The sequence below is a fragment of the Thermobia domestica genome, chromosome 7 (genome assembly GCF_964235325.1).
Source record: "Thermobia domestica chromosome 7, izTheDome1.hap1.1, whole genome shotgun sequence".
In the NCBI taxonomy this organism is placed as follows: Eukaryota; Metazoa; Arthropoda; class Insecta; order Zygentoma; family Lepismatidae; genus Thermobia; species Thermobia domestica.
Window position 1 is genome coordinate 283,009,760 of NC_137460.1, and position 72,089 is coordinate 283,081,848.

Consider the following 72,089-nt stretch of genomic DNA (forward strand, 5'->3'; position numbering starts at 1 on the left):
TTTAAATATGAATTCTACTGAAATGATTTCCAAAAGTAAAAATGGTTGCTAATGGAAGAATACCAAAAATATTAGCCCACTACCTCTTTTTGATATTGTGGCATTTCTTTATAAAAAGATCATCTGAGCCAAATTGACCCAGTTTTGGCATTCAAAGGTGTAATTCATTTTTAGTAAAAGGAGGATAAGCCGCTGACAGTATATGAGTTTAGTAAGTTTAGTAGCGAAGTATTAGCCGAGAAGGTGCTCAGACGGAGGAAGAAGTAATGGAAACTTTTTGAGTGAGTGTAATAGGCACATGTTAACTACCCAGAGGATCTAGAATGTAGATGAAAATACTGTGGGCGAGAGATCATGTGATCAGGAGTAGTGTTAGATCAGGAACGGATTGGTTTTGGAAATGGGTGAATGAAGCAGGTAGTGGAGGCAGGGATAAAATTGTTATAAGCTGTTTCTCTCGGTCTGAGCGGCTATGGATGTTAATATTGGAAGAGATCAGGTAATGATGGAAATTACTTGAAATATATTGGAATGGGAGGGGAATAGGACGACCTGGTCGAACATAGATGACTGTCATTGTGACACATAAAAATCTGTAATAAATAGTTATGATTAGATGTTCTGGAATATTAGATGGAGAGTCAATACTATACCATGTGTAAGGATAAAATACTATTGTCACGGCGCTGGTGGCGCGTCGAGCCGGAACCTTCTTATCGTGTCGAATGAGTTGATAGCCGGTAAATTTGCAATTAAATTTGGAAGTGAGGTGCGTTTTACTGATAAGCAATGTGTGAAATTGTTCCTCGTATAATAATTGTTCAAATATGAGTTTATGAAGTAAGTAGAAGAGAATGTTGAGAAATAGAAATAAAAGTCATAGTCAAATACCTAGGTATACATGATCACTATGAAGTTAAATATTTGTTTCGAGTGAAGATACATGAAATTGCACGTACGAACCATTGTAAGTGGCATGAAAATCGAAGTGAAGAATGTTGCGAGCTGCGAGCTGAACGTGTAATATTCATGGTTGTGCAAAAGATGAACATTTTGAAGAGTGTGGTTGCCAAATGCTAATAGTTTATGAATATAAAAAATTGATTAGTTTCTCGTGAAATTTCGCCTTTTCGGTATGGAACATAATGAGTCAACAGTGAACATAATGAGTTTCCTTATTTGTAATACACCCCTATTAAGAGAAATCCTTGTTTACTTATTTCTAGTTAATAAATATTTTATTTTGAGTGCTGGTATTTAAGCAATAAAATAGTCACATAGGTATCGAACTTAATTATAACAAGAAAGATATTGCTTGAATAAAGTGAATGTACAGTTTCGCTTAAATCGTATCCACTATCTGGTGTTTATATTTAATATTGTAAATATAATAGAAATTTAAATCCTAGTTCACATCTTATCAGGCAAAAATGGTCCTGGGTCCAGGAAGCACAGTGTACCATTCATGAAATTTTCTTTCACCTTACCACTGTAGGGTTAAGAACAATGAATGTCACGAGGGTAAAGTGTACTAACAAGGCGTAAACATTAGGGACAAGGGGTATGAAAAGTTAAAGTTCGTGCTCCTACTTCGGGAAAATATTTGTGCTATTTCTGTGTTTTTCATTTCCATTATGAACATACGCTCTAACCAGTAGTAAGGTTACGGCTAGAGTCTGCGTTTGACATTATCTCCAGCTGGAAATGCAGTGATATACCGTTTTCACTTATTGCTACAGAACACTCAATTGATATAATTTTCAATGTTCAACCCAGATGGCAAGAAAAGAGTGAGAGCGACTAGAACAACGTGATCCCACGCTAGAGAAGTGTGCCGTCAGGTGCTCTATATTCTGCGTTTAATGTGGTGATGTACAGAAGAATGCTGATCAAAAGTGCAGTGAACAAAACCACGTTTAAACTATACTATCTAAATGTACAATGCATTATAATCAATTTTACGGACTGCGGTATGAATATTAGTTAGTTGCTGGAATATTGATGTCTAGTGGTAATTGAAACGTGTCTGAAAGTATTGGTAAGGAACAGTGGAATGCCTTTTTTCAACCAATTCTCTACATAGATAAACGACCGCAAGACCACAGGGTCGGATTTTTTGTAGTATTAAAATAAATAGGGCAGCAGAACACAGAATGATCTCGTACGTGAGTGTGAAATTATTTTAGCCCAAGTAAGTCTATCCAAAACAAACTTCGTCCGGTGTTTCTGCTGACCATATACGAAAAGTCCTCAAGTTTAATTGAAACATGCCACGAATCATTTCCAAATGTTGTCACAAGGTGACAAAATTCTTCATTTTGGTGAATATATCTTGGGCTTACATATGGATCTACAGTAAACATGGGATAACATCACACAAATGACATTGCTTTGTCGAACATTCTACTCAAGCACTCGACTTCGGATTGTAGGATTTTCATAACGCACGTAAAAATAGCAGCTTAGATTATGTCATGTCTATTTTTCTGATATAATCCGTCATCTCATATAAAGAGTTCCTTCTCCCAGACCGCGAGTTGCCCGTTCCCTATCTTACTCCCAATCTCAGAAGCCAGCAAACCAACTCAAAAAGAAAGTTTGTACCTGACTGAAGGAAAGCCCCTTTGGGTGAAATTTGCAAAGTGCAACAGGTGATACAGTGGACACTTTTACTAAATTGAACTATAGACGAGGCACTGGATTCTTTCTCTCATGTTTTTAATGCAACAATAAATACTTTGTACTGTTCAAAAAAGTAAAATCAATGAAATTTCCAATGAGGCACGGCGAACAGAGTCGCTACACTTTACCAAATAAAAAAAAAAAAAATTGGGAATTATAGTGTGCATTTCCAAATGAATACATATCTTAAAATAATTTCTGATATACGACTTAATACAAAAAAGCTATTGAGATGCAGCAAACACCTAGATTATATCTAAAAAAAAAAAAAAAAAAAACAGCATCAACAACACTAAACAACTTTGGTATCTTATCAGATCTAGATCTAAAAGTTCTAGCATGTCTTTTAAAGTACAATGTTATATCAGGTGCACAAATTGAGGGAAGAACAGAAAATTTTAATGAATTCTTTTGTAATAAATTCTCAACTGAATAATCGACGTACCTCCCTGTTCAATCTGTTTACTCGTCCAATTTTTCTCATTTATCTATCACTCCCCCAGAGGATGACTTACTCTTATTCTCACTCCGGATTGAGAGCATCTGGCCAGGACAATATAAACTGGACCTTTCTGTGTTCGAAATCATATATTATTTATTTTCCACTTTCGCCCATTTTTAATAGATGTTTCAGGGAAACCTGTTTTCCCTGTTCTTGGAAAACAGCCCGATTCTCTTCCATTTGTAAATGTGGATTAGAAAGTAATGTGTCACGCAAAAGCAATATCTCGCTACTCTAAACATATCAACCCTCTGCGAGAAAATTATCAAATGCATTACTTCCCGTTCAGTACAATCCCAAAGTTGGTAGTGGAGGGTGGACGGCCAATCCGCCGTCAGAGGGAGCCAAAACGTGATTTTTTGTTTCGCATTTACATAAAATTGTAAATAAAAGTTTCATTATTTTTCATCCGCTGTTTCATTTTTTACTGCCCTAACATAAAAAATATTACAAACCCATATCTATACGGGTTAGCATTAGAATTAATAAACGAAAACCTGAAAGCTCATCGTAAAATATCAACTTTGCAAAAAAAAAAAAAAAAAAAAAAAAAAATGCTGGTGTGCTTGGCACAATACAGAAAACTAACTACCGATGATGAAGCAGTGTAACCAATCCGAAGAAATATTTCCTACATCTGCTGGTCAAGGGAAAGCAACAGAACTCGCCTTGAATGTAATGTTTGTGGAAAATACATGTTCAGATTGCAGTCAACAATTATCACTACTTGCAATACATGTAAGCAATCTCAGAAAGAGAGCATTGAAGTGGATGTTGATTAACTTTGAACCCGCCTTGAGTCTACATATTGTGGAAAAACATATGCAAAAAGCATTCAATCATTACTGCTCTCTGCAATAAATATCAGCATTAGCACAACAAGCTCAGTGACATGTATATTGGTTAGGTTCGAATCTGTTATTTTGTGTTTTGTACAGTGTTTTCACTCATATTTAACAGTATTATAGTTTAATTAAACTTATACGTTTGGTCAACAATGATTTGTCTTGATTTACTAAACCTAAATGCTCCAAAACATACTTTTTGCATCATCCACAATGCTGAAAAATGTGAATAATCAATCACGGCCGAATTACCGTCGTCGCGAGCGGAAACCTGAATTGGCAGTACGTGAGATTGATACGTAATATTGAACGAATTTTATCGCACTTTTGATAACTAAGATGTTTCGCATTTGTATATTTTATCACGTGTGTAAATTGAATATACTTTTTATGTACAATCATGATTTTTTAGTAATTTGTTTCACATATCTTACAATGTCTTTCCACTAACAAAATATGGACTTCATGTAAACGCTTTTCACAATTATGCACAGCCATCTTTTACCTGTATGAGATAGCATGTTTCCTCAAAATTGAACTTCGATTATACCGTTCTTCATAGTCTTGACTGAGCACTTACTCCCCATCTGTATTAATATATATGTTGGGAAACAGAAACTTTAACTAAGCCCTTTCTACACACGTAGAACGCTTTAGTTTTTTCCTTAGTATTTAATAATATGTTTTCTCCTGTGCATTGTAAAACGTGAGCTCCATATAAATCTTCTTTTCTCCTGTGTGTTGTCGTATGTGTGAGAGTTTCATCTGTGTATTAAAATATCCTTCCAAATTTGAGTATAGACCAAGTATTATTTCAAACTCTTCGTATATGTGAAGTTTTCCACTTGTGTATATTAAAATTTGTCTTGCCAAACTTGAACGCGAACTATATGAAGCACTCAAATCAGAAGTTGCTAACTCATTATTGCTTGATTTTACAGGATCACGCTTTAAATTTTATAGAAATGTGTTGAAATATCGATATATTAATACAATGGTGTAAAACTTTGTATGCTGGTTCGTTTTGACAGGTGTGATGTTGTCTTATAGTACCAGATTTTTATAAGGTAAACAGAACGTTTTTGAATAAAATTTAAAACCTGATTTAACAACTTTTCTTATAAAACGAGTGAAAAGTTGGTAAGTCAGTATACTCAAAAACTTCTAAGTATACAAGAGAATATGAAGGAATGCGAAACATAGCTTCAAACTTCATTTTTATCAACCCACATGCACATTTACCTTATATCATCATCCCGCGCTTGAGAAACGACTCTGGCCGAAAAAGAGTAGAAGATATTTGCGTCGAAATTTTGGTACAGACCCTCTTTTCGCACAAACACCACGAATTCCGGTTAAGTCATTAACACTTTGGATAAAAATGCTATTAATCCCGCTTTGAAATCAAAGACAACAACTGGAATGCAATCGTTTTCAATATTATTAGTCAGTCATTTTTTGACACATACAACCTTAATACGATTTTAACGTAATGTTTATCTGATCAGTTTAACCCATGTGGAAGGGACGAAGACTTGAGTTTATGATCACTTGTTATCTTCAAATTGCATAAAATTTTCTGTCAAAGAGCATGAAAGAATGTCGTAAAAACCGGAAATATAAATATATGCGGTGAAAATGGAACTGCGCAACCATGTATCGACAAGCAAGATGCAGCTAAAATGCAGATGGTCCAGAAAGTCTTAGTGTTGGAATTGACATGTTTTTCCGCTGGATCTACACTTGTAGCTGATGAGGAAGGTGCGCCCTCACTATGGATGTCGCTTAAACTTGTTGCCCTTAACTCCCTTATATACAAGAACTCTCATGGACTATATTTGGAATTTTTATCTCTAGATAAAAGTTCCTTTGCGAAATCGTCACTTGAATCTTCGTCGGCGTCAGCCAGCTTTACACTATGCGGCAATCGCTGTGGCGGCAAAGAGAAGAGGTATTCGTGGAGTAGATGCGGAACAAATTTTCTGTAACATGTGCCCCCAAAATACGGACTTAAAAATTTGTTCCTCACAACTTACATTCTATGCCAAAGAGCAGGTACATTTGAAGGGCTTAATGTGATCTGACTCCTTTGATATTTAATTCTGTTGTAGTTTTCTTTAGCACGGTTTTTTATCGTGTACATACTTTTTCTGCCGAAACTTAACTTGTGAGAGCGGCAAATTCTTTTATATATCCCATGTCCATTTACGTGTCTTGCCAAGGATGATTCTAAACTTAATCCTATTGAACTTCCTTCGCATATCTGTGGTTATTGAACTATGTGTTTTACCATGCGATTTGCCCAATGAGAACTGCCAGTAAATGTATTTCTACACTCCGCGCGTGCGAGACTCTTGTTTTGTGTGAATTAACATTTAACTTGCTTAATGTGAACCTTCAGTAAATAGCAGGCTACGTTCTATGCATCTCTTTGGTTTGTTAATTGTGTATTGAATTGTCTTGCAAGGAATGAGGGTAGACTAAATCATTTTCAACATTTACCATGTGTGGGATTCACGTCATATGTGGCTTAACACGTATGAACGTTGAATAAATTCCATTCCAGGGTTTTGGCACGTGAGATTTTGGATCGGTTGTGGATTGACATGTGTGTAGCCAACTCTGAATTTCATTTAAATACTTAACCTCACTTTGGCAAGTGTGAGCCTTATATCTTTTGTGAATTAACGTGTGTAACCAAAGTTGAACAATGTTTAAACCCCTTACCACACTTGGCGCGTATGATGCTTTACAGCTGTGTGGATTGGCATGTGCGAAGCCAAATATGAACGTCGCTTAAATGACTAACCACACTCGTTGCATGTGTAATGTTTTTCTCCTGTGTGTATTAACATGTGTGTAGCCAAATGTGAACGTACCCTAAATCCCTTACCACACTCTTGGCACGTTTGTGGTTTTTCTCCTGTGTGGATTAACAAGTGTGTAACCAAAGTTGAACGATTTTTAAAACCCTTACCACACTCTTGGCATGCGTGAAGCTTTACTCCTGTGTGGATTGACAAGTGTGATGCCAAACCTGAGCGTCGATTAAATGACTTACCACACTCTTGGCACGTATGCGGTTTTTCTCTTGTGTGGAGGGACAGGTGTGAAGACAAATTGGAACGTCGATTAAATGCCTTACCACACTTTTGGCACCTGTGAGGTTTTTCTGCTGTGTGGATTATCATGTGTGTAGCCAAATCAGAACGTCGTTTAAATCCCTTACCACAATCTTGGCACGTGTATTTTTTTTCTCCTGTGTGGATTAACATGTGTTTAACCAAAGATGAACGTACACTAAATCCCTTTCCACATTGTTCGCACGTGTGAGGTTTTTCTCCAGTGTGTATTAACATGTGTGTAGCGAAATGTGAACGTACCCTAAATCCCTTACCACACTCATGGCACCTGTGAGGTTTTTCTCCTGTGTGGATTAACATGTGTGAAGACAAAGTGGAACGTCGATTAAATGCCTTACCACACTCTTGACACGTGTGAGGTTTCTCTCCTGTGTGGATTGACAGGTGTGAAGACAAATGGGAACGTTGATTAAATCCCTTACCACACTCTTGGCACGTGTGAGGTCTTTCTGCTGTGTGGATTAACATGTGTGTAGCCAAATCAGAACGTCGTTTAAATCCCTTACCACACTCTTGGCACGTGTATTTTTTTTCTCCTGTGTGTATTAACATGTGTCTAGCCAAATATGAACGTTGGTTAAATACATTACCACAGTCTTGGCATGTGTGTAACCTTGCCAATGTTCGATTTAACATGTGCGTAGCCAAACATGAACATACACTAAATTCCATTCCACATACTCCGCACATGTGGGATTTTTGAGCACTGTGCACTAAGTTATTGCTTGACAAAGTTGAACTTTGACTAAAGTGTTTTTCACTCTTTTGGTAGGAATGACGCTCTTCACTCTCCTGAGCTAAAATATGCCCTGACAAAAGTGATGGATGAAACCCCTCTCCAAACTGCATCGAAGTATGAGATTCTTCATCGGAATGAGAAATGGTTTCCTTTAAAGTAATACACGTATCGTCTTCTCCGTGGAATGGTAATACGTTATCGCGCCTGTAACAAATTCAAAAAATAAGGAAATGTGAATGGAGATAATGATTAAGTAAGAACAAAAAAATTATCATTCTCTATATTTCATGATAAAATTACACTCAATTTTTTTTATTACATGAAATATTGTACAAATATGAAATGCTGTACCACTGAGTAGTTTCCATATCTTTCTATTCTCAAAATAAGAGGCTGTAGTTTGTTTCAATATATCAAATTGAGCCATCGTTTATACCGTGGCTGTCATACGTCTTTGACCGTGGCTGCTTTGAAAGAAATGCACAGTACGAGTATTAAATCTGTCTTATCTGTAGTTTCATGTGGAGAAAAAAAAACTTGCGTATCAAAGGTTTAATAACAACTGAATTTATTAAAATAAACTCTACCAAAGATCAATCACTTATATCATCATAAGAGGAATGCGAGAGGCATTTTGAAACGAAGAAAAAAATAATATACAACTTTCAAAGTGAGGCAGAGAAACTAAAATAACCAGACTAAAGACGAATCATTTACAGCGTAGTGATTGTAGTTCAGTGGCCTAGGCGATTGGTCAGTAATCTGGAACTTTTTCGATCGAATACACGTCGAGCATATTTTTTGTTTTACTTTAGGAATGTTGATGGTGGTTGACCAGCGATAACACACGCTTTAATACATTCAAATATTTGAATACTTCTTTAATAATAAATTTCTATGATAGACACGTCCCTGTAGTTAAGAAACGTGTTTCGCACCCCCATCACCATGCTAAACCGATGAATTACGTTCGTTAATGGTGCGGAGAGATAAAGCTTATAGTGCATACAGGAGACATGTTAAAAATTGTGATCCTTCCAGTGATAGCACAATAAATCCTAATACGAAATTCGAAAACAATAGGATGATAAGAAACCGTTGCACTCAAGAAGTAAGGAAGGCAAAACGGAGCTTTGCCTATTAAATACTTGAATTCCAAAATAACGGAGCAGTTCTTTGGAAGAGGCTAATGTATTAGGTGTTGGGAGAAACATAGCCAAGAACGCTGTTAACTATACGCCAGATGAATTGAACACTTTTTTCTGTCAAAGCTGGATGGTACCAGCCTCCATGAAACTGCAAACAATGAAGAATATTGTAGCAACGGAAATTAACTCTCTGTTCTCGCCTTCTCACGTACAGCCTGCACATGTATTAAAAGCGATCCAAAGAATTAAATCTAAAGCCACTGGTATAGATGATATTTCAATAACCATGATCAGGAAAATCCTACTGCATGTACTTAATCCTATCACTGACATTTTTAATTACTCTCTTGCCACAGGTACTTTTCCCACAGTATGCAAACTCGCTAAGGTCCCCCCACTTCCAAAAAAGAACAACGCTGATAATATTGCAGACTATCGTCCTATCAGTGTCCTTCCCGAGCTTTCAAATTTTTTGAATATATTGTAAATGATCAAATTCGGGAATACTTAACAACAAATAATTTATTGGATACATTTCAATCTGGTTTTCGAAGTAATCATAGCACATGGACTGCACTAGTAAACATAACGGAGGATATAAGATGGGCTATTTATAACGGAATACTGACGCTCCTTACTCTACTTGACTATAGTAAGGCATTTCAAACTATTCATTTTGACATATTACTTCAGAAATTATCATTATTGTTTAATTTTTCTGAATCAGTGGTTAAATGGTTTCATTCTTACCTTCACGAACGTAAACAAAGAGTAGTGATCAATCAGGATCACATATCGACATGGCATTGTATCAACAGTGGAGTGCCGCAGGGTAGCGTACTAGGTCTCCTTCTCTTTGCCCTTTACATTAATGATCTCCCTAAAATGCTCACCTATTGAAAAATACCATATTTACGCTGATGATTTTCAGTTATATGCTTCTTTTCCCCAACAAGATATTAATAATGCGATTGACAAAATAAATACTGAGTTAAACAAAATCAGCGACTGGTCTACGGCTCATGGGTTAAAATTAAATAAAAAAAAAAAAAAAAAAAAAAAAAAAAAAAAAAAAAAAAAACAGTGCTTCTTAATTGGCTCCTCAAGAATTCTTTCTTCTATTAATATCTATCAGCTCCCAAATATAATATTGTCCAATACTGTTACTCCATTCTCTAGAGCTGCCAAAAATTTCGGAGTCATAATAAATCAAAATCTCTCCTGGTTAGATCAAATAAATGGAGTTTGTAAGAGAGCATTTGGCGCCCTAAATACGTAAAATCGACTAAGAATTTTCTTACCAATATCTTTGAAGATCAAATTTGTCAAGGTACTGGTGTTCCCACATCTTGACTATTGCGACTCAGTCTATTCTGATCTAACAGAAAACCAATCAAAGCGCTTGCAAAGAGTGCAAAATGCCTGCAATAGATTTATTTTCAATATAACTTACAGGGAACATCTCACATCTTTTTATAAAAAACTGTCATGGCTGACGTTAGTCGGAAGAAGAAATTTACATAATCTTACCCTATTGTACAAAATACTTACTACGTCAGAACCATCGTATTTAGCCCATAGATTTTTATATTTATGAGATTTTCATACTAGAAGCACAAGATCACAAGATAATTTCTTCTCTCCATCCCCAGTCACAATTCTGATTCATACTCAAAATCCTTCACAGTAAGTACTACACGCCTCTGGAACAGTTTACCTCAATTAATACACAAGGTTTCCACAGTCGCCAAATTTTAAAAAAATCGGTATATTCCCTTCTCTTAAGTAAAGGTAAGGACACTGGTAGCACATGAGGCATCTTCGTTTTACCAGATTATTAATAACCCACATATGAACACACACAAAAAAAAAGGTAACCTATGTTAATTTGTACAGCTTATTCATACTTCTAGTACTGCTATATGCAATATGCAATTTTTTGTTTCTCCATGTTATTTTTGTCCCCCCTATTGAATATTAATTTTCAATTTGTTTTTTGAAGTGCTTAACCATTTTTTTAATTAACTAGTATATTGTTTTCTTATGTGGTTCAATACTTTTCTTTTGTAATTGTTAATATTTTCTATATATTGGTGTTTTTTTTTAAATATATATAATGTATGCAAGTGGTTAAGAGCTCGGAGAAGGCAGCAGAGCCTTAACTTCGCCACGTAAAAGAAGTCATAAATAAATAAATAAATAAATAAATACTAGTTTGTTTCAACACTTCAACTTTCAAATTTTCAGGAATAATACTAGTGATAATAAATATTATGCAGAAAAATATTTCAAAATTAAAAATTTATTATCGCTCAGGTCATACCATTACAAGCAGAAATAAAAAAAATTGGTTTTGTGTAACGTTGCCCATGAAAAGACGAATTTCTCATCTCGATTCTAAAACCAAACCAAACAAAATCGGGATGAGACTTAACTTTTAATTCCAGACGGGACAAGGCTAACTCACTCTATCGACATGCTTTGGAGATGAGAGTCGAGACGAGACGAAAAGTATCGTAAACATTTCTCGTCTTATCTCGATTCTAGAAATAGTATATGCCACTCTTCAAGCAACAATTGCTATGTAGACTGAATCTTATATATTATTTTGTTACTTTGTACTTCAGAGGTCACTGATTTATGGTCTGTATATATATTTTTGTAGCAAGGCTTTTATAATTACATCTGCAAACTCCACACGTTAGTTTATTACAAGCTTTAGTGTTCAATTATATTCAGGTCTTTCTATTACAGTTATTTTCCTGGAAACGTAAAGTAGAATATTTTCTACACGAAATATTAGCAGAAAGCTTTCGTTTAAATTAGAGTAGCTGTACCCCTTCCTCGAAACCCCTACGTTTAAGTAAGTTTTGCCGAATTTTAGTGCAACTATAAACTTTTAATAACATTATTATTATTATTATTATTATTATTATTATTATTATTGAAGTGTTGTAAATTTAATGGTACAACCTGTTCAACCTAACTCTCGCCTAGTATGCATTGTGCTGAACAAACAACGTGTGTATAATTTTCCTCCGTGTTCTGCTTCCTCGCACTTTCTTTATTTCAATATTTCTTTCATTCTCCTCATCGACGTGTTCTGTAGCTTAGCCGGCATAACCATCACTTAAAAACAAATTTTCTTACGGCTCTTGTGAGTTCAGTATCCATACTTTCTACACGAAATTTGCCTCGAAACTTTCCGTTATAACATTTAACTAGTACTAGGGAAACTTTCCGTTATAACATTTAGCTAGTTGTAGGGATGTTTGTGAGGATCCTGTTGATCCTGACACTACTCTCTAATCCCGACTATTTTGTAACTTCTGGCTAACGCTACGGGCGATTTTACAGATTTTAATACAATGTGTCCTCATACGGAAATTGTTACCTATATTATTATTATTATTATTATTATTATTATTATTATTATTATTATTATTGAATATTTGAGACCTCAATATTACGTCCTACAGCAATGTAAATAAACATACTGAAGTTACGGAGATGAAAATAAATTCTTTTAACTCTATATAAGGATGAATTGATTTATGAGATACTATGCAAAGAAAAGATAGGAAAAAGGTGTCAGCTAGTGGATAATGTGAAAATCGAACAGAACCTAAGTAGGATGTGTCTTTAACACAACACAAGCACAGATTGAGTAGGGTGAGATTCGGCAGGGTGCTTTGCGCATGGACTTTTACGACATTTAAAATCATAAAATACTTACATCTAACATAAAAATAAAAAAGAAGTATTTACAACAAATTATACATCCTGGGTTGATTTTAAGAATAAAAACTGGGTTAATGTATCTAATGCTATCGATAAACAAGATGTTGTAACATTAGAGCAGCTTGAAGAAGCAAACGAAGAGTATACACAAAAAGAAAATGTAGAATAACCATGTCGATTGGCAAAAGATGATGTTGAGAAACCAGTCATTTTTGTATATAATTTAGCTGCTGCCTACAAATTTCTTTATAGAAGTAGTTAATGCATACAGAATCAAGTTTCAATTCATAACTTAAAGACACACTTTTAAATGACATTCTAGTTGAAAGTTTTCCATTACACTTTAATATAAATGATCAGTTAACAATTAGACCATCCAAAAATTCTGATTTGAAACAAGGCAAATCATTAATGCTTATTATGTATGTAGAAAAAGAGGATGAAGATAAATACGAAAACGAATCAAGTGATAATGATAATGTTAGGAGGATAGTATTAGGTAATGATGAATTTTAAATTTCTATATAATAAACAGGATGTATTGTGTTAAGTGTAACAAATCAACAGATACGAAGAAAAACACTATTAGAATAGAAAAAAACAGAATGGATGATATAGCAAGAAAGGTATTAGTTCAGTATGTGGTGTTACTAAATCGTAATTCGTTAAAAAGAAAGATTGACTAGAACAGAGTAAAGGTATTAGAGAAGACATAGAAGAAATTCACAAATGTTCCGGAAAGAATTATCCTAGGTTTAATGTTATTGTTAAAGGTATAAATGATTTATGGCAAGCAGACCTTGTGGAAATGCATAGTGGCATGTTAAAAGGTATCTCTAAGTTAAACAAAGGCTATAAGTATTTGCTAACGATTATAGATGTGTTTTCGAAATATGCTTTTGCTGTTCCTGTTAAAGATAAAAGCGGTAAAAATGTTACAGAAGCATTTGAATCCATATTACGGACGAAAAAACCTAGTAACTTACAAACTGATCAAGGCAAAGAGTTTTACAATAAAGAATTTAAGAAGGTGATGGAGGAAAATAAGATTAATCATATAATACATCACACACAGACCAAAAAAGAAAAACATAAGAATTTATCAGATATATAAAAACTTGTTGAAGAAAATGTTAAAACATATTATTTTTGGATTAAAGACTTAAGTTAATTAGTTAGTACTCAAATAAGTAAATGGAGAGCTCGAAAATTTGTGTGATCGATGTTTGTTATACTTTTAATAACAAACTGCATTAGATAAACATGAGCAAGATTGTTCATCGAATAAAGCAGTAAAGATAATAATGCCTGAAGAAAACACATATTTTAAATTTAAGAATTATCAGTATAAAATGAGAATGGCCTTTGTAATCTATGCCGATTTTGAATGCTTATTGCATAAGGTTATGGGATGTGAAGAATGTTATCTAGAAAATAAACCATATGCAAAGAAATATCAACAACATAAACCTTCTGGAGTTTGTATTACATTGTAAAAAGCGATGGAACTAAAACCGAACCTATTTGTTTAGAGGTAAAAATGCAGATAAAAGGTACACCTTGTCTAAAAAAGGTTGAGCGCATTCTTTATTGGTGTTTTGAAGCAAAATTTTCCAAAGTCCAACTTCGGTTATCTTCGGGAAATAGTAAACCAGGTTCGAACCTCCAAGTCAGCCTTTGCAATCGGAAAAAGTTTGCAGATGTGTTTTTCTTCTTTTAAATATAATAAGACTTGTTATCAAGTGTTGAAAAAAAGCAACATTGATTGAAATACTTAATGACACAATATTTCGAAACTTTGTATTAATGTCAGCAAGTGCTTGTTTGTCATTTAGCTCTCCATACGTAATGGAACATTTAGATATGTAAACGAATCTTTCCATATGTAAAAGAATGCTCAAAGTTAAGACATAGAACATAATTATCGCCTGAGTACTAAAATAATAGTCAAAGTAGAACAAAAACAGCGTTTCTATAAGTGTCATAATTTTCTTGAGAACCGTTATGCATCGCTAAAAGTGCCTTAGCAGAAGTGCGTGAGTTAGCTCACTAGTAAGTTGTCGGACCTTAAATCATAAGGTTGTGAGTTCGAATCCCACCTGGGTCAATGCTCTTTTAAAAATTATATTTTCCGCAATGCATGAAAAATTATATAAAATAATGACATTAAATACATCAGTTGTATATATATATATATAACATATTCATTGCAGAATGTAGTAATTATTATGTTTAAAATATAACATCTGAAATAGGTAGTTGTTCACAGTAGGTCTGTATTATATATACAGTAGGTCTGTATTATAAATACAAGTTAAGAAACTCGTTCACAAGCAATAAATAAATCATGTAGTGTATTTATTTGCAGCTATTTGTCATATAGAGGGTAATTCTCAACATTCAAAATACAGCATGTCATTTATGTTCTTGAAAACTTATTCGATGCATAAGCCGAGGGTTTAAACAGAGAATCCAAAGTCGCAACGCTCGCAAGAAATTCATGAACCTCAAAGATCACGTGAGCAGACTGGAATTGTCCTTATGAAGCACGCCACAGCAGAAAGTCTTTACATAGATTTTCAATTCAATTCTTGATATATGCTTTTGCAATGTGGAAGTGGTGATGCCTTTAGTCTCGCTCTCTCGCTCGCTCGCTCGCCCACTCTCTGTTTATACAGAATATAAAAGTGGATGCATGTGTGTGTTTCAACATAATTCTGATATATCTAGCGCAATTATAACTATATTTCTTACAGTCTGGAAAAGAGTACTGTCGGGATACATATCAAAAATGCTAGAAACGGGTCGATATTAGTATCGAATCCGTAGCTTCGGGGTCGCTTAGGTGAATAGTTCTACTTTCAATTAAGTCCAATTAAGCTCCCATTAGCACCCAGGGTGGTTACGTAGCGACATAAAAATATCGAAATCAACCGATATTAGAATCGAATCGTAAGTTTTCAGCGCCGCTAACAGTGCCGCATTTCCCATTAGTCCACATTAGTCCACATTTCACATTAGTCCCATTGCCTAGAGGGCAACATATTTGCAAAGTTTAAAACTTGAATAATATTTTAACTTTTTCCGTATGAAAAAGTTAATAATCAAGAGCAAATATACTATTTCATGAACAATCCTCTTTTACTGTTCTAATATGTATAATAATAGCGTAAGAAATCTAAAAATAATTCAGAACACGTTTCACCTTTGTTATTTTTTGTTACGTAGTTATAGCTGTAGCATGTAGTGAGTGGTATTTAAATGTAATAAATTCACTAATTAAGCATATTCGAATTAAGTTTTATTTTTAAGTTAGGGATGAAGGGGCGGAGAAATATGTAGTTATTGGGGACGACGGGAGCAAAAGTGCGTAGGGGTGCCGAGCTATGAAATGCAACACTGGTCGCTAAATTAATTGGTAGAAATTTTAATGTCATTTAAGACCAAATTTAGTCCTAACGGTGGCAGTATCCGTTTGCTCTCCTAGGAGAAATGAAAGGGGCTGACATCAAAATTATATATATATATATATTTAAAGACCGACATTAGTGTCGAATCCATAATTTTCGAGGTGGATTAGATAAAGAGTGGCACTCCAGGTGCTTAATGATATAGAAAATTAGTTTTCCTTTGTTTTCTTTACGTTGGTCTACTTTTCCTTGATTTGAGACTTTCAAATTTCATCCTATTTTCTACTGAAGTGTGTCTGTAAGGCAACAAAGAAATAATTATATATGATAAATTTAAATTCATTTTAATTCGGAAGTTGAGAAACACTTTTCCATTATATATCGTAAAGGTCAGATCCACCAGTATTGTAACAGAGAGGTGCTTGAGCCATTGACGGTAGAAATTCAAACTCCGATAAGTGATAATTTCACAGTCTTGTTTTATTACAAGTGTAGCCTCTTTAGTCAACGGAGAAGAGGACGTGGATCATGGGTCAGAGTTGATGTCGATGGGTGTTGGTGGGTCGGAGTTGGTCGCAATGGTTCAGAGTGGTTCATAGTTGGTGGTGGGTCAAAGTGGATCACGATGGATGATGGGTCAGAGTGGGCCAATGGGTCATTTGGGTGGTGGGTGATAATGGATCATGGTGGGTCGTGGATCAAATTTTCATTGACCCACACCATCTCTGTTTAAAATTGTACTAAAGATAAAAGGCACCGAAGATGCATGTCGGCTATTATGCTAAAATTTTGCACATAGATAGTACCCTACCAGAAAGCAATAAATCTGAAACGGTTCACGGTATCACCTCCTAGAACTCGAGATGTAAGGGTTTGTCTGATTGGCTAAATTAAGACGTCAATGATTTATCCATCAACAAGCAAGCTTTTTATGATCGTTTCCGTGGGGAAATCAGAAGAACACGTGCCTAGTAATCGTAATATTGATAGTTCGCGTCCACCCCGGGGTATTTGTTTTGTGTTTTCTCGACTCACCTAAATATAAACAAATCACACATATAGGCATTTTAACATATTTTGGGAGAGTAATTTTGTGGTTCGTTGTCGTTTCATCGCGTCTCTGCCTCTGGTAGTAAAGTTTTCAAAATGGAACTGGGGCCACCGCGGATTGTCGCTGCGGGGCCACCAATTTTTGGCGAGAGGTCAGTAGTTGACCATCTGTACTCCACCGACGCTTACAGCTTAGGGTAATGAACGATGTCTTTGCCTTGTAGAAGTCATGACTACCGACCTCGGCAGTCAACTAGCGTTTAGTATTCCTTTACTAACCATCTATCGTTTATGTTTATACACGGTGTTGTAATACTACTACTACTACTACTACTACTACTACTACTACTACTAATATTAATAATAATAATAATAATAATAATAATTATTATTATTATTTGTAGTAATAGTAGTATAATTGATAATAGAATATTTATATTGGCTATGTATTGTCTAGGTAGGACTGCACACAGGATTTGGCTCGTTTTAGTTTGACTCGACTCTAATCCGAGTCGAGTTGGAGGATATTTTTCGCGCCGGGTCCTAGAGTAGACCTCAAAAATGTCTGTTTCGAGTCGAGTCGAATTTCAAAGAAAAGTCGCTCGTGCCCATCCCTACTAATGAGAGCTTAATCGGAGTTAAGCGAAATCGAAAGTCGCACTATTTATCTAAGCGACCCCGAAAACTATGAATTCGACATTAATACCGATCATTTTCTAGCAATTTTTATATGTATCCCCCTCCCATTCACCACAGGTAACCCGACAGCACTCTTTTTCAGACTATAAGAAATTTGGTTAAAATTACTCTAGGCCAGTGGTTCTCAATCTAATACCTATCACGATCCCCTTTTATCACATCCTCTTGCCAGCGACCCTTTTATAATTTGTGTTTTATAATAAGCTTGTGTGAGATTTTTTACATACCTATTTCTATAATAGTAGAATCCATTTCTTGTTTATAGTGAACAGTGACGTGGCATGGAAAATCAGCGCTCGGGGCGAGAGTATACGACGATGTCTCCGTACATATGAGTGAGGTCGACAGACTAGCTGCGAAGCGCCACCATGGTTGGCACTAAGCTTAATAAAATTTTCAAAATAAACCCTGCCTTTCCTTGATTTTGAGAACATTTTATTACGTTTTTCTTTCTATTTTATACATTTGGACATGCACTTTCCTATAGGGATGGACGCGAGAAGTCTCGTCTCGTCTCGCGTCTCGTCTCGTCTCGCATTTGCGATACGAGACACGAGACGAGAGTGAAAATTTTATGCGAGACAAGACTAAACCATGCGTGACGAGAAGTCTCGGTTAAGTCTCGCACGAGAAGTCTCGCGAGAATTCTCGCAGTCTCGCAACATTTATGAATTACATTTAATTGTATATTTAGTAATTTTACATTTATTGAGTTTTCTAAGTTGAGCGTTAATGCCTCCAGGAACAAAAAAGTGATTGGGGCAATAGACATTTTCTGAGACTTATTATTAATCAAGGTTAATTTTCAGAATTAAAGCCTTCTTTAGTTTCTAAACATCATTAAAAAAGAAAAGCTTTGTAAATTGGAAATTTATTATAGCATCGATTTAGGACTTTATTTTGCGACACAAACACATACACGCGGACGTGCACGAATACATGAACTTCTGTTTTTGGTCTGAAAAGCGAATAAGACTCCCTATTGCTGCGAAATGTGATATTTCTGTTGTTTCTGTCTTTTTCACATTACTACTGGCGATTAATGTTGGGGGATGGCGGGGAAATCCCCTCTCGTCAAAGTTTATCCCAGGCCCGGCCCGCAGAAATAACATGATATTTTTACATGAAATAAGTATTTTCTTTCTATATATTTATCAAAAAATCCCTCTCTAGTTCGGAAGTTTAATTCAAATACTGGTTTGGCAGGATGTCCCTATAGGTTTCGTGGGAGATGGTAGATGGGAGATGGGAGATGGCCCTATATCTGTCAGTAGTTTTATTTTCTAGATCTGGCAGTATAAATTGAAAGCGAAAGTTGATAAAATGCGATAATCCAACATTGCTACAAGCGCGAACGAACCAAAAGAATTGGGTCGTATTGTGTTGTGAGGAGTTCTTTTGTTGTGTACAAGCGCTTTTGGTGGTATAAAAACATCTTTATACTGGAAAATCACCCTTTAAGGAAACGACCAAAACGTGTAAATGTTGATAGTGGCGACGATATTTTCAGAAGAGCCAAATATTGCTGGACACCTCTAAGCTGGAAAACAATGTTGGATCCAGCAACAATTTATGCTGGTTTTGCTGTAAATTATGCAATTAATTTGACGAAAATTAATGGTCCAGCGATCAAATTCCAGCACAACTTTTCTTTTAATTTCGAGCGGAGGGGACACAAGTTCGGATACCATGTTGAACTCTAGGTTCCGTCTCCTTAGGATGTTATGAACATTCATCCCATGGAAAGCAATGGCAAACCGCCATTCATCTTGCCAAGGGACTTTTAGGTCAAATACCTGCCTTCGGACAGAATATCACATCATCATTCATTAACAGCCATAGAATAACACATTGCAAAATTTTGACCTAGAATATATGCGAGACCATGCGAGAAAGTCTCGCGCGAGACGAGACTCAAAATTTTATGCGAGACGCGAGACGAGACTTAACATTTGCGAGACGAGACCTTACGCGAGACGAGACCAACGTTTGATGTTGCGAGACGAGACGAGACTTTTGCATTTCTCGTCTCGTCTTGTCTTGCGTGCATCCCTACTTTCTTAACATGAGTAACACAGTTCCTCCGAAATTTGTACCCCCTTTTTTCGGCGCCCGGCATTGACAGTGGATACAGTAACTGTACTATCTATATTCCCAACGACGAAGGTGCTGGTTCAAGATGGATGTTAAACTCCTTCATTGAAGAGGTCATTAACGTATCTGATCTAAGCCTACAACTTCTTGACCAAATAATAGAATGATCATGCTACAAGTCTTTGCAACTGGTTTTCTGTAACGAAGACTTGGACAAGTTCTGCCTGATGAGGAGAGAAGAATATCCTGGTCTGATATCTGCTGCTTTAAAACTAATAATTTCATTTGCTACATCGTACTTGTGCGAAAGTTTTTTTTCATGGTAAACATTAAAACAAAGACAAGAAATCGCTTATCAGTTGAAAATGGCTTCATAATGTTCATCACGAAGATTGAACCGGGCATTGCAGCACTAGTGAAATTACACCATGCTTAAGTATCTCATTAGGTTTCAATTTTAATTGCATTTCAATGTGCAGGTTTTGTTCCATGTGTATTTTTCTAGTATTTCTATATACAGTTCTCATTAGTATCATATCATACGTCTTTCATTTAAATTCATTTTTAAACAACTCTGCACCCTTTGGCAATGTTCAGTAGACTTATTTTTTATTATTCTTTACAGTATGTATAAATAATAAAAGTATGCCTATCAGAACAAAATTCAAAATAATTTCCGGTATTAGATTCTAACTATATTTATCTCTTCCGCTTATCTTCGCGACCCCCTATGGGCCACGACTCCCAGGTTGAGAAACCCTGCTCTAGGCATACATGAGTTATGTTGGAACATACATACATACACTTTTATATATATAAATGCAGATAAGAGAGAGCTGAGAGAGAGCGATTAAGGTATTACCGCTCTCAATCTCTTCACTTTACTTTTGCGATTCGTAAATTTCTTACGTGACAGTTTGGGGCTAGCTAGTTTTTTGTCTTGAACCACGATCCGATTTTCGATATGCTCTACCTAAATGCTGTAATGCGAATATTGAGAAGTTACCTGCGTATGAAAATAGCTGCAAATAAATACATTACATAACTTATTTATTGCTATTACACGATTTTCTTAATTTGTATTTAATATTCACATATAACATACCGACGTTCTGTCAATACCTCAAATGTTATATTTTAAAGATAAGAATTGCTTATGTCGTGAAATAATATGAATATATATATTCAACTGATGAATTGTAATGTAACTATTTTACATAATTTTCATGCATTGAGGAAAGTAGAATATCATAAAAGAATCTCACCTGAACGGGTATCGAACTCACGAATTAAACGCTCGGGGGTGTACCACTGAGCTAACATGATCGCTTTTTGGAAGCTGCTTCTGAAATATAACTGAGCTCATACGTAAATTATTTTTTCCGTATGGAAATCACAATGACGAAACGAGAGTGTGAATATATCGTTTCGAAATATTGTATCATTAACTATTTTAATCAACTTTACTTTTTTTCTACACTTAATACCATTTCAACATGTCTTATTATATTTAACAGAAGGAAAACATATCTGTACATTTTTTCCCGATTGCAAAGGTTGGCTTGGAGGTTCGAACCAGCAACTTTAGTTTACTGTTTTCAGAAGATACCCGAAGTTGGACTTCGAAAGTGTTCGTCTCAATACAGCTATCATCATATCGTTCAATCTGTTTGGTATATGGTATATGTTTTTATACGTGTAAAATCAGTATAACAATTCATTCTTTAAACAGCTTTTCGTATGTATTAATACTCCTTTATAAAAACTGTTTTTAATATTAATTACGGCGCACCATTTTCAGATTTCTTTCGCGAGTCGTTGACCAAGTCGTTCCCCACAATAGGAGTGTCGTGCAGGTAACCAATCACACGTCAGGTTCTATCTTTTACCTATTTCTTCCTGCTCACAGCTCCGAACATTGGTAACTATGGATAGACGTACAGCAGTAATTACTTTATGGGAGTTGGAAGGCTATTCTGCAACTGCAGCTAGCAGGCGAGTAGGTGTCCCGGCCTCTACAGGAAAGCGATGGGTTTGGAAATATGGTCCTACACGTCAAACTGGTAATTTACGATCTTCTGGTTGTCCGTATGTGTCACCCGAAGCCGAAGATGCGAGATTAGTAAACGAAGCCCGGTTAGACCCACTAAGGACATCTAGACAGCTAAGGGAAGCTTCTTTATTTCCTGGTAGTAAGCATACAGCTCTGCGAATGCTTTGTCATACTGGGTTACGTGGCTGTGTTGCTGCCGTGAAGGAAAAACTCTCAGACGACCACAAAATTTACCGTCTCGCGTTTGCACAGGCGAATGTGGGTCGCAATTGGGAAAACGAAGTTTTCTCAGATGAATCCATATTCACAACATCAAATGAGGGACGCCGTTTTGTGTATCACCCGAGAGGCACCCGATATGACCCTGGATGTGTTACTGCTTGAAACCGAAGTGGCCATGTATATACTTAATGTTGGGGTTGCATTTTCAGGCGCGGAGCAGAACAGCTTCACAGAATTGAAGGACACCTGGACAGTGCTCAGTACTTAGATATTATGAGTAATATCATGGTGCCATCTGTACGAGTATTCCAGCCCGATGGAGTAATTCAGTTCCAGCAAGACCAGTCGCCAATACATACTTCCCGTGTGGTTCAGGAATGGTTCGCAGGTCAGCCTGAGATTGATTTAATTGACTGGCCGCCTCGTGGAGCAGACCTCAATCTCATGGAAAATATGTGGGCAGAAGTAAAGCGTACTCTAAGGGATAGTTGGCCTGAGGCAGATCCACCAAGAACCCAGGATGACCTGTCGCATCTTGTTTCCGAAGCATAGCTGGAGGTAGGGGAAGGAGATAAATTTGTCACCCATTTAATAGATTCCATGCCCAGAAGAATGGGGCGTGTAATAAATTCAGAAGGATATTGGACACAATATTAATGTCCCGCCTTAACTCCCGAAAACAGTCCTTTTCAGGGCTACCTAAACGCTTCTGAAAATATTTCTAGAAGTAAACCACTCCTTGAATACGATTTCTGTGCAATTCTACTAACAAAAAAAAAAGATAATTCTCTGCAGGCTTTGAACTCAAGACGACCTTAGTAACAAGCCCGTACTCTACCAGTGAGCTAACATGAACACGCAAATCCAACCTGAAGAAACACGACTTTCAATTTCCGGTATTCCATGACACTGATAGTCATATACTTTGCAAATGCTGTATTCAACTTGGGATATTCAGCAACACATAAACAAAGCGAAAGAGAGAGAGAGAGAGAGAGAGAGAGAGAGAGAGAGAGAAATGAATATACAAAAGCATATTCAACGTATTCGAATGAGACTCTAAGTAACGATATTCCGTTCTAAAGAGAATTTGTGTTTCTTCCCGTGACGTTAAGGGGATCGGGAAAAGTTATGTGTCTTGAAGCAGGATCCGACTTTGGATACTCTGTTTACACACTTTCTATATCCGTAGGAATATACTGTATTTCACGAATGTAAATGACATGCTGTATTGAGAATATTGAGAAGTTACATCTGTATGACAAATAGCTGCAAATAAATACATTACATAATTTATTTATTGCTATTAAATGATTTTCCTAACTTGCATTTAACATTCTCATATATAATATCGATCTACTGTGAAAATTATCTCAGATTTTATATTTTAAACATAATAATTACTATGTTCTGCAATGATTATGTTATATATATACAACTGATGTATTTTAATGTAATTATTTTATACAATTTTTCATGCATTGCGGAAAATATAATTTTTAAAAAAAGCATTGACCCACATGGGATTTGAACTCATAACCTTCTGATTTAAGGTCCGACAACTTACCAGTGAGCTACCACAAGGACTTCTGCAAAGATAGTTTTAGCGATGTATAAATTTTCTCAAGATAATTATGACATTCTTATCCACTACAAACGCTGCTTCTGTTCTACTTTGACTTTTATTTTAGTACTCAGGTGATAATGATATTCTATGTCTTAACTTTGAGCATTCTTTTACATATGGAAAGATTCGTTTACGTATGTAAATGTTCCATCACGTATGGAGAGCTAAATGACAAACAAACATGTGCTTACATTAATACAAAGTTTCGAAATATTGTATCATTAAATATTTCAATCAATGTTGCTTTTTTTCTACACTTGGTAACAAGTCTTATTATATTTAAAAGAAGAAAAACACATCTGCAAACTTTTTCCCGATTGCAAAGGCTGGCCTGGAGGTTCGAACCTGGTTTACTATTTCCCGAAGATACCCGAAGTTGGACTTTGAAAATTTTTGCCTCAAAACACCAATAAAGAATGCGCTCAACCTTTTTGAGACAAGGTGTACATAAATAAATTACAGAAAGAAGCTAAAATGATATCTAACATTTATAAGCAAAATAATAAATTACCTTTAACAAAGAAACAGAGAAGACAGTTTAATAGATCCGAATTTGGTTATTACTGTAAAGAAAAATACACTAAAAAGAATTGTAAAGTTAAACTTCATGATCATGTAACAGGAGAGTTTATAGCTCCTTTCTGTAATAATTGTAATTTAAAGTTATAATTCAAAAAGTTTGTACCAATCATTATACATAACAGGATACGACTCACATTTATTCATTAAAGAGCTTGGATGTAATAAAGAAACAATTGATTTATACCTAATAACAAGGAACGCTACATTTCATTCAGTAAAAAGGTTGGAACTATCAAATTCAAATTCATATATTCGTTTAGATTTATGGAGTGTTTAGACAAATTATCATCAAACCTAACAAGAGAACAAATGACTCACACACAACACTTCTACCCTAATGAAGAACAATTTAACCTGGAAAAGTTAAAAGTTAGTGACTGGAAAAAGTTTAGACAGAGACAATTAAGCCCAAAGGAAGCATTCTTAAACAAGCTTATCAACACATATATAAGTTATGAGAATTATACGCATGCGAAGAAAGTGTGGAAATCATTTAAAATTAATAATCTCGGACAGTACCATGACCTATATGGAAAACTGAAGTGTTGTTATTAGCAGATGTGTTTGAGAACTTTAGAGAAGCATGTCATAAACCTTATGGTCTTGATACAGCTTGGTATATGACAGCACCAGGTTTAGCTTGGGATGCAATGTTAAAGATGACAAAATATAGAATTAGAGTTATTAACAGAGAATGATATGGCGCTGATGATAGAGAAAGGTATAAGAGGAGGAATTTCACAATGTAGTAAAAGATATGTAAAAGCAAACAATAAGTATATGGAAGATTACGATGAGAATAAAAAAGATTTATACATAATGTGCTTGGATGGTAACAACTTGTATGGGTGGGCAATGAGCCAATACTTGCTATTTAAGGGATTATGATGGCTAAATGAAGACGAGATAAGAGAAACAGATTTCACAAATATACCGATGATTCTGATGCGTGTAACAAACTAAAAGTTGATCTTGAATATCCTAAAGAATTGCACTCAAGAAAACTGGCCTGTTATTAATGGTAGAACATTGAGGAGGAGGAGGAGGAAGACGAGAAGAAGGACGAGCATAATTATAGTACAAATAAAGCCGAAACAATGTTTATGCATACGAATTGACCAGCATTTTTTTTTTTTTTTTGGTGGCAGCTTTGTAAGGTTCTAGTTCTCTTAAACTGTTTGATTGTAAGATCAGGTCAAGCGTGTGCCATCTGTGAACCAATTTGAACGAAACTAAAACTGTTTAGCTAATCAAAGGGAGTATATAATAAGATAAATTTAATTATGAGTTATAGACGCAATACTGTACTAAATACTAAATACTGTACATTGCGTCTATAACTAACTAACTAACTCTATGGCCTATGGAACCCGGAGGTTCAATGCCGCGTTCACAAAAGCTCTCCACTGACTTCTATCCTTAGCCAGTTCGATCCAGTTTCAACTTTGCATTCTTATCTCTGCGAGATCCATCTTGATATTGTCCTCCCATCTGCGCCTAGGTCTTCGAATTGGTCGTTTTCCGATTGGTCTTCCAGTCGAGACTTTGAAAGCGTTTCTACTTTCTTCCATTCTAGTTACATGACCCGCCCACCTAAGCCTTCTAAACTTGACGACCCTAAAAATGTTGGGTAAACCATATAACTTATGTAGTTCCTCATTATGAAGTTTCCGCCATTCCCCATACCCGTTTCTCTTGGGTTCGAATATTCGTCTAAGGATCTTGTTCTCGAATACTTTCAGTCTATGTTCTTCCCTCAGAGTAAGTGACCATGTTTCGCAGCCATACAGAACCACAGGCATAATTATCGTTTTGTATATTTTAAGCTTCTGTCGAGGAATTTGAAGCATTATTGCTTTTTTATGCTAAAATTAAAAAGGGAGTGCGAAGATAAATGCTAGACTCTGAATACCGAAAAATTGAAGAAATATGTTATACATCACATTATAAAATACAGGGAGCTGAACTGTTTGAAATAAATATTTAATATGTTGAGCGTGTTCATTTAAGTGGCATTTTATTAAGTTACGTTCATTCAAATGGGTATCATATAGACGGGAACAGGATTAAAACTGTACGTCAAATATTATAATTTGAGTGGTTTCTCTTGTTAGACAAAGGACAGCTGGCACACTAGCTTTTTTACTTTTAAAAAAGTGTCACGTGCAGCAGTTTTCGGAAATAAATATTCAAGAGACAGAATACGAACAATCTGCATACTACACCTAAGTACAAAAAATTTGACATCAACCTAATCTGCTATTACCTACAGAAATAGCTGAACCGTTCGAAATTAAATTTTACATGTCTGCAGTTAGCCACACATGTAACTCATTTAGAAAACTTTTTTTATCTTTTCTTACGTTACTGTCACTAGAATGAAGATATTACGAGTAAAAGAACAGATTTATATTTTACGCTAAAAATGGTGAGCGGATTATGCTTGGGAGGTGTCTTTACGCTATACCAGTGAGCAAGTGATCTAAGACTTACAAGAAGAAAACGGGCAATTTCTGCAGGTTTCATAATACATAAATTTACCATATGATATAACATTAATATGCAATGTACAGAACTTCATCACACATTGGCTGATGCACTCAAGTGATCACAATTTTGCTAGCATAAAAAGAATTATAGAAGAACTACGTTTTCAAGAGGATATTGTGAAATTAAGCTGTAAACCTCAAATAAACTTATAGACTTCTTTAGATGTTTTAACAAGAGCAATGTCAAAAACACCAAAAAGGCTTGTAGTGTACGACTTAAAAATTGTTTACTAGGAAACAAAGTATTTTCGTCTTTTCTCTATCACACTACGCATTTATTTCTTCCGAATGTTCTTCTTCACTTATATGGAGCAATCTACTTATATGGGGAAGTATATCTACATACTTCTAGGGAAAAATATCGAACCTGGGACAATAACCATAAGCATATCCTGAACCAGGGACAATAAGCATAAGCTTGGTCCTGGTTGTATTTACTGTACTATGTGTGAAATTTAAAAGTTGAGATTAAGCATTGGTTTTCCGCACATTCTTTTGCACAGGTAACACCCTCGTGATCAGATGTTTGTTTCGCTGGTTACAAGAAAGTACAACGTACTCAGCATACGTTCGCGAAATTGTGAATGAAGGCCGAAATAGTCAATTGATTGCAACAAACGTGACCTTCATTTGAAGTTTTCATAGTAATTTTACCTGTGTAATTTTAGCAGCAAATATTAAAATCTTAAAAATAAAATATATATTTCACTTTAAAGTTTCGTATACATTCAAGAATATACGAATCTCATTCACTCAGTAATTAACCATAACCGAAGTCCCATATCTCATACATTTAACTTCTCAACTGGATATCATACTATACTAAACCATGCCAACTTTTATTATTATAGCCCATTCTTAGTTTATCGTATTGTATAATATTATCTTATCGTTTTTGATACACCAACATTTCACGAAAGTTTTACAGTTCACATGCATATTACTGACGCAAGCGACGTGACCTGCCTATAGTAGGCATCTCGGTTTCATTATTTATGTAAAAAATGTGATGTATTTCTACTGTAAGTGTTAACTATATATATATAACATGTAAACTTTCTTTCCTTCATATCACGCTAAGTAAGTTATTGAAGATGTAACGTCTTTTAGCTGATTGCTAATAACCATTTGTAACCCTTTCAGCCCTGACCTACACAATTGTGCAGGTAGATAGAATCAGCAATATATACAATACCAGCCGAACATGCATCATTGTGCAGGTTAATTTTTTCCGAAAGTTAATAGTTTAAAAAAAAATCATGTTTAGGAGGATTAGTAGATCAAACTAGATTATCGAAACCACTATTCTTTCTTTCTATTTTTTTGAGATAAAAGAAATGATCTTCCATTTCTCAATCTGGTCTTTCTGTAGAATTGTTCACAGTTCAGATGAAATTTTGTAAAGCCGGTCAACAGATATTTTCTCCTTCCTGATCGATTGCAAGTGAAACTGTAGCTGCGTGATACGTCTATTCTAACAGCTAAATTTATTGCATTGATTAGAGGACTCTGAGGAACTGACGTAGAAGCGTTTCACTTCAGATCACGTTATCGCTATCCGATGAGTGAATAATTAATTATTTTCTACAATCTAGGAAAGGATAAGAATTTCGTAGGTAAGAGCTATAAAAATATGCTAAATCGTTTTATTTGTAACGTTTTGAATTTGGATCTATTAATGGCGTGCGTTCAGCTTTTCACCATAGGAGTTATAATTTGAAATGACACCATTTAAAAGACAAGTGAAATGACTTAAAATTTTTGAGGATCTTACAGAACGAATGGGACTAGATATGAATCACAAACAATTTCTTAGCTTTTTATTTATTTGAGACGTATTTCCAAACTGTAGTGATTATTGATTCCATTTTCGGTTTCGAGTGGAATGGGACTAGATATGAATCACAAACAATTTCTTAGCATTTTATTTATTTCAGACGTAGTTTCAAACTGTAGTGATTATTGATTCCATTTTCGGTTTCGAGTGGTGAATCTTTCAAAGATTGTTATAAATATTTTTACACATCATTGGAATCATTATGTACTGTCCTCGATTACTCAACAGGTCATGATTATTAACATATATTTTTCTGTTATATTTTTGTATGCTATGTTAAACAAATGATACACAACACGAATTTTTTGCGCAGTATTAGGTAAAAATTCTTATTAGAATACTGTACAAACTTGTATTTTACCAGGTGCCAGGCGAAATAGCACTAGCTTCAGGAAAGAAACGCATATAGAAAGAATTTTGAAATAAGAAACTGATGAGAATAAATAAAAAGCACATTCTTGCGATTTCAATGTCCATTACCGGTACATTTGCAATTCCTTATCGTAATTATAATAATAACTATTATTATAAAAATTAAGCAAAATAAATACCAAGGAGCATCATTTACTGCGCCAGAAGACTATGGATTGGATACTGATAGCGGCCCTATTTGATCCATAATGTTAGTTATAAATGTAAATTAACTTGCTGTTATAAATTAGTATACGAATCGAGCTTTATATTCCTAACATGATGACAGAGAGAGAGAGAGAAAAAAAATAAATTTATAACATCATCATAGGAATTCCTTTTCCCCAGTTAAGCTAAACCAAATAATGATATATAACCTACTCTTTATTGAAAACTATGATGTCTTGCATAAAACTACTTTGAAGTACCATAAGACGGGGTTACTTGGCACATCGGGCGTTACTTTGCACAAAATTCGAAAAGAGTTACACAGTTTTCTATCGGGAAAACCATGAGCAGTAAACCGGAAGTTTCAACTTCCACCGTAAGATACAACATGTAACTGTATTCTGGCTGTAATGTTGGTGGTTAAATTCAGTTCTACTTACTGGGAAAGTTTATTTTTGTAGAGGTATTGAAAGCAGTCACTGTAAAGGCTGATAAAATTTGAAAGATATCATCTATAAGAATTTCCGTCAAGGTTAAATTAGTTTCGTAGACTACCATGTATAGTGGGACTTTGAGGCAGTAGTTGAAATTTAAATGTCTAACGTATTAGTCATAAAAAACGTAAAACTGGGAGAAAGGGTTTCAGCCTCTACTCGCGGTTATTTTGCACCGGTCCAAAATAACGCTTAGATAGGAACTTATTACCACTAGAGGCTCCTGTGTTTTAACGTTAGGTAAATTTCCTATTTAGGTAGATGCCGGAATGAATTTCTTGTTAGAAAAAAAATTATGAACAGCGGCGAATGCAGAAAAGTAGTTTGAAAGGACCTTCATTCAAAAATTCTTTTTTTTTTTAATTTTAGAAGTCACTAGATTTTTGTGAGTAGGTTTGTAGCTTATACATGTTGGAATCACTAACAATAGATTTTTCGGCAAATCTTTACTTTCGGTCAAACAGTGACTGAAAGCGATTCATCTGATCCGGTTACCAGAGCAGTTTAGGAATCATTCCTCAATTGCTCCCGGAACCGGATCAGATGAATCGGTTACAGTCACTTTCCGAGTCGAAGTAATATACAATGTAAAGAATGTTGCTATAAATACAAGGGCCAAAATGTTACTAAACACTATACCTAATCAATCCAGGTGAAGCGATGACTATCAATATTGATATCTAAATGGGGACTACCGCTCCCTCAACCCCCTACTCAAGTATCGTAAAAACATCCCAAAAAACAATATTCAAACCAGTACTATAAAGCTGACGTAAGAAGGAAAAATTTAGAAAAAAGAATCATCACTAATTATAAATTAGTGCAGCACGACGAGGAAAAATAAATAAATCTTACCAAGATAATGGAACCACCAGGAGCCAAACAAATACTTTGCTATAAACTCAAATGCAAAGCAAATCAAGAATAAAATTAATATGAATTAATAACGAAAGCACTCACCGTTTCCCCATACCAGAACACTCATGAATAATGAACTCACAAGTGATGATTCACGAAAAAATAAGATGGCAAGAACACATGCGCAATACTCAATTTCACATTACTGAAAAATGTTCCTTTCCGCACAGACGTCGATTTACAAAAGCGACGGACACTTGTTATTATTACAAACAAGACTAACCAATGAACGCCCACTTTTACCATACGTCGGAAATATCTTCAGCCTTCGACCACAACCATAATAGGATTTCTCTAACTCAATGAAACCACACAATCCTGCAAAGCGATGAGTTAATATCCGAATCTAATTCAAACTTATTTATAAACGACAAGTTCAAATTCTTTGTATAAAATTCATGCTACGGTTTCTCAATCGCACTTGCTAACTCGATTGTCACTATGATACGAAAATTATATTACCCGCTCACCGCATTCCACACATACAAACAGAAACATGTGACGTCACAGTAACAAACTACCATATGACTGTACAGAGACATATAGTGAGAAAAATAAGAACTACCACCAATCTTTCAAAAAGGACGTCACTCAAAAGTCACGAACACTTCCAGCAAGTGACTCACGCAGAAACTGTTCCGAGAAGTGATTGAAACAATAAGAACCGTCTAAAGTCACTGTTTGAGTATAATTATTTTCGCTTTTTTTTAAAAAAAAGAAGAAATCATGCAATTTTGGTTGGCCTTCAGCCTGAAAATTACAAACCCCATAAATCTTTCACTGATTACGGTTCGAATGATTCACACAACTGTAATACTATGTAACGGATTTTAAATTGAATTTAAGAATTCTGATATTAAAAAAACGACATAAGAATTTTTTTTGATTCGTTGAGGAATCTAGTGATGGGTAGGTCCCGTTGTTCATGGTATGTTGAGGGAGTAATGCATGACCCAACTAGGCACGTGAAAATTGATAACGTTCGTCAAGCGAACAAAATGATTGCATATAAAGTGTTTTAGAGCTGTGCACGTTTGAGTTCAACTAAATGGCAATTGAGCATTATAAATGATTTAGGGCTATTTTCAAGATGCCAAAAGGCTGATTGAGAGTGGCATCCTTACATGAATTTAGTTATAATGAATGCGTATTTTAACGTTATGGCAATGGCCATTAGAGGGGGGATCACTCCGTAGATAGTTACTCTTTCTTGCTTCCCGAATGCCTAGCTTGTGAATGATAGATAAATAGGAACCGTTTGTTGTGCATCTTTAATATTTTGGAGGTGGATAGAATATCCCTCTTGTGACGTTCGTTCGTGATCAATGCCCATAAATGTGCTAGTAGAGTTTTACTTTGCCGTAGCCGATAAGATGTTTGTTGAAAATAAGATTAAGTAATGATTCCATGAGATAAAAATCGCGGGCTCGCCAATGTTGTAAAGATCCGTGCATTAGTGTTGATGCCTATGTACCTGTTATAGCTGATGATTTGGTAAAAATATAAGTTTGTTTGCGAGTACTACTGATAATTAAAAAAAATGTAAGTTTTCATATATATGTGTTTAAATAACAGCAAGACAAGAGGGATTGTTTTGTGAGTTGGCCTATTATTTTAAATTTATTTGAAACATTTTAATGAGTCTTTCGTTTTGCCGTATGAGTAATATGATTATTGAAACTTGAGACTTTAAATGTTTTTGCATTCCTTTAGAATTTTTGTTATTTAGTAAGTTGTGATACAGTATTTTAAATAATCAATATACAAGTAATGTTATAACTATTTTGCGAAATGTTTGTTTTGAAAATTGTCTTGCTTTATTAATGTTTTTTTTTTTTTGTATGAATATATATATATATATCAATTTATATTATAACTTTAATGCTACATTATGTGTTTATATTTAGTAGTTGAATATTACAAAATATTTTTTAATAAAAAAGGAAAAAAAAGGTGCATATACACACATTACACTACACTAAATACACATATTAGGAATTTCGGCTTTAGCGTTTACACCGTTGTTAGGCAACACTTCCGAAATATAGACATTTTCTATTATGGTTTAGTAATTAAGTATTTTTGTGTTAATGTCTACCAGTCTATACATTTAGTTTCAGGTGTTTACTATGATTTCAAATATATGTTCGGTGAAAAAGATTGGTAAATCAATTGAAACATCCACTCATGGTGAGAAACCCACTGTTGAAAAATAAATAGATAAATTAATAAATAAGTGAATGAAAGAAAAGGACTTATAAACTGCAAATTTAAATGAATAATATGTACATTTTTATTAATGGTGGTATAATGATGGCTTAAATGAGGGATTATAAATATAATAGGTGGCTTATCGTCATATAGGTTGAATAACCTTATAGTTAACAAGTGAAAAATGATCCATTATGTACAGTGAGGTACCAATATACCGATTTCCATGGTGAACTTCCAGTGAATTGAACCTATATATAGGATGTTCCAGAATATAGTGGTTTCTTCAGTGATACTTAACAAAGACCATTAACCCTCTGGCGGCCACGGTTCTCTTCACAATTGAATCACTTACAGAATCATCTATTTTTGTCCTAGGCGTCCAATATTCAATTCCATTTTCAGAACAATGGTTTCTAATTGTTTTTATAATTCCCCTGTCAATATTGCTTGAAATTCTTCTAAAACACTAGCCTCCATATTGATATGAGTTAAAAGCAACTATTTCAAAGTACAAAAATATAAATGTCTGTTTGATACGAAAATAAGAAACATGCACTTAAAACATGAAACACTAAGAATTTTGATATCACGACCATTAACAACCAATCCTTGTTTTATTCACAGTTCAGATTACACTTTGCGAAGTGCTTCAATATAAAATAACCACAGATATAAACTAGTAGCATATAGAAAACATTCTCTGTTATTCATAAATGCATAATAAGGCGGAATTTACCCGTTTTCATCTCGTAAGTCATAGATCACTTGCTCACTGGTATAGCGTAAAGAAACCTCCTAAGCATAATCAACTCACCATTTTTAGCGTAAAATTTAAATCTGTTCTTTTACTCGTAGTGTCTTCATTCTAGTGAGAGTAACGTAAGAAAAAATAAAAAGTTTTCTAAATGAGTTACATGTCTGGCTAACTGCTGACACGTAAAATTTAATATCAATCGATTCAGCCATTTCTGGAGCTAACACCAGATTAGGTAGATGTCAAATTTTTTGTACTAAAGTATAGTATGCAGATTGTTCGTCTTCTCTCTCTTGAATGTTTATTTCCGAAAACACTGCTGCAGGCGACACTTTTTTAAAAGTAAAAAAGGCTAGTGTGCCAACTGTCCCTTCTCTAACAAGAGAGACCACTCACATTATAATATTTGACGTACAGTTTTAATCCTGTTCCCGTCTTTATGATACCCATTTGAATGAACGTAACGCAATAAAATGCCACTTAAATGAACACGCTCAACATATTAAATATTTATTTCAAACAGTTCAGCTCCCTGTATTTTATAATGTGATGTATAACATATTTCTTCAATTTTTCGATACTCAGATTGTAGTATTTATCTTCGCATGCCCTTTTTACTTTTAGCGTAAAAAACAATAATGAAGAGTGTTTCACGATGCTAATAACACACGAGAGGCATTGTTTGCAAAAATTCTGTAAAAGCAAAATTTCAATCCTAGTAGGCTATATATTTCGATTTTTGCGATTACCATTAGAGCAGGTTATGATAAGCTCTATGTTGAGAGCACAAACATAGGAGCACTAGCAATAATCAGAAAGTAACGAAGGTGCAAGTGGTTGACCATATTACCTTACCATATATTCTTATCCTTTAATAGATTGTAGAAAATAACTAATTATTTCACTCATCGAATAGCGATAACGTGATTTGAAGTTAAACACTTCCATGTCAGTTCCTCAGAGAGCGTAAATGAGAGGCCAAAATTTATAGTACGTAAAGAATAGAAGAAACGGATAATTTTAGTTTGTTATCTACGGACATAGTTTAATATTTTATATTGTATCACATAGTAACAAATGTGTTTCCCTCACTTATTACGGATAAGACAAATTCAAATTATATCCTTTGTGTTGAGAAGCGGAGAAACAGTTATTACCTACCACAAGTTTGATAATATTTCAACAATAAGGATTGGAAATATTTTCCTAACTTGTGTCGGATTTGTACCCTTTACTTGCAACTATTCTACAACAAACATTACGAAATAAATAACTTATTTCTTTTTCATTTTTAGTAGTTAAGTTTAACAAATAAGGACTTTGTGCTTTATAAAATTTAGAAATTTGTAAGAATATCCGTAGCTTGAAACTACAAAGAAAGTTTCAATTCGTTCTATTTCAAGCCCTTTCGAATTCGAATATTTGTTTACGCTGCTCTGAGCCTAACGTAGAAGTATGCATATTTGACATCTAGCTATTCCTAGTAGAAGAGGCAAGTAGATCGCGAGTTTTTTTTTTTTTTTTTTTTTTAATGAAGAAGGAAGTATTAATGTCCGTGCTGACAAACAATGAAAGAAACTTTGGTCGTGGTATTAAACTTGTTTCAAACTTCGTGATCAGAACGGCTCCTACTCTGCGGATGGTATAATTTGAGACCGTTTCATTTCTTTTAGGCAAGTGAAATGAACTGAGATCATATTTGAGAATATAAAAGAATGTAAGAATATATCGGGTACAAACCATGAAAATTTTCCCAACCATTCTATTTGAAACATGTTTGGAACTTTAGAGCTATTGCCAGTTACTTTGCTTCTACCTGGAGAGAATGTAATTTGAGATAACGTCTTTCTTATTAGTTGAGTGAAATAAATTTTGTTACTCTGCTTTTAGATTTTAGACATAAGTGAGAATGGCCATAGATACAACTCCCGCAGGATTTTGTTATTTTTAATTAAGAACAGCTTTAGGATAGAAGATTAAGAATAGATTTAACAATACAAAATAACTATGCAAAGTATCTTTTTTGACAAAATAGAATCTTAATATATTTAAAAAAAAATGTGCCCGACGGTTTCTTCCTTTTGGTTCCCTTTAAAGGGGGGTGGTTATTATGATTACAAATCGATTTCTAAGTAACGTTAGTTTATTTTTCTGTTATGGGGCAGTAGCATTTTAACAGATAATGTTCTCGTTGTACTTATAAAAAGGGTATTTTATAGGCGAATTTCGTTCTTCTATATAGAACTCCTGTAGATCATCATTATTAATTAAGTTCATTTCAGAGCGATGTTAAGTCAAATTTCTTTGTGGGTTACTGAGATGTACTCATAAAATGCCAGCCAAGTGTTATTTATTTATTTATAAATTAGCCCTGTAAAGTCAACATTAAGAATATTATCTTAAATACGAATTTATTAAGTACATCCCGATTTTCGAACATTTCTTAGTAGGATAGAAAACTGCACCGTCTAAGCTGCATTTCATTCTTGAATTTAGGTTTACATTAGTATAGCACGATGATGGCTGAATCCAAGTATTTATGAGACAAAGATTTAAACTGCTTTAAGAAAAATTATATTCCACTCCTATTATATTTCTTACACGGGGGAATATATTCTATGATCCGATCGAAAGTGCAGGAACGTGAGAGTACAACGAACCAAGACAGACGAAAAGGTTATGGAGCTAATGGTTTATAGTTTACTTGTGTATCAGTTTTCTGATATATTTTGTGTTTCCACGTATTTTTCCCTTTCTTTAGTTTGCACTTTTCTCAATTTTTAAGACTATTTTCATACTATTTTCGATTGAATTCCAACAAAATATGAGTTTTCTATCATTTTGTCAGTACTTGTGTGTGTTGATAGATTCTCCCATACTTCATACTGCCTTTTTGGACAGGTCCTTTTTTTTTTTTTTTTTTTTTTTTGCATTTGAAGCTGTAAACGCGGAGTTATTCCATACAAAATCAGGAATTTCACGAGTGAAGCATTAATAATTAAAGTTAGATTTTCATTTCAAGTGAAATTAACGTTTGTTCGAGTAGAACTGGCTGATGACTCAAAGCTCATAGAATACAGGCTTGGGTGTCGTTTCTAAGCTTATTAATTACCCTTCACAACAATTTCCATTATCAAACCTAGATTTTTTCAATTTGTACTATTGTTTTCTTTTAAGATTATAGCCTGCATTCTCCGTTTTTTGTAGACTACTTACAGTCTTATCTAGCACACTTGTCTCATGCTTTTTTCTTCCTTGTAATTGTCTATTTTCGTTGCCTCTCTTTTCTCGTTGGTTATAACTCAGTAGGTTACGATTATGCATTTTAAATATTGCATCGTCTTTGAAGTTTAAACTCAATCCCTTTCTCCTTCGTTTCGTTGTGTTTTTAAAAATATTTTCTGAATTTAAAAATTACTCTAATAGCATATACCTTACAAAAATGGAAATCCTAAAAGAGCAGGGAGTGAATCAAAAAGCTACTTTCTCTTCTTTGTATTTAGTTAAATATGATGTTACTATTTGTGTGAATCCTTCGCGATTAATTCTCATCAGTATTGTCATAAAATCGATAGGATAAAGCGCGAGTAAAATGGAATTGAAACAAGAAGAAACTGCTGGCAATCAACAGGGATATAATCTAAAAGTTTGTTCTTGGCTTTCTTTTCATTCTTCCGAATATCATTTTGTTATGGTTTGTTTCTCTTTTCTATTTGGTCTATTGCCAAACATTAATCTGGAATTACAAACATGTATTATAACGAACATTAACAAAACGGAAGTGATGATCGCCTGTTTCAGGTTATTTCGAGAGAAATTAATTTTGTTTATAACAAGTTTTCGGTTTCGTTTGTAAATATTTATAATTTGTGCTAAAGTAACGTATGATTTTTCTCTTGTTTTAGTTGTTCTTTCTTCTCGCGATATTCTTTACTATATATTGAGCTAAGTTCTCAAATTAATTTTCTATTTTACCACTTGATGTTATCCCATGCATCTGGATTAGTCTGGCCTCTGGATTTTTCTAATATCAATAGTGTTCTTATTTCTACCAGAGTCATAATGAGAACCTGTGAGGGGTGTAGACTTAAAATCATTAATAAGGCGCACTTAATGTAAAATACGGACGTTATAACATATGCGTATTTTTTATTTAACTTGCTGATAAACAGTTGTATGTGGAGTATTATTACAAACTATCCTCGCAGACCGTTTAAACGCTCAAAATTGTAAGTTTCAAAACCACATAATGTTATTCCGTTACACTCAATAATACATCTACATCCAACATAAGGTGAAGACCTTGGAGGGCAAGGGAAGTGACTTTTCAAGTAGATAAATTTATGTCTAGGAAATTGACTTTCCATAGTGAAATACAGATGGTGATCAGAAAAACGGAAACACCTGAACGAAGTTGCAACTTACCAGATTATTATTGTGTCGGGCCATCTTTCGCCTTCAGAACAGCCTTGATGCGACATGGGATGGAGGCATAGAGGTCGTGAATGGTAGCAAGTGGAATTTTACACCATTCCTCGTGCAGGGCATCGGCCAGTTCTGTGAGAGAGGATGGAGGTGGAAATCGTCGCCGGAGTCGTGTTTCCAAGACGGACCACAGATGTTCAATTATGTTGAGATCTGGTGATTGGGCGGGCCAGGGAAGGTGTTGAACGCCATCCCGATGTTCCTCAAACCACTCTGCAACAACTCCAGCTGTGTGAATGGGTGCATTATCATCCAGGAAGATGGCGTCATTGTCCGGGAACAACATCCGGACCAAAGGATGCAAGTGGTCTCCTAAAATTGCGACATAATCGTTGGCAGTGATTCGTCCGCTAAGTTTGACCATAGGCCCACAGCATCACCAAGCCGCCGAGATGTTGCACAGTTGGGCGGAGACACTGCAGATCATAAGCTTCTTTGGGTGTTCTCCACACATAAACACGGCCCGTGGTTGGGAATAGCGTGAAGGATGACTCATCCGACCATATCACACGTTTCCAGTTCTCAACGGTCCAAGCTGCATGGTCGCGGCGCCATTTGCGGCGTGTGAAAGCGTTATGGTCCCTGATGAGCGGTTTGGCACGTGCAACACGACGCCTTAAGTTCATGTCATCTATTTCGCGGCGGACTGTGATTGTCGAAACATGGTGGGGGGGGGTGCTGATTGAGTTCATCTGCCACTTGCTCCGCAGTGGCACGACGGTTCTGGGTGACAATGCGCTTTAATACCCGGCGTGACCTGTCAATCATGATTTTATTCTGCTTCCCCTATGTGGTTTTCCCGTGTGTTGTGTAGGCCGTCATCACCTGCGACACTGTCCCACGCGACACACCTAACATAGTGGCCACTGCCGTCACACTTACTCCAAATAACCGCGCACCAACAATTTGCCAACTTTGAAAATCTGATAGGTGTCCCATTTTACACTACCTCCGTCTGAGGCAGCCACTAGACACTGCTGTTCCACTGCGCCTGACGTAGTATGGAGACCGACCTAACACACCACCATCAGCGGTCCGGCGCTGCACGTGCCACAAAACTGCCAAACCCATACATCTGACGTGTTGCCAACAACAAGTGTTTTCATTTTTCTTATCATCATCTGTATATAAGCTGGGAGGATAACCACGACAGAATTCACTCATTGGTAGACCCTCGAGAGGAGTGCGACGAGGTTTCTGAAGTTTGCATATTGTGATCCGGAGAGTGGTTTTCCGATTATAAATACAAGTTATTGGAAACGTCATGTATAACTTGGATCCCTTTTATTATGGGGACCTCAATTGAGCTGTCTGAAACAATGAACAGAGTGAAAACAGTGAACTAAATGCATTTTCAAACTATTAGCAACCAGATTAAACTTTGTAGTTTTTCATAATTTCTGATAAATTATCACTTTTGGAAAGAGTGGTGGATAAACTCACATGAGAAAGAGATGTGAAAATGTGGCAATGTACAATTTTTGTGGTATTTGACATCCCGGGTTTCCAGTTTTATACATACTTGTTGACAGCTCGAAAATGGGGTTATGATAGTTCACTTTGGTTTCAGACAGCTTAATTACTATTGATGCACTGTCACTATATATATATGTAGTGGCAGTGCATCATATATATATATATATATATATATATATATATATATATATATAGCATTTAACTTTTATTACTTTGATCTGTTTACATGACAAGAAGAAAGGACATCCTTACCTTATATCAGATTTTTTTTCAATTATGCATTATTATGACAGAATTTATTATTTAAGACATCTTTATTCACTGTATTTAGTATATCCCTTTCATACTGCATTAACATAAACGATTGAAGGTTTTCTTTCCCGAGGTTCGCTCTCAATCCTTATTTTATAATATTGAGTTTCAAGAAAAGCATATTTACAACTTCCTTTCTACATGTGTAAGAGGGATAGAAGGAAAAACTTGTATATTTTAAAGAGGTATGTATAACATAAGGCATACATGTGATATTCATATGTAATATTAAACCCACACGTGAGGCAGGACTTGCAATTTCACTTTGATTTCCTACATCCCTGGTTCAATATCGCTTCACCATGCTTCCTCTTCATACCCACTACTTATATATTCAATATCATATTCACCCAACATCTCCTTGCGATGTCTTGAACTAAATATCTGCATAAAATTTTAGTTCTTCGATAGTTTTCCCTTCATCTATGCCACAGATTTTGTTCATTGCATTTGAGGGTAGTACGTCTTTTAAATCAGAAATCCGCCTTAGATCGAAACACACAAAGCCGTGGTAAAGGTTTTCGTGTTTCGAAATCCGGTTAGTCACAATTTGAATGATTTTGTTAAGGACATCACTGAAAACGCACGGTCTGAAACTTTTCTCTTCTGTATTCTTTGATTTCATGACATGCCAATTCAGATCATGCAACGATATTATATATTTGTGAATTACTTCCATTTTTCTTGTAGCTATCTTGGGGAAAGGTACTACTTAAAAGTGCACAATCTGTTGTTAAGAAGAAGAAGAAGAAACATATAGAATATATGTTGATTTTAGATAGATAATCTCTGTTTGTGGTTACAGTAATAAGATAGAATTTCTGTTTCGGTTTGCTATGGCAACTGGTGTTTGCTAATGGAGATTACATAACAAAAAGTAGTTGTGGTGAATGTGATGTGTCTAATTTGAAAGTTATGCAATCACTAGTTATTGCCAATATACGTATAAATTAAAGATGCCTGATAGTAGTGACTTATCTTAGTATTGGAACTGGGCTAATGTGACGAAAAATACGTTAAATTTAATTATAATGTTACAATCGAACGAATACATTCTATGGTTTATATTATTTGATCACAGAAAAACGCATGCCTCCTGCTGGTTTCTTCGGAACCTACCCCTCTCCAACTCCTTACTACCCGTACAAACTTTCGCTTACGCGACACCCAATCTGCTACGCTCCTTGTGGATTACAAGGACATTTTTTTTGTTAACCATAGTTACCTTATTGTCAACACTTGGTGTGAAATGCCACGTAAATTCCGCGTGGTCAACAACTCAGTTTCAGAACTAGAGCGCACTAACGGATGCAATATACATATTTTGAATTTTGTATCTAGGTACTATGAGAATCGTCAAAGTAATTTAAATGATATTTTTATTACTTGTTTATGGCAATGAAGAATTTGTTAAACCATTAATTTTTATTTTAACAGAGTGTGACGTGAAAAGTCACGAAATATCAAAACTGTATGCGAGGTGGCAATAATACCATCACATGCCAGCACATGATTCGGGTACTACTTTCCTAGTGTAATCATTAGCAAAACGAATTCACACCTGCGGGACTATTTCCAAACAAGCAAACGGAGTGAAATGAATAGTATATACCCAGTCATGAAAGTCCAGAGGATTAGTATAATGTATTCGCATTAATAGTAATTGTATTTAAGCGCAGAACTCAACGTTAACAAACTTAAAACCAGAAACGTAATGAAACGACATAATGATCTTACTTTTCTCCAGACACTATTATGTTTTCACCTTGAATTTACCATGAAACCGTTGCCTTCAGCAATCTTACAAACATACAAATGCATAGGTCTATATTTTGCAAATACATAAAATTTCATACAAACAAAATAGTATGTTTCAAGAGCTCAATAGCTTCTATTTCATGGTAAATAAAAGTACACCACAAAAAATTTTGAAAGCAAAACTCCCTTCAGGAAATGTGTGTCCAATAATCACGCAAAAATATAAACAATAATGGAAATGTGTGCCTCTTTCTAAAATCATCGATAAATGTTCACTCAGGCATGGACTACTGCGACACACATACAACTAAATAATTGGAAGGTACTGAGAGATCCGATACATTGAGTGAATCAGTGTTGCCAATGTAATACAAAGAAAAAACATAGGTATCTGACATACACATATTTCCTCTTAAGCGTTAAAAAGCAGAAGGAAACGAAGGAGAAAAAGATTGAGTTTAAAATTCAGGGACGACGCAAAATTTAAAATGCATTTTCGTAACCTACTGAGTTATAGCTAACCAGAAAAAAAAAAACAAAGGAAATAGACCCATACAAGGATGAAAAAGGCATTACGCGAGTGCCCGAGATAAAGATGTAAGTAGTGAACAAAAAACGGACAATGCAGGCTAAAATCTCAAATGAAAACAATAGTACATATTAAAGAAATCCAGGTTTGTTAATGGAAATTCTTGTAAATGGTGATGCACAAGCTTAGAAATGACACCCAAGCCTGTATCCTATGAGCTTTGAGCCATCAGCAAGTGCAAATCAAACCAACGTCAATTTCATTTGAAACATAAAATATAACTAATTTTTAAGGCTTCACTTGTGAACTTCCTGATTTTATATGGAATAGCTCAGCGTTTACAACTTTAAGAGCAAATATATAGACCTGTCCAAAAAGGCAGTATGAACTATGGGAAAAGCTATCAATACATTCTGAGAAAATGATAGAAACTGATATCTTGGTGGAATTTAGTCTAAAATGGTGTGAAAAAATCTTAAAAATTGAGAAAAGTGCAAATTAAAGAAAGGGAAAAATAAGTGGAAACACAAAATATATCAGAAAACTAATACACAAGTAAACTATAAACCATTAGCTCCATAACCTTTTCGTCTGTCTTGGTTCGTTTTACTCTCACGTTCCTGTACTTTCAAATGGATCATAGAATATATTCCCCCGTGTAAGATATATAATAAAAGTGGAAAATAATTTTTCTTAAAGCAGTTTAAATCTTTGTCTCATAAAAACTTGGACTCAACCATCATCGTGCTTTACTAATGTAAACCTACATTCAAGAATGAAATGCAGCTTATACGATGTAGTTTTCTAACATACTAAGAAATTTTGTTCGATAGGCGGGATGTACTTAATAATATCGTATTTATGATATTCTTAATCTGGACTCTAAAAAGGCTAATTTATAAATAAATAAATAACGCTTCGCTGGCATTTTATGAGTACATCTCATTAACCCACAATGAAATTTGATTTAACATCGTTCTGAAATGAATTTAAATAATAATGATGATCTATACAGAAGTTCTACATTTCTATGTAGAAGAACGAAAAGTCGTTTATAACATACCCTTTTCAACAGTAACAGGAGAACATTATCTGATAAAATGTTGCTGCTCCATAACAAAAATTGAAACTAACGTTACTTAGAAATCGATTTGTAGTCATAATGACCACCCCCCTTTAAAGGAAACCCAAAAAGAAGAAACCGACGCCGGGCACATTTTTAAAACATATTAAGATTCTCTATTGTCAAAAGAGATACTTTGCATAGTTATTTTGTATTGGTAAATCTATTCTTAATCTTCTATTCCAAAACTGTTCTTAAATAAAAAAAAAACAAAATCCTGCGGGACTTGTATCTATGGCCATTCTCACTCTATCTAAAATCTAAAAGCAGAATAACAAAATTTATTTAACTCACCTAATAAGAAAGACGTGATCTCAAATTACATTCACTGCAGTTAGAAGCGAAATAACTGGCAATAGCTGTTAAAGTTTGAAAGATGGTAAAAATAGAATGGTTGGGACATTTTTCATGGTTTGTACCTGAGATATTCTTACTTTCCTTTATATATTCAAATAAGATCTCAATTTATTTCACTCGGCTAAAAGAAATGAAACGTTCTCAAATTATACCATCCGCAGAGTAGGAGCTGTTCTGATCACGAAGTTTGAAACAACTTTAAAGCTACGATCAAAATCTCTTTTATTGTTTGTCAGTACAAACATTAATGCTACCTTCTTCATTAAAAAAAAAAACTCGCGAGCTACTTGCCTCTTCTACTAGGAATAGCTAGATGTCAAATACATACGATAGGCTCAGAGCCGGGCAAAAAAAAAAAAAAAAAGCATTGGAAGGCGCTTGAAATAGAACGAATTCAAACTTTCTTTGTAGTCTCCACCTACGGATGTTCTTATAAATTTCTAAATTGTAAAAAGCACAAATCCAAATTTGTTAAACTTAACTACTAAAAATTAAAAGAACTAAGTTATCTATTCAGTAAAGTTGGTTGTAGAATAGTTGCCACGATCGTCGCCATGAAACCAAAATTCAATTACCCGCTCACCGCATTCCACACATACAAGCAGACAGAATATGTGACACCACGGTAACATAGTACCATATGACTGTACAGACACACCCAGTGGGAAAAATATGAACTACCACCAATCTGTTTACAGTTCATATTTAAACAGATGACTGAATCTCTTTTCATATTTTGTGGGAAGTAATGCCCAATGTGCAAAGTAACCCCGTGTTACGGTAGCTAGTTACCACTGTAAGCGAAATGAAATATCAAAATTCAATGTGGCAAATCATGACACAAAACTAGAAAAACGTTTGGGGAGGAAGGAATTCATATGACTAAGGAATTACGTCCCTAATATATTGTGTTAATTTGGAACACAAATATACAAGCAAAGAAAGCCTTTCAGGATGTTACCAATAAAATACTTAGGAACGTACAAGAACACATTCAACACCTAAGACATGTAAGTTTATCCTAAATAAAGAATTTTGCGCTATCCTCGTTTACCAACATTCTGCGTAATGCCCTAATCTGCATAGCAATCTTATTTTTTACCGGCCATCTAGCACAGGCTGGTTAGCGTTGTTTGTACAATAATTTTCATATCATGTACGTTCACTAAGCCCTTAAAGTGAGTATATATTCAGAAATTTTGGTCCATACTCTAGAAATGATTCCTGGGAATGTAAAAAGTCGACTTCCTTGAAAGAAATGAGTGAAGCTATGAAATGGTTTGATGTGTGGACCTCTGCAATTAACAAACATCTTTTGATGGTTAAAATATTCTTTCCTAAAATGTCTTTCGAACACCTCCGAAAAAATGAGGCTACACACATTTGAGCTAAATTCTAAGTAAAAACAGAAACGTAAATAGTTCTTGCTCCAATATAATACATACCACGTTTAACTTTGCAAAATATTAGGATAAATACCATTCTCACGATTTCTTATTTTACATAAGTCTCTATATAAATAAAACAATATTGTCGAGCACCCATATTTTAAATATGTGCAACAATTAGTGATAAGTGTGTGATCAATAATAAAGAAATAATTAGTTTATCAAGATCTAAACTACATAAGATTTGTATGAGTCGTATCGATCTCATTTTTATTTTGTATACAGCTTGTCTATCTGTGCCTTGCAATTTCCTAATTGTAGGTTACTAACTTACGTTCGATATATCTCCCATACCTAAATATTTCTGGTGAAGTATTGCTTTTAACCAACAAACTATCCGAACGCATGTAACAGTATTATCAATCTGAGCCAATATGAAGAATTGAACATTACCTTTCTGGGCGAAGTGAATTTAAACTTTTTGTTGTTAATTGTTGGAAGTCATTAGAGTACGACGCGCAAGTCTCCTGAACCATTTCAAATTCAGGATCTTCTTCTACTGCTAATTCTGATTTCACCCTATCACCGTTTAGTTTCACATCCAAAGAACACATAGCTGTATCCTTGTCCATTGTTTCCTCTCTTTCCGTTGTGGATAATATTAACTCTTTCTTGTCAGTCATCAGTTCGTATGTCCACCCTTTCCCTTCGAGTGGATCTTCCTGAGGTAAGTCAAAAGCAATTTCTTCTTTGCACATCAATTCTAACTTAACAGACGCCTCACCAGCCATTGTGAATTGAAATATAATAAGAATATAACACTGTTTTTATACTTCCCTTATATTTTAAGTTGCCAGTCTTAATGAAATGACTTACAAGAACGTTCACAAAAGCAACTTTATATTTAAAATCATCTTCTTCTGCAGATCCTTATTTCCTTAGCCACGATCGCTCTCTAGGCAATTGTTTGTTTGTTTGTAGCAGCCGGAGGAAAGTGAAATGGAACCCGGATGCATATTTTTTTCACGCCCGAGAATCCACAACCGGAGAAATTTCGCAGTTCTGATTGGTTGAATTGTTCATACGTTATAATTCCATTCTGTGACAGAAACGGAGTAGTGACACAAATCGAATCGTTCACTTGGATTGGAAGTAACTAGTGGAGCTGTGGAGACGTCCGAGAAGTTGGCCCCCCCCATTGAAGCACTAATGATCTCTTCTAGTGCAATCGTTAGTGCTTCGTTAGTGCTTCTTAGAAAACCAACTCCCAACATTAGTGCTTCAATAGTTTGGACGCTAGAAGCAAAAAACTTTGGGGGGGGCCAACTTCACGTTAGCCCCCCCAGAAAGCACTAACGATTAAACCTAGTGGAATCGTTAGTGCATCGTTAGTGCTTCCAGAAAACACGAATAGTTTCGTTAGTGCTTCACAATTAGTGTGGCTATAGCCAGTTATATGTCACGAAATTCCCATAAGGAATACATGGGGAATTTTTAATTGGCTCAAATTCCCAACAAATTCAAAAGCGCTAATGACCTCTTCTAGTGCAATCGTTAGTGCTTCGTTAGTGCTTCTTAGAAAACCAACTCCCAACATTAGTGCTTCAATAGTTTGGACGCTAGAAGCAAAAAACTTTGGGGGGGGGGGCAACTTCACGTTAGCCCCCCCCAGAAAGCACTAACGATTAAACCTAGTGGAATGGTTAGTGCATCGTTAGTGCTTCCAGAAAACACGAATAGTTTCGTTAGTGCTTCACAATTAGTGTGGCTATAGCCAGTTATATGTCACGAAATTCCCATAAGGAATACATGGGGAATTTTTAATTGGCTCAAATTCCCAACAAATTCAAAAGCGCTAATGACCTCTTCTAGTGCAATCGTTAGTGCTTCGTTAGTGCTTCTTAGAAAACCAACTCCCAACATTAGTGCTTCAATAGTTTGGACGCTAGAAGCAAAAAACTTTGGGGGGGGCCAACTTCACGTTAGCCCCCCCCAGAAAGCACTAACGATTAAACCTAGTGGAATGGTTAGTGCATCGTTAGTGCTTCCAGAAAACACGAATAGTTTCGTTAGTGCTTCACAATTAGTGTGGCTATAGCCAGTTATATGTCACGAAATTCCCATAAGGAATACATGGGGAATTTTTAATTGGCTCAAATTCCCAACAAATTCAAAAGCGCTAATGACCTCTTCTAGTGCAATCGTTAGTGCTTCGTTAGTGCTTCTTAGAAAACCAACTCCCAACATTAGTGCTTCAATAGTTTGGACGCTAGAAGCAAAAAACTTTGGGGGGGGCCAACTTCACGTTAGCCCCCCCCAGAAAGCACTAACGATTAAACCTAGTGGAATCGTTAGTGCATCGTTAGTGCTTCCAGAAAACACGAATAGTTTCGTTAGTGCTTCACAATTAGTGTAGCTAAAGCCAGTTATATGTCACGAAATTCCCATAAGGAATACATGGGGAATTTTTAATTGGCTCAAATTCCCAACAAATTCAAAAGCGCTAATGACCTCTTCTAGTGCAATCGTTAGTATTCGTTAGTGCTTCTTAGAAAACCAACTCCCAACATTAGTGCTTCAATAGTTTGGACGCTAGAAGCAAAAAACTTTGGGGGGGGCCAACTTCACGTTAGCCCCCCCCAGAAAGCACTAACGATTAAACCTAGTGGAATCGTTAGTGCATCGTTAGTGCTTCCAGAAAACACGAATAGTTTCGTTAGTGCTTCACAATTAGTGTAGCTAAAGCCAGTTATATGTCACGAAATTCCCATAAGGAATACATGGGGAATTTTTAATTGGCTCAAATTCCCAACAAATTCAAAAGCGCAAATTACCTCTTCTAGTGCAATCGTTAGTACTTCGTTAGTGCTTCTTCGAACACCAAACCCAACATTAGTGCTTCAATAGTTTGGACGCTAGAAGCAAAAAAAAAAACTGTGGGGTGGGGCCAACTTCACGTTAGGCCCCCCAGAAAGCACTAACGATTAAACCTAGTGCAATCGTTAGTGCATCATTAGTGCTTTTAGAAAACACTAATGTTTTCGTTAGTGCTTCATTATTAGTGTAGATATGGCAAATTGTGTGTGACGAAAGTCACGTAAGATAAACATTGGGAATTTTTTATTGGGTCAAATTCCCACCAAATTCAAATGCGCTAACGATATCTTCTAGTGCAATCGTTAGTGCTTCTTAGAACACCAACTCCCAATATTAGTGCTTCAATAGTTTGGACGCTAGAAGCAAAAAACTTTAGGGACAACTTCACTTTAGCTCCCCCTCAGAAAGCACTAACGATTAAACATAGTGCAATCGTTAGTGGATCGTTAGTGCTTCCAGAAAACACTAATGTTTTCGTTAGTGCTTCACTATTAATTTGGCTTTGGCGAATTACATGTCACGTAACGCCTGTAAGGAATACATGCGGAATTTTTCATTGGGACAAATTCCCGCCAAATTCTAAAACGCTAATGATATCTTTTAGTGCAATCGTTAGTGCTTTGTTAGTGCTTCTTAGAACACCAAGTCGAAGCATTAGTGCTGCAATAGTTGGGACGCTAGAAGGAAAAAACTTTTGGAGAGCAACTTCACGTTAGCCCCCAGGTAACACTAACGATTAAACCTGGTGCAATCGTTAGTGCATCGTTAGTGCTTCCAGAAAACACTAATGGTTTTGTTTTGCTTTACTATTAGTGTAGATGTGCCCACTTATATGTCACAAAGATGTCCAAACTCACGAGGTCGGCGCTCACGAGTTCGAAACTTACGCTAACTCGACCTCATCCTCACGAAGTGAGGGTGAGATAAGGCTGGTGATGTGAGCGTGAGGTTGAGTGAGCTCTAGGTGAGACGGGTGAGGTGAGCGTGAGGTAAGACTGGTGATGTGAGCGTGAGGTCAGACTGATGATGCGAACGTGAGGTTCAGTGAGCGTGAGGTCAGGCTGATTATTTGAGCGTGAGGTCAGGCTAGTGATGTGAGCGTGAGGTTGTGTGAGCGTTAGGTCGAAATGAGTTTGTGAGTTCAGGTCGAAATTAATTTTTTGAGCGTGAGCTTGAGTGAGGTTAGGTCAAAGTGGTCACATCTGTTTACGAAACTCCCATAAACACATGGGGAATATTTCACTGGGACTAATTCCCGACAAACTCAAAAGAGCTAATGATATCTTTAATACAATCTGTAGTGCTTCGTTAGTGCTTCCTACAGTAGTGACTCTTAGCACTAGTGCTGCAATAGTTTGGTCTCTAAAAGCAAAAAAAATTCAAGGACAAACGTGAAGATAGTCCTTTTTTTTTTTTTTTTTTACTCCTAGCATCCAAACTAATGAAGCATTAATGTTCAGATTTCGTGCTCTAAGAAGTATTAACGATTGCACTGGAAGAGATCATTAGTGCTTTTGAATTTAGCGGAAGTTTAACTCAACGAAAAATTCCCAATGTTTTTCTTACGTGAGTTTCGTCACTAATAATGAAGCACTAACGAAACTATTAGTGTTTTCTAGTACCACCAACAATGTATTATCAATTGCACTAGGTTTGATTGTTAGTGCTTCCTGGGGGGCTAACTTCACGTTTGTCTATGAAACTTTTTTGCTTTTAGTGACCAACTATTGCAGCACTAGTGTTAAGAGTCACTGCTCTAGGAAACACTAACGAAGCACTAAAGATTGTATTAAAGATATCATTAGCTCTTTTGAGTTTGTCGGGAATTAGTCCCAGTGAAATATTCCCCATGTGTTTATGGGAGTTTCGTAAACAGAGGTGACCACTTTGACCTAACCTCACTCAAGCTCACGCTCAAAAAATTAATTTCGACCTGAACTCACAAACTCATTTCGACCTAACGCTCACACAACCTCACGCTCACATCACCAGCCTGAACTCACGCTCAAATAACCAGCCTGACCTCACGCTCACTGAACCTCACGTTCGCATCATCAGTCTGACCTCACGCTCACATCACCAGTCTGACCTCACGCTCACCTCAACCGTCTCACCTAGAGCTCACTCAACCTCACGCTCACATCACCAGCCTTATCTCACCCTCACTTCGTGAGGTTGAGGTCGAGTTAGCGTAAGTTTCGAACTCGTGAGCGCCGACCTCGTGAGTTTGGACATCTTTGTGACATATAAGTGGGCACATCTACACTAATAGTAAAGCAAAACAAAACCATTAGTGTTTTCTGGAAGCACTAACGATTGCACCAGGTTTAATCGTTAGTGTTACCTGGGGGGCTAACGTGAAGTTGCACTCCAAAAGTTTTTTCCTTCTAGCGTCCCAACTATTGCAGCACTAATGTTTCGACTTGGTGTTCTAAGAAGCACTAACAAAGCACTAACGATTGCACTAAAAGATATCATTAGCGTTTTAGAATTTGGCGGGAATTTGTCCCAATGAAAAATTCCGCATGTATTCCTTACAGGCGTTACGTGACATGTAATTCGCCAAAGCCAAATTAATAGTGAAGCACTAACGAAAACATTAGTGTTTTCTGGAAGCACTAACGATCCACTAACGATTGCACTATGTTTAATCGTTAGTGCTTTCTGAGGGGGAGCTAAAGTGAAGTTGCCCCCTAAAGTTTTTTGCTTCTAGCGTCCAAACTATTGAAGCACTAATATTGGGAGTTGGTGTTCTAAGAAGCACTAACGATTGCACTAGAAGATATCGTTAGCGCATTTGAATTTGGTGGGAATTTGACCCAATAAAAAATTCCCAATGTTTATCTTACGTGACTTTCGTCACACACAATATGCAATATCTACACTAATAATGAAGCACTAACGAAAAAATTAGTGTTTTCTAGAAGCACTAATGATGCACTAACGATTGCACTAGGTTTAATCATTAGTGCTTTCTGGGGGGGCTAACGTGAAATTGGCCCCACCCCACAGTTTTTTTTTTGATTCTAGCGTCCAAACTCTTGAAGCACTAATGTTGGGTTTGGTGTTCGAAGAAGCACTAACGAAGTACTAACGATTGCACTAGAAGAGGTCATTAGCGCTTTTGAATTTGTTGGGAATTTGAGCCAATTAAAAATTCCCCATGTATTCCTTATGGGAATTTCGTGACATATAACTGGCTATAGCCACACTAATTGTGAAGCACTAACGAAACTATTCGAGTTTTCTGGAAGCACTAACGATGCACTAACGATTCCACTAGGTTTAATCGTTAGTGCTTTCTGGGGGGGGCTAACGTGAAGTTGGCCCCCCCCAAAGTTTTTTGCTTCTAGCGTCCAAACTATTGAAGCACTAATGTTGGGAGTTGGTTTTCTAAGAAGCACTAACGAAGCACTAACGATTGCACTAGAAGAGGTCATTAGCGCTTTTGAATTTGTTGGGAATTTGAGCCAATTAAAAATTCCCCATGTATTCCTTATGGGAATTTCGTGACATATAACTGGCTATAGCCACACTAATTGTGAAGCACTAACGAAACTATTCGTGTTTTCTGGAAGCACTAACGATGCACTAACGATTCCACTAGGTTTAATCGTTAGTGCTTTCTGGGGGGGGCTAACGTGAAGTTGCCCCCCCCCAAAGTTTTTTGCTTCTAGCGTCCAAACTATTGAAGCACTAATGTTGGGAGTTGGTTTTCTAAGAAGCACTAACGAAGCACTAACGATTGCACTAGAAGAGGTCATTAGCGCTTTTGAATTTGTTGGGAATTTGAGCCAATTAAAAATTCCCCATGTATTCCTTATGGGAATTTCGTGACATATAACTGGCTATAGCCACACTAATTGTGAAGCACTAACGAAACTATTCGTGTTTTCTGGAAGCACTAACGATGCACTAACGATTCCACTAGGTTTAATCGTTAGTGCTTTCTGGGGGGGGCTAACGTGAAGTTGGCCCCCCCCCAAAGTTTTTTGCTTCTAGCGTCCAAACTATTGAAGCACTAATGTTGGGAGTTGGTTTTCTAAGAAGCACTAACGAAGCACTAACGATTGCACTAGAAGAGATCATTAGTGCTTCAATGGGGGGGGCCAACTTCTCGGACGTGCTGTGGAGGGCATAAAGCAGAAAGAATAATGTATATTCTATCTACAAATATTAATTACGTGAAAATAGAAAATAATGTAATTAGACTTTGTATAAGAGAAAGGGAAGAATGGATCTCTTGGTTTAAGGAATTTGAAACATTCCTGACGCGCCTGCTCCATGTTCTTATTATGTACGTACACCGAAGCCTCCTAAAGTAAATCTGTACAAAGGAATACACCCCCCCCCCCACACACACACACAGAAAATGAAAATTTAGTATTTTAAACGGGTTTCACCCGAGCAGATCTACCAAAAACGAGATTTATAAGTTAAATACGATGTCAAACACTTTTCGTGAAAGAAGTAGAGTGTGAACATAAGTAATTTCTGTTCATAGATATCATATTGAAATGCATTTTGAGTACGAGTTAACGTATTGTAAGTGTAACTGTCGGTATTTACTGAACCTGAAGGCCGAAGAATACAAGAATGAGAAGAAGGTGGAATTAAATGGCGGAAATGTTGTGTTCATGTTAGCAATAGACATTTGTGATGGATATAATGCAAACATACGATTTTATTACAAAGGACTATGTCATAAAGAGCGTCATATCTTGAAGTTTTGGCAGCGTCATGGTATGTTGAAACGTAAAATGTACTACGCGAAGTGTGGAAAAGTAAGTAAAAATTCAAAACAAACGAATACATATGTTTAGCAGAAGGGGTTCTTTTCTCTAAAAAATGTTACAATTTTGGTAATTTCTGTTCACATTCGGTTAGTTTAATGTAGGTTGTGTTAGTGTATGTTAAATTAGTGTAAGTGTCCCGCATAATTTTCCAAAAAATGATAGAATTTCGCTTATTTCTATAATATTAGGGAAGTTTATGTTAGTTCAGGTTAGCTTAGATTTGGTTACGATATGTTACGTCTAAGTACTTGCATCATTCATTTCTTCTGTAAATTTTAAGTTTTTTACGTGTTTCTGGATCCCTTGTACTAAAAATACTCCCAAACGAATTTCTCCTCGCAGCGGGCCATTTGTACCCGGAAAACTAGTGAAGCCATTTTGAAAGTAAGAGTTATTAAAATTATTTAAGTGTTTTTAAAGTTGAAATTTATTGCGGATATTTTATGTATTTTTCCACTATCCATTTTTTTGTGTATGCCCCCGTCGCTGACGCACCACCTCGCTCCGCTCGGGCTCTGACTCAGTTTATGACGTACGTGCTTTTAGTGGCCACTTAGCACAAGTTGGTTCATTGTTTAAGCATTAGCTCTTCATTCAGTGCATGCTCTGCTAGAAGATATCGGAAAATGCGATACATGTGTGAAAATTTTGTAGAGCCGTCTGCTCGAGTAATGCTTTAAACGTATTGAATTACGCATTTGTGCGTTACTAAAGACATTAATATAGTAAATTTTGATTGACTGAAAAACGACTAGGCCTATACGTGCAATTCACTTAAATCCGGTTTTTTTTTTTGGGTTTAAACTTTTTTGATTGTTTGTTTAAATAATTTGCTCTATGTATTTGTAATGCTTATGGACAGAAATAAGTTTATTTCAGCTTGGTGTTATTATGCAACAATCAGGTTGTGCAGGAAGCGGTCACATAAGGTAAAAGCGGAATCCAAACTGCTTCTCCGCTTACATCCGAGAGAAATTGTCCTCCATTTTGGCTTAAGTTTAGAGTTGCCCCTCCAGTCTGAAGTTGCCCTTGGACTTTGCAACATACAAAAAACAGTGCTTAAAGTATTAAACATTGTTACATTTCACTTAATTTCAGTACTTCGTGTGTTTCACATAAATTTAAAAGGTTTTCTTCATTATTTTTGCGCATCCGTTACACCTGTTCGCCATATTCGCCATATTTTACAACTACCATGCTGCTGAAACCTTCCGCAATGCTTCCGCATCCGGCAAATAGTACTAACTTCCACATATCTTTTCTCGCATTAAACATAACTCTGCTGCCGAACTTACATTCCTAAACATCAAATAAAATCTTTAAATTATCATTTCTTACCTCATTTCTCATGTAAATTTTCCTGATTTTTATAAAAAGCGGAGGGGTAACTCTAAACTTAACCCTCCATTTTAACTCGAAACCGGGACTAATTGGCCACAAATGCGATACGTCTGCCGACAAAAAAAAAAAAAAAAAAAAAAAAAAAACAGGTTTAAACAAAAAAAAAATTGTTTTTTCAATAAAAACCATGGTTTTTGCCAACCCTGCTTGTTAATATAACTACCAAGAGTCATTTCGGAAGGACTAAAGATAAACAGTTACACAAGTGAAACCATTATACAGAATTATATGTACAATTTCAAAATAGTGCAGAGTACAGAACTATTTCAGTCTAAGTTAGTTCGCTACGACTTTTATTAGTACAAGTTAAAGAAATACGACGACTTAATTTACATATAAGTAAGAAAAGTGAATAAAGATAAGGATTGTTTGAGTCCACTTTGGCTCTGTCCCATTTATACATAAATAGATACCAAAGATACTTCTGATTTTAATAAATGCCTCTTGTGGGGTTTGTATGACCCCCTCCTCCCAAAAAAAGTACGGCATTTCGATGTATTTTGAAATGAAATGAAATCTTCAAGTTTTACGTCCCACGTGTATGCCGGTTAGGCTAAAGGACATGGTGATGAGTGAAATGAAGAAAGTGGGATGAGATGGGAGAACCCCGAGAAAACCCACGAGCATGGTGTTTGTCCACCACAAATTCCACACGGCGTGAGCTGGAATCGAACCAGGGACCTCAAGCACCGAAATAATATTTAGAGTTTTTCTTTGCAATTGCATAACAATAATGCAATATACAACTATAAAAAATCACAAAAGAAATATTCATAAACTTATAAAGAAAAAGATGCTTTTGTAATATAATCTCTGAGTAATGAATGGGGAATTTAGATCTGAATATAATACTAAAAATATACGGGAGTGAATCGTGATAACCCACAATTGTGTATTCATCAAGATTTTACAAACATGTTTCGTTGTTTGGTTTGTGGTTTAAACCAGCCAACCCTGCGAACAAGTATTCACGGCATGTTCCCTACTGTCTTATTCTATGACTGCATACTTACGTTTATCTTTTTTTTTTTTTCTTCACAAAATAGTCTTTCAACATTAGCAAGTGTTTCTGAACGGTTAAAAATTCTCTATCCCATTTAAAGGATGCACACTACATTCATTAAGTAAATTATGCACCTTGTATGGTTGCATGCTTACAATCCTGAAATGGTAAAGACGCAGCATAGGTAAGCCAAAAACAGTAAATTTATTCTTCATTTGAGTGATTGCATACAAAAGAGCACTCTATTAGATATTAATTTCCACCGTCGGAAAAGTTTAGCAAAATGTATGGAAACTGTATTAACCCAGTTATGCCTGAAAAAAATTCTACTATTTATTGTTTTAATCTTTTTTATTTTAGCTCATATTATTACCTTATGACGAAAAAAGGCAAAAAAGATGATCCCTTACTTCCAGTTTCACCGGGAGGGGGTGTCCTTTAAAAAGTAACGCACTTACAGCACAGTATCCATAGAAAGTTCTTATTTCGGTTGGTGTGCCTACTAAATTATAATAATCATAATCTGATTTCCTAGTATGAAACAACTGGATGTAAGCTTTACCAATTTGATTCGGCACTCCTATGTAAATATTCAGGAATCGGGAACGTTCCGTTTCAGCATTGAGTTGGGCGGGTATACAGGTGGACCATTTATCTTGATACGCCTTTGTAACTTCTAACTAATAAATATAAAACGTTGACATTTTGCACCATTAAAATATCGGCCGGGGGAACCTATTTTTGACATGCTATTCAATACTACTAGACTAACAGTGTTGCTATTTCAACAAAGTTGTACTTTATCAAACCGTAATACGTCAGTTTATTAGAAATTTTGACCCTATTTGGCAATTTTGTTGTTTCCTGGAACTAATCCATAGAAAAATTGCTAAAAGCGAATATTTTTACTTCTGTAGGTGCCTAAAGGAAGTTTAATCTTCATCAGGGTGGAAAAAAATCATGATTTTTTTAAAAAACATTTTTGATGATTTTTTTAAAATTTAAATCAAATCTTTCTCCTCGTATAATACAAGTCGCGAACTGAAGAAAAAGTATTAGGAATTAGTATTAAATGTTAATTATGCCATTTAAGTGAAAGTATTGGGATTGAATTTTGAATTAATCCCCAATCGTTAACCTATATCAATCCCAAACATTGTTTTTTAACAATTTTAAAATATGTTTTTTTTTTGGGGGGGGGTGTAAATTATAGACTTTCCGTCAAGCATCATTCATATTTATCCTAGGATCATGGTTCATACCACCTTCTCTTCAGAATAGAACAGCCTTTAAAACGATAACATTCACATTTTCCCTATCATGTCCCTGAAGCGGAAAATTTTGAGACGGGATCTTTTCTGTTCTTTTTTTAATTTTGATCCCCTCTGGACTCCCCTATGTTAACGTACAGATCTCAAAATCAACTGGGAAATACTAAGAGTGTACTAAATATCTGTACAAAATTTCAAGCTTCTATCTTGAATAGTAAGGGCGGGAAAAATATTTAACAATGAGCTAAGAACATCCCCACAATACCCCAGATGACCCGGATATAATATAAAAATTTACTCATTCTTATTTATCCTAGAATCATGATTTGTACATTATTCTCTTCGGAATAAAACAAAGTTTCAAACGGTAAAATTCAAATGTCTCCATTGTGTAGGCTATCGGGGCTGGAAAATCACGAGAAAAGGGATTTTCTGTTAAGAAATATCCCATTTTTACTTTTTATCCCTCTGTACCGCCTCTGTTTAAAGTTAAAGATTGAAACAAATTGAATAATACTAAGGGGTGCAGTAAATGAGTGTCCAAAATTTCAAACTTCTAGACGCAAAAGTAAGCCCACGAAAAATAATATCCCCAGATTCGCGTATAAAACAGGATCTCAGGTAACAGTTTCCTGAGACATCCCTATTTATCCTAAGATCAAGGTTTGTACATCATTCTTTTCAGAATAGAACAGCCTTTCAGATGGTACCATTCATATGTCTCCATCTTAAGCGGGAAAATCGCGAAAAAAACTATTTTTTGTTTAAAAAATCCATTTTTTTTTATATTTTTTCCCTCTAGACCCCCCTGTTTTCACGCAGAGATCTGAAATCATCTAAAAAATACTAAGGGTGAACTGAACGAGTATGCAGAATTTGTCTTCTGAATGCAAAATTTAGGCCTGCCAAAAAATAATAAAAATAGGCACAACAGAAAATATCTTTTTTAAATATGATGTCATCACATCCTATGTCTTGACGCAGAGAGGCGTGAAAGCATATGTAACATGCTCTACAATGCCTTCACGAAAACGAAGTAAAAAGCTTTATTGGTACTTTTTTAATCGAATAATGGAGATTTTAGCCTATCACCTAAAAATAGGTGATACAATTTAAAAGGTTAAGCGTTAAGGAAAAAGTACAGCAACAGTTATCAAAGTGACACTTTTTTTTTTTTTTTTTTTACAAAAGTTACTGATATTTGACAAGGGCACATTTTAAAGGAAATTGTAACTAGCTTGCGGTACGAAATACATAAATTTTGTCCAAAGTTATAAAATCAAAAAAAAAAAAATTGAGAGGGGATAGGACACTTCTAAATACGCCGTATTATCTGGGAACAAATATATAGACGCGCACACAAAAGAATCTTCGTCTTAAATGTCGATAGTGATTTCCCCGTTGGAATAGTTAACGATTTGCAATATAAGCCATATGTTAACAAGAGAAGAAAACAGGTTTGCCCTGTTACCAGTTCAAAACGGGATTTTCCCTAATCATCCTCTGCATGACACTTGTTTTCATACAATGCTGTATATTTGAGTTTCATTGTATTATGATTAGCATATGCATAATCGAAATAACAGAACAGAAACGAGACTTTACTTATTTTCACTTTAAATTATTTCGGGATTTGATTTAAATCAACGATTTTTATTTAAAAAATCAAGTGATTTAAATCAGACTGATTTAAATCAATCCATCCTGATCTTCATGCTATTTAAATAGGATTTTTTAAATACATATCTCATGGTTTCGGTAGGCCCTAATTGAAATTGTAATAATAGGTCGAAGGGTCTGGAGGCGAAGCAGAAGCTTAACTTAATTTATTGTAGTATACATTGTGTGACATACATATGGTTTCCTACTGCAGTAACTAAATTATGCACTACAATCTCTGAACTTCAAGTAGTTTTAGTAGATTTTAATTATTGTTTTAGAAATTAATAAGAACTTCAGAATGGATTTATCACATCGATTTCAATTTTTTTTTATCATTATAGGCAGATTATCGGTGTCATCACAACACGCATCCCAGAGATAAAAGTAAAGCTTCAGCGAAGCACACAGGATGCCCATCCCACATCAAAGTAGCGATAAAGAAAGTTGGCAAGAGATGTTGGTATGTCTACTAACTTATATTTTTATAGATTATGTGATATTTAATTTATGATGACTTAATGAGATGATTGGCGTCTCACCTACACCTGTATTTTCCGATTTGTCGAGCTACCTTGTAATTCGACGTTCAAAATGCTGTTTACTTTATTATCGTTGCTGGAGTTTGGTTCCAAACTAAGGCTGTTTATCCTAAAGTTTCCAAAAGTGCTGTACGTTTTCTGTTTCCATTTGCCACTACATATCTGTTTGATAGAATGTTTTCTCACCTCGTTCTTAAGGAGAACAAATACAGGAACACTTAACATGCAGCCAGATCTGAGTCTGAAATTATCGAGTTTACTCCAGACATGCGGAAATTGACATCTCAAAAACAGCATCAGCTGTCACATTAGGTGATCGTTGAATTTATACTTATTGGCCTACCTGGTATGATCGTAGTTTATTGAATATCCATTTACGAAGCGGGTTACTTAAGTTTCTGGCCTCAGAGTGAAAACATGACGCTAGGTGCACAGCGATAGCATTTTATCCAACATAGTTGACTTGTAAGTTGACACTCTTAATAGAACGATCCTGCAGCAATTCTATCCCATGATGATAAAACATTTTGTCGTGCTGTACAAACCACAACTCTGCAGCTGCTATGACGTCATTGTCTAAATTAAGTTCCTTTTAGGTCCATGTTAAGTTTTCGGAAGATATAATAGTCTGAGGGACCATATCTGGAGAATAGGGGATGGTCAATGATATCGAACTTCATTTTACACAGATTGTGCATTGCGATGTCTTGCTTTGTGGCAAGGAGCATTGTCTGGCAAGAAGACTGTGCGTTTGGACAGTTTTCCTCATCAGTTTTCCTTCAATGCGGTGTGTAATTTTCCAGCTATTCGCTCAATATTACCCCCTAACAATTCCCAAAATCGACATCCTTCGCTTTCTCTACGGCCTTTTTTCTGCCTGGGAGACCCACTATGACACCACTGCATAGACTGAATTTCGATCTCGCATTCAGACACACATATTTGCGTTTCATCAGCAGTAATAATTTGTTTAATAAAGCTGGAAGCACTTACTAAAAGAAGGCGCAAAACACTCTGCACAGTCCCGTCTTGTCCGCTTCGGATCAGCTGTGAAGAATTTGGGTACCAACTTTGCGACGCTTTTTTAAACAAAGTTTTTCATGCACGATGTAATTCACATGTTACACACTGATCCCAAGGGTCTCTGCAATACGTGAAAGACTAGGTCGCCTGTCTGCAAGATTCGTGTCGTGCACACGATACACAGTTTCCACGGTCACCACTATTTCTGGTCTTCCACATCTCTCCTTATCTTCAGTGCTCCTCCAAACTCTGCAACCAAGATTTCATTGTGCTATATGAAAGACAATCATTGTCCATTGTTTATATCAATTCATCACAGGTTTTCTTCGTTCCCATATTCCTTGAGAAGAGGTATTTGGTGACTGCTCTCTTCTCACATTTGGTAAAAGAAGAGTTGTGAAAAACCCATTTTTTTAAAGCCCAACCCAGTGGGTTTTATTGGGCAAAATTGGGTTTTATTTGGCAATATTGGGTTTTATTAAATTTGCATATATATTTAAAGCCATATTTCTATAATCCTACTTAGAATACAATATGAACATTCATATTTTATTGTACAAATGAAACTATGAAATTCCTCGTGGGACCGCAGTGATTCACTTTCACTTGCTAATTTCATGGTGCATACTGATAGTGGAAATATTTGAACTATACTGGAATTTAATTTTGATACTGGAATTTTGATCCACATACTGGAAAAATTATGAAATATACAAATATTATCCTTCTCTTTAATCTACTCTGGATTTCTGAATTCCAAAAGTTAAGGGTAATAACAATCTTGTATTATAACTAGAATAGAATAATATACAATTATTTATACAAGTTGTAATATAAATTCATAATACATTCATATAATACAAATAATGCTCTAGGCTTACTGCATCAGACCTCCGATCAGGGTGTCTACTGGACACGAAAGTTATGAGGTGGGGTTGTCGGTCAAGAGATCATAAAAGTAGTGATATTGAGTTTCAGGTCAAGTGTCTTTTGTTGCAAAGCGCATTACCTATTGATTTTTGAAAAAATATTTTGTGAAGTCTACGAAGTGTTTGTTGATTTTTTTTTGTCGTACACAATGCAGCACAAATTTTTGTGCACGTACTTCTTTGTTTTTTATATTGTATATTAAGAAGGAGGCAAGGGGATTGGCCTAAGCAGCTGTGATTTTCTCTGACCCCCTTCCCCAGATGATTGCACAGCATTACCTATTTATCGCGTTTCTTTGTCGTTTCAAGATCGAATTTCAATTTTCACAGCTGCTTAGTGAGGAGAAGGTGGCGGCCAATTTTAAAAACAGTTAATTATTTGATTTGTTATTGTAGCCTAGCCTGCTTCATATTTTAACCCTTTGGGGATCTTTTCCGGATCCCGGCTTTTTGGGCTATTTTTTAGACTTTCAGTCAAGCAGCTACTGCATCGTCACTATTTATCCTAGGATCATGGATCATACCTCATTCTCTTCAGAATAGAGCTGACTTTCAAATGGTACCACTTGCATGCTCATACCATATACCAGAAGCGGGAAAGAAAATGTCAAAGTGAAAATTTCGGAGGGAAATTTTTCTCGAACTTTCCCCCCCTGGACCCCCCTGTGTGAACGTAGCCATCTAAAAAATACTGATAAATAGTACTTGGTATACTGAATGTGTGTGCCAAATTTCAAGTTTCGATCTTGAATAGTAAGGGCGGGAGAAATTTTATCAAGAATTCCCACAATGCCCCAAATTACCACAAAACACTTTGATCTCCGGGAAAAAGATTCCTGAGACATCCCTAATTACCCTAGGGTCATGTGTCGCCCATATTCTCTTCTGAATAGAACTGCCTTTAGGCGGTATGACTCACGTGTCTCCATCATGTATCTAAGGCGGGAAATTCCAAAATAAAAGGGAATTTTGGGTCTAAATTTCCCTTTTTTCAACTTTTAGCCCCGCTGGACCCCCTGTTTTAGCGCAGAAATCTGAAAAAAAATCTGTTAAATACTACTCGGCGGACTGAATGTTTGTGCACAATTTCAATCTTCTAGGTGCAGAAATAAGCCCGCCAGAAAAGAAATTCAGAAAATACCCATGTTACCCTATACAGAGGTATATTTTTCAAAAAATCCCTGAGACGTCCCTAATTACCCTAGGATAATGATTCGACCGTCATTCTCTTCAGAATGGAACTGCCTTTCAGACGGTATGATTCACGTGTCCCAATCATGTAAGTGAGGCGGGAAAATCCTGAAAAACGGGATTTTTGGGGTAAAAATATTCCTTTTTCACCCTTTGCCCGTTTGGTTCCGCCCCTGTTTCAATTCACAAATCTGAAAAAAAATCTGGTAAATACTACTCGGTGGACTGAATGTTTGTGCAAAATGTCAATCTTCTACGTACAAAAATAAGCCCGCCAAAAAATATTGAACATAGGCTTAGTAAATGAGAAAATAAATTTGATTTATGACGTCATCACCTCCTATGTCTGGACGCAGGAAGGTCTGAAACCATACGTAATGTTTTCTACAATGCCTTTGGACTTGAAAAACAAAAACAAACAAAAAAAAACCGGACGAAAAAGCTCAAATAACGCAATGTACCATGAAAAACGCGTATGGTACAAATTGTACCATAAGATCCCCAAAGGGATAAATGAAGATTGATGTCAGTACTGTCAGGTATTTAGTCAGCATTTGCTCATTTCTAGTCAGTATATTTTACCCTACAGCTAGTTGGCAGACCTGAGTATATTATGTACGGTATATAATATACTGCACCCATTGTTATGCATTTACTTACTTACATTAATGTTGCAGTTATCTGTTCAGAGACAATGAGTGAAATAAGAGGAAAGACTTCTTTCAGAGATGAGTGGTTGGACAGAACAATAAATTCAAATTGGAATTTGCTTCAGAGGTTAGAAAATAAGTATGGGTATTGCTCTTTGTGGATGACAAATTTTTATATTAGCAATATGGGATTTTTTCAGTTCGATCTCATGCCGAAAGCAAAATGCATATTAAAAGAGTAAATTCTTCGAGTTTGAGCAAAAAACTGTTTCACATGGTACCTGCTAAGGCAGCAACTACAGACTCTGTTCCTGTGAATGCTGCTCCATCAACTACAACTCTGTTTCGGTGAAAACTGAACTTCGTGAAGTGCGAACTTGAGTTGTTAATAACGAACATACTTGTGTTATTGATAACAGAATCACAACATTCAATATTTGTGTTATGCCTAGAGATACTCAACAATTTTATCATCAAACATGAAGTTATTACTGCAGAAATATTGTGGGCTATTAATCAAGTTATAACCCTTCTTTTGCTAGAAGTTTGGCATTTGTAGTGATCTTTTTAAAGTGATGTTTCTCGGCGAAATTGCGAAGCAGTTCAAGATGCACATTGACTGTGCCCACACTTTCAAAAAGAATTGACAAACGTGGTTAAAGAGTGTCCTATCATCTGTATTTCTTTTGATGAAAGTTTCAGTCCTGTCGCTCAGAAGGGTCAAATGGATATAGTTCTAGATTTTGGGACGAACAAAATATCTTATGTCCGCATTTTTAGGTCATGCTACTGCTGAGGATCATCTGATGGCATTTTTGGAAACTTGAAAGACATTGGTTTAGATACGAAAAAGATGCTGCAAGTATCAATGGAGGGGCCGAATGTAAACCTGAAGTTTTTGAACGACCTAAGAAGTACTTAGATGATTCACCTTCAGATCCAAAGCTGTTGGACTTTGGTAGTGCTTCGTGCATGCTATTCACTGTGCATATAAAACGACAAATAATAACCCCAAATGGTACATTCACAGATTTCCTGCAGATATTTCCTTCAATATCTGAATGCCGTTATAGTGCACTGAGCACCCTTAATATTCTGAAAAAGCAGAAATGCAATTTAATTTTCAGTAGTTGATATGGCTTTAAAAAAAAATTGTCCACCAGCATGGAGAAGTTAATCCTTTTTCACAGACTCTTGGTGCAACGATGTAAGATTCTTATCCAAAGATGAAAGCTCCTTCGTGGCTACTGTTAGCGCGCGCGCCTTTAGCGTGGGACACCCAGGTTCAATTCCCGGCGAGAGCTTCTGTGGTTCGGATTCTACGTTAATCAGTAAGTTCCATCTCCTATAGATTCGCTGCTCAAAATTAACTCAGCTCAACTCTTCTGCAAAGATGAAAATAACGGAGTGCCTTATGTGGTTTTAATCCTCGATTGGTGCAATTGGGCATTAGTGTTATAAAATCGTAATTTTACTTGATTTTCATTATATGTAATTTCTTTCTTAAATAATCTTTTATTTCTTGGGGGCTGCAGATAATTAATAGTTATTTCAGGGTGTCAACGACATTAAAAATTTTTGGAGACGCTGATATAAATGAAACAGTTAGATACTTTCTATGTCAGATAATTGTCAATTAGTCGTGTTTCTCGCTAAAATTTGATAGTTTTCTTTTTAATACAATGAGTTATTTAATTGTTTTTGTTATGATTATTTCAGGTCTAAGAACATATACATGCCCAAGTATCCAACAATCGTTAGAATAATTGGTGACCACAACCATCGCACCACGGGATCTCAAGCTTTGAAATTTCGGGACCCGTCTACAGAAACAAGAAGAACTTTTTTGGAGCTTTTCAAGGCAGGTAACAGCCCATCTCAAGCAATGGAAATCCACAAGAGAACACTAATGGAGGAACACGAAGACTATACTGTTGTCTCTGCGGATCGTTCCATTTGTCCAGACTTACAATGGGTCTATAGATTATATTATAAGGTGTTTAAAAATGAATATGGGGAGTACACGCCGAAGAAAATAATGGAAGGTATTAAAAAGAAAGTGGCAGATCTAAGGTGTGAAAATCCTAGGATAAGTTTCTGCGAAGTAGACAATAATTTCATCGTTGTTCTGTGTATACCATTAATGGAGCGTGTGCACCGTCTGAAAAGTAGTGCGGACATAGCATTTGTTGATAGTTCAGGTAATGCTGATAGGTTCAACTGTAGGATTTTTCTTTTAATGGTTGACACCATTGTTGGGGGATTACCGATAGGAGTAGTTGTTACAAGTTCTGAGAAAGAGGATATTTTGACTAAGGCTTTGAGTGAATATAAAAAGCTACTTACACAGTATTCTTTTGGTGGTCGTGCTCTTTCCGGGCCAAAAATATTTATCACTGATGACTGCATTGCACTGCGGAATAGTTTATCTGTGTGCTTTCCGGAAACATTGTTAATGCTTTGCATTTTTCATGTCCTTCAAGCTCTGTGGCGTTGGTTATATTGTGCCACCAACTCCATTGACAAAAGAGACAGACAAAACCTTTACAGGAGCTTTTCTAAATTGGTATACGCTTCAAGCAAAAAAAAAAAAAAAATTGAGGATGATATGGAGAAACTCTGTAGCGATAATTCATTAAAATATTTACAATACGTCTCGTACATCAAAACCCTTAGTGAAAGACGTGATGCTTGGAGCTTGTATAGCCGCAAAAGTATGATAACTCATGGAAACAATACAAATAACATTACTGAAGCAGCATTTAGAGTTTTGAAGGACAGAATTTTAATGAGGCACAGAGCTTTCAGCATTACTCAATTACTAGATTTCTTGGTAAGAGATATGCCATCGTATTATGAACGAAAAATTATTAATGTTGCTAATGGTAGATGGGATGAGGTGCTGCAGTCACGCTACAAACCAAATCCAGAGAAGATCGAGAAGCTAGCAGTGCATTACGTGAGTGGATCATTATATAGTGTAGCATCTGCTTCCGATGAGGCAACAACGTACCTAGTTGATATGGACTTGGGAAGGAGTGATTGCATGATGGGAAGATCTGGTGCACCATGCAAACATCAACATGCAGTTTCCATAAAAGCTAACGTAACCTCAATTAATATACTTCCCCAGGATTCGAAGACCAAGGAGGAGTTATATTGGGTAGCAACCGGAAAAATGGATTTGCCTCCTGATTGGTTTGGATCTCTTACGTATAATAGCGCACGTAAAGGACAAGCCATTCTAGCATCATCTGCGGCAAGTGGCAATATAGCCAGTTCAGAGAAGAATGGTGAAGAACACGTTTCAGAACGTGCCTCAATCTCTGGTGAATTACCAATGATTGAGCACACAGCGCAACTGAAAGAGAAAGCCACAAGAGAACTTCAGGAAATTTTTGAGGATATACTGATGAAATACGATAATAATCTCGGAGAATTTCATTCTGCTATTAAAGCTTTACATCGGGCTCATAGACGTCTTATAACCGAATCCTCACTTTTTTCAGCTCTCCACTCGTATGGCAAAAAGGGATTGGGATTGTTAAAAGTATCGGCAGGACGCAGAGCAACCACCATTCCTGTACAACCCACAGCTGCCTCACGAAGGCGAACTCAGCTTCCAGGAAGAAAAGGTCTTCAAACTGGACGTCCTCCTAAGTATAGTTTCACTCTCGAGCACGGATATTCTCGAAGTAAACGCTCGTTTATACATCCAAAATGTGACAGGCAGAAAGCGGCGGCTCCCCACTCTTTGTCAGAATGTGTAAGTCAGAATGCGTCCTTAGGGAAATCACATGCAAAAAAATGAAAAAAATGTCGTGAAACTCACTTAAATGTAAGTTTTAATGTGCAGGTTGATAAAGATTACACGCAGAGAAATGTTTAAAAAAGAAAAAAGTTGTACTAAGACCTACTGTTAACGATAGAAGTATCTTGTATTATATAGTATTATACAGGGCGTCCAATATACAATGCAACCTGGAGTTTGGGATAGTAGAACTTTTGAACCGGAAGTGGTACACAAATATTGGTTATACCAAAATAAAACACTGTTCATGCATATATTTTTAAACTAGGAAGCAACGATTGAAGTACACTATGAACCACACAGTGTTGCCAGATGTAACCGAAGGTGTAAATCAATTTTTTTACAAGTCACGTAAATTGACTCATAACTCATACGTGTAGATGTTGTGTCGTTAATTTTCAGTTTGTATAGTTCGAGTAGCTTGGAAACTATGGAATGGAAAAAAGATTTTTTTTAATTTCCACCGATAACTAATCGGACGAGGCCTCTGTAAGAGGTTACTAGGGAAAACGTGGTTTTCATAAATTAGCATTCTGAATTGGCAACAGTGCTGATGTTTCAGTGCATTTTCGCGGATCCCAAGAGCTTCCGATATCCTTTGATCTGATTGGCCGATACAGATACGACATCACGAGTCATGACATACATATAGCACAAAGTAAACGCTAGCTGTTGTCGGGTCTGATTGGACTAGCGCAACACGCTAGTAAGGAAAATCGTTTTTGGCGTGGGTTCAAACCCTGCCTCCTGCCTAAGAAGAGTTTTTTTTTTAATAATTTTTAAAATTTTTTATAACACTTCTTTTGTTAAAATAATATTCAGAAAGTGATTTAACGTTTATTTTTTTAAAATTATCATTAAAATAAGTTTGCCCTTGTACTATACAGATCCAAAGCAAATCAGCAGCAGTAGTAGTAGTAGTAATAATAGGTGACGTCATCGGTACGTGGTCATTAAGAGTGCTACTTCAGCCATGTTCTGACTGAACCTCTTGGGATCGGCGAAAATGCGATCTGTCTACATTATGCTATTTCTAAAATCAATAGAAAAAAAACTTTGAAATTATCGCGATAAAACTTTCTCACATGCACCCGGCAACACTGCTATTCATTGAATCAAAACGGGGGCACTTCTAGAATCTGCCGTGGAACTGACAATTCAGTTCGTGATGAATAGCAGTGTTGCCGGGTGAATGTACGTAAAAGTTTTATCACGATAATTTCAAAGTTTTTTTGAAAATTGTTTTGAGGAATTGCATAATGTAGACAGATCCTTAACACACCTTTTGATGCACTGAAACATCAGCACTGTTGCCAATTCAGAACGTTAATTTATGAAAACCACATTTTCTTTAGTAACCCCCTTACAGAGGCCTCATCCGATTAGTTATCGATGGAAATGAAAAATTCTTTTTTCCATTCTATAGTTTCCAAACTACTCCAACTATACAAACTGAAAATTAACGACACAACATCTACACGTATAAGTTATGAGTCAATTTACGTGACTTGTAAAAAAAAAAAAAAAAAAAAAAAAGATTTACACCTTCGGATACATCTGGCAACACTGTGTGGTTCCTAGTGTACTTCAGTCGTGGCTTCCTAGTTTAAAAATATATGCATGAACAAGGCTTCATTTTGGTATAACCATTATTTGTGTACCGCTTCCGGTTCAAAAGTTCTACTATCCCAAACTCCGGGTTGCATTGTATATTGAACACCCAGTACTTGTATATAATATACAAGTATTATAATATACTTGTATAATATAGTATTGATATTAAAGCAAAGGAAACAGGTAAATAATAAGTGTATGCAACAGTTATCAGAGTACGTATTACAAATTCGTAAATGTGAGAGATAGAAAATATGTTTGTCAATTTATTTCAAGGTTCAATTTTATTTTCACTTCGAATACTTGTAAATTTGATTTCACCATAAACTTCGTTTGAAAACATAGTTGTAAATAAATGCGAGAATATGTAAAGATAGAATTTTCTGTGTTAGATTTTAGCATATTATATGTGCTAATGGTGGCCAAACTAACTAAGCTTAAATCATAAATGGGGGAGGGAATGATTGCACAAATGTGGCATTTAAAAACCGCAATGAAATAGTTGAAAGTGAAACAATATTTGATAATTGAAATTTATCTCCTGTGGCTAATTATTACTGCCTATAACATGCTATTTATTAGTGCTAATCTAAATGATTTAGTTAGTGCTGGTTGTAGCTAATATGAAGATGATTTGCCTTACATCTTTTTTATTGTGTTAGTAGTTTATCTCAATATTTGACAGACATATTAAATAGTAACTATACGATTTATCTGCTTTTTCCTTTTGATAAATGGAATCAGTTGTTAGGCAGTGTTCGGTTACTAACAATCGGAGAGAAATAATAATAAATAACTATTATATTTAATCACAGTGAAAGTGCCTAACTACATTTAATACGGTAGATGCGAAAGAAGTGTTCAAACTTAATCGTCTAAAATTTACGTTCAGTATAATAGAACCTAATTTAATCACTTTTTATGTATTTCGCAAGTGTATATTGCTGCGACACTGACTCAATTCCAAGAAACCGCTTATTGATATTTCTTACGGTTCTAGTTCTGATACCTGTTGACTGATGGGCGGATAGTCATTCTATAACACGTTCCATACTTACGCATAACATAATTCGGAAGTCTAACCCGTATTTTCAGTTCGGAGTTGGATGTGGCTTCGAAGTCATTTGTGGGAGGGGACATGAATAATTCAAACAAGGCCTCCGTAACGCTATTATTTCAAAGGTGAGCAGATTTTTAAAATAATAATAGTAATAGTGATAATAAACTTTTGCATGTCTTCTACTCTTCACAATTTACCTTGACTGTTGAATGAAGAAATGATGATAAAAAAAGACACTGAGAGAGAGATTTTCAGATGGTCATAAATTGGGACAAACACATGGCAGGCAGTGTCTTGACCTGTTTCTCCTAAAAACAGCCCACCAGCTGTGAAACCCTCGAGAAAGAAGGACGTTCCATTCACATAGCTCATGCTACTTGTGAATTCCCACTGTTTGTAAGCTATGAACAGAACACCTCTATAACAGTAAAAGACAATTTGTCGAAAACATGTCAAACAACTGTCTGCAGACACTAGCGTCATATATTTTATTTGAGGGTAGGAGCGAGGAAACACTCCGATATAATCTGTTAGATTTTCATGTTGTTTTTATAATATTTAACGTGTCTATGTCGCATAATGAAGTAATCGAAATTCCATGTGGATCCTGTACTCAGTAGTGTAGCTAGGATGTTTGTGTGTGTATGTGGGTGGGGACCTGAGTACCGTATTTACACAAAAATTACCAATATAAAAATATATACCACAATTACAAACATCAAAATACCAAAGTACATTGTCGGAACTCTTTGAGGAGGAGGTTCCGCTGAGCCTCATTTCCCTACGCAACTGCATGCAAAAAATAGTATAATAAACGCGTATGCGTTATTTGGCAGCATTTGGTAAATTTATGATGGAGATACCGCGGTTTTCGTTTTCAACAATGAAGTGCCTACGAAAATGAACTTCACAATTTCGTATTAATAATGCAATAAATATTGTAGTTGGATAAGCGCATATATACGGTAATTTTAATAAATTGTCAGCGAAAATATTATAGTTCATTTTCAACGATAGAACTTCTCACAATGGTAATAATTAAGTAATCGCAATTTCGTATGAACCGTGCAGTAGATATAGCAGTCTATTGGCGAGTGTAGTGTGGAAGCATTTTATAACATAGCCCGCCTTTTTAACAAAGGAATTATCACAATAATGCAAAAAATGGAATCCTAACAACAATAGAAAAAAATACGAAAATACAGTTCTTTCGTATATCACGCAATAAATATTATACTAGTACATGAGTCTGCGTAAGTTGATACTAATTAATTATTTTACAACCGAGATATCGTGGACCTTATTTTTAACAATGAAATGAAAACAGCAATGGAAAAAATGGGGAAATCAAAACTTCGTATGGGTAATGCACTAGATATTGTACTAGTACATACATGTGCGTGATTTGACATCCATTCGCGAATTACTTACAGAGATATCGTGGCCACCGTTTTCAACAATGGAATGCTCACAACAAAGGAAACAATTAGGAAATCAAACTTTTGCACGGATAATGCACTAGATGATGTATTAGTGCACACGTCTGCCTGATTTGAGATCCATTGGTGAATTACTGACCGAGATATCGTATCCAGCGTTTTCAACAATAGAGGGCTGACAACAATGAAAATAATTAGGAAATCAAAATTTTGCACCGATAATGCACTACATGTTGTATAATACATACGTTTGTATGATTATAGATCCATTGATGAATTACTGACCGAGATATTGTGCCCAGCGTTTTCAACAATGGAGTGCTCATAACAATGGGACTATATAAGACATCAAAATTTTGCACTGATAATGCACTAAATATTGTATTAGTACATACGTCGTCGCGATTTGAGCTACATTGGTGAATTACTGACGGAGATATCGTGTCCAGCGTTTTCAAAAATGGAGTGCTTACAACAGTGGAAATAAATAAAAAAATCAAAATTTGGCACGGATAATGCACTAGATGTTCTATTAGTACATACGTCGTCGTGATATGAAGTCCATTGCTGAATTACTAACTTAGATATCGTGTTCAGCGTTTTCAACAATGGAGTGCTCATAACAATGGGAATAAATAAGACGTCCAAATTTTGCACGGATAATACACTAGAAGATGTATTAGTACATACGTTGTTGCGATTTGAGGTCCATTGGTGAATTACTGACTGAAATATCGTGTCCAGAGTTTTCAACAATGGAGTGCTCACAACAATGAAAATAAATAAGAAATAAAAATTGTATACGGATAATGAACTTAGTGTTGTATTAGTACGTACATATGCGTGATTTGAGATACAATGGTGAATTACTGACTGAGATATGTTGCAAGCGTTTTCAACAATGGAGTGCTCACAACAATGGAAATAATGACTAAATCAAAATTTTGCAATGATAATGCACTAGATATTGTATTAGTACATATGTCTGCGTGATTTGATCCATTGTTGAATTACTGAAAGAGATATTGTGCCCAGCGTTTTCAACAATGGAGTGCTCACAACAACAGAAATAATGACTAAATCAAAATTTTGCAAGGATAATGCACTAGATGATGTATTAGTGCATACGTCTGCGTGATTTGAGATCCATTGGTGACTTACTGACCGAGATATTGTGCACAGCGTTTTCAACAATGGAAAGCTCACAACAATGGAAATAATGACTAAATCAAAATTTTGCAAGGATAATGCACTAGATATTGTAGCAGTACATGTCTGCGTGATTTGAGATCCATTGGTGAATTACTGAAAGAGATATTGTGCCAAGCATTTTCAACAATGGAGTACTCACAACAATGGAAATAATGACTAAATCAAAATTTTGCAAAGATAATGCACTAGATGATGTATTAGTGCATACGTCTGCGTGATTTGAGATCCACTAGTGAATTACTGACCGAGATATTGTGCACAGCGTTTTCAACAATGGAGTGTTCACAACAATGGAAATAAT

General features: G+C 35.7%; 1 protein-coding gene across 2 annotated transcripts; it reads right to left on the reverse strand.

The window, feature by feature from the left end:
• Window positions 1–1,230: 1,230 nt before the first annotated feature.
• Window positions 1,231–46,462, reverse strand: LOC145690977 (uncharacterized). 2 transcript variants are annotated; one of them, XM_081766453.1, is made up of 3 exons: window positions 45,764–46,462; window positions 10,361–10,481; window positions 8,008–8,115 (listed from the first exon to the last, which is right to left on the reverse strand). In XM_081766453.1, exons 1-2 carry the CDS (start codon window positions 46,099–46,101, stop codon window positions 10,385–10,387), a joined length of 435 nt encoding a protein of 144 aa, XP_081622579.1. In that variant the 5' UTR covers window positions 46,102–46,462; the 3' UTR covers window positions 8,008–8,115; window positions 10,361–10,384. The 2 variants fall into 2 exon arrangements, with proteins under 2 accessions (XP_081622578.1, XP_081622579.1); XM_081766452.1 differs by lacking the exon at window positions 10,361–10,481 and having other exon boundaries at window positions 1,231–8,115; window positions 45,764–46,450.
• Window positions 46,463–72,089: the final 25,627 nt, after the last annotated feature.

Excerpts from the sequence above, each read along its gene's own strand:
- LOC145690977 (XM_081766452.1), bottom strand. The coding sequence starts at position 46,101 with ATGGCTGGTGAGGCGTCTGTTAAGTTAGAATTGATGTGCAAAGAAGAA. Across the intron at positions 8,116-45,763 it reads AATTCACTTCGCCCAGAAAG|GCGCGATAACGTATTACCAT; the intron begins GTAATGTTCAAT and ends AATTTGTTACAG.